The sequence below is a fragment of the Vipera berus genome, assembly GCF_964194415.1.
Source record: "Vipera berus genome assembly, chromosome: 3".
NCBI lineage: Eukaryota > Metazoa > Chordata > Lepidosauria > Squamata > Viperidae > Vipera > Vipera berus.
Genome location: NC_138204.1, coordinates 118,432,596 through 118,504,684, shown reverse-complemented (window position 1 = coordinate 118,504,684; position 72,089 = coordinate 118,432,596). Strand labels below are relative to the sequence as shown.

At 40.7% G+C, this 72,089-nt stretch overlaps 3 protein-coding genes across 5 annotated transcripts in view; 1 reads left to right on the top strand and 2 right to left on the bottom strand.

Moving 5' to 3' along the window:
- Positions 1–18,102, bottom strand: part of TMCO1 (transmembrane and coiled-coil domains 1) — an 18,950-nt gene extending 848 nt beyond the window's left edge. The window contains exons 1-7 of one of the 3 annotated variants that reach the window (XR_014026192.1): positions 14,162–16,447; positions 13,757–13,834; positions 9,641–9,700; positions 8,569–8,615; positions 5,232–5,443; positions 4,618–4,685; positions 1,302–1,375 (exon numbers count right to left, since the gene is read on the bottom strand). Coding sequence is in view for 2 of the 3 variants with exons in the window: in XM_081325916.1 (XP_081182042.1) it covers positions 1,231–1,375; positions 4,618–4,685; positions 8,569–8,615; positions 9,641–9,700; positions 13,757–13,834; positions 14,162–14,423 (660 nt within the window). In the remaining variant the exon portion in view is untranslated. Of the gene's footprint in view, positions 1–1,230; positions 1,376–4,617; positions 4,686–5,231; positions 5,444–8,568; positions 8,616–9,640; positions 9,701–13,756; positions 13,835–14,161; positions 16,448–17,946 lie in introns of those variants that run through there. The other 2 variants (XM_081325917.1, XM_081325916.1) reach the window with 2 other exon arrangements.
- Positions 18,103–21,975: 3,873 nt separating this feature from the next.
- Positions 21,976–47,853, top strand: UCK2 (uridine-cytidine kinase 2; the record flags this gene model as incomplete). The annotated part of the gene is given in 10 exon segments (XM_081325378.1): positions 21,976–22,056; positions 22,058–22,078; positions 28,610–28,645; positions 28,649–28,769; positions 29,403–29,499; positions 39,047–39,189; positions 44,925–45,022; positions 45,309–45,357; positions 47,714–47,817; positions 47,821–47,853. Coding segments are annotated over 10 exon segments (783 nt in total).
- Positions 47,854–61,706: 13,853 nt separating this feature from the next.
- FAM78B (family with sequence similarity 78 member B) lies at positions 61,707–69,786 on the bottom strand (the record flags this gene model as incomplete). Its single annotated transcript, XM_081322811.1, has 2 exons — positions 61,707–62,229; positions 69,524–69,786. The coding sequence occupies 2 exons, from the start codon at positions 69,784–69,786 to the stop codon at positions 61,707–61,709; spliced, it is 786 nt and encodes a 261-aa protein (XP_081178937.1).
- Positions 69,787–72,089: the final 2,303 nt, after the last annotated feature.

The window sequence follows — 72,089 nt, the reverse complement described above, 5'->3', positions numbered from 1 at the left end:
AAATAAAAATGCAATTATTAAGTACAATTAAGTATAATTTCAGTACTTATATTCTCCTGTAAGAAATAAAGGAGATAAAAAGATTTAAATTCCAGCATACAAGTAAGCTGTTTGATTTAATAATTTCAATTCCTGGCTATTGCATCTATTCAATTTTCTTTATAGTGTTAGAGAAATGATTTGCTACTGCATTCTCCTGTTTTCCCAATTTTTCAATTTAGGAAGCACCTCAATTTAGCAATTCCTAGCTAAGTGTTACCACCTTCTAAGTCACCATTCAATTATCAAATATCTATTATATAGTATAGCGTGGTATATAGTATATCATATAATATTTATTTTTATATCTGTACTTTATATTTTGTATTTTGAAATTTTTGTTTGCTCTGATTCACTTAATACTGTTAACTACCTTGACTATTCAATTTTTCTCTGAAACACATACAAATCGAATTAGAACTTGGATTTTGCCAACTTTTGTTATCCAAGTTAGTCTGGGTAAAATGTCTTTTCAAGCAACACCCTGTTTAAGTATAAAATATAGTATCCTCAATATTTCAGAAAATAGGCTTTGCTTTTAATAAACAATTTAACAAAACCTATTTCTGAACATATTTCTAATTATCCCTAGCTTTTCAGAATTAGTGTTGGAATCCTAATGTATTATAATGGAGTTTCCTTAAGATACCAAACAAGAAAGGCAGTTACTAAAAATATAACATACAGTAGCAAAGGCACCACAAACATTCTAGGATTACATTTGATTCCTGATGGTGATGATGATGATCATAACTATCCTCCTCCTCCCAAATCAATACACTGGATGATGATGGTTTGGAATGATAATTTGAAGGTAATGGATTATAATCTACCACTCACAGACACATTGTACAAAGAGTCTAGAATCCAGAGACAATGACTGGTCCAAAGTCACCCAGCCAGCTTCTGACTTGAATCTAGGTTTCCCTATTCCTATTCCAGCACATACATACATACATCGCACATTCCGAATCCAGCACATACATACATACATAAAATGCACAAACTCACAGGCATAGACACCAAAAAATGAGAAAAATATAGACAAGTGTTCCATTTTGTTGAAATTTTAAAATGTTTACACAACATATTCATCGGTAGCAAATTACACCAGTCATTGCTTCGAATTCTCCAGTTATATACAAGTTATGGTTATTCATCTGCAAAAGTAAAACCCAAAGCAGTCCTTACCTGCCGAATAGACATAGTGCAGAGAATATAGAGAAAGATGAAGGAACAATCTGTGCAATCTTCACCCAGAAGATTACGATGAGACAAACCCTGAATGTAGGAAAGTGGTATGAATGGGAGTTTTGCAACCACTCTTCCATCAAATCTGCAAAAAGTGAAAAGGATTTGGTTATAGGGCAGTTTAAATTATTTGCAGAGTAATTTCAACACAGATAAACAATATTTTGTTTCTAGGCAATATTTTGCTGCACATTAATCAAAGAACGGAGGGATGCAGTGGCTCAGTGGGTTAGGACGCTGAGCTTGTCGATCAGAAGGTGGGCAGTTTGGCGGGTCGAATCCCGAGTGCCGTGTAACAGAGTGAGCGCCTGTTACTCGTCCCAGCTTCTGCCAACCTAGCAGTTTGAAAGCACGTAAAAATGCAAGTAGAAAAATAGGGACCACTACGGTGGGAAGGTAACAGCGTTCCGTGCGCCTTTGGCGTCTTGTCATGCCGTCCACATGACCACGGAGACGTCCTCAGACAAGCGCTGGCTCTTCGGCTTTGAAACAGAGATGAGCACCGGCCCCTAGAGTCGGAAACGACTAACACGCATGTGCAGGGGAGCCTTTACCTTTAATCAAAGAACATCACATTTAGGGCAAAACATAAAATTACAAGGACAGAATAAAGAGTAACATTTCCACCTCCATAACCTTAATTTATAAATGGATATTTTAATAAATTAAACAGGAAAATAATCCTTGAAATGAGATTTGGTAGCTGTTCTTTTACTTTGCCACATGATCACCACCACTTACTACAAACTTCTGCCAACCAGGGGCAAGATTCTTAAAGCTGTTGTGAAATAATTCTACAAATCCATCTTTTCAACAAGATCCTGACAATCCTTCCTACTCTTTTGAGTCAAGTTTCCCATAAGATATCATTTCATGGTCACATGGTGCCATTTCTGAACTGTATGGTAGATGGAGTAAATTAGTGAGATCCAACTTTGCAATACATTGAGTGCCTTGTGTGATATGAGGCCTAGCAAAACTTCCTTCTTGTGCTTTTGACCTCTGCTTAATCATTTTTAAAAATGCATTTTTTAACAATTCTAGGCAAAATAAATAGAAAGAAAAGATATAGAAATGTGAAGGAACAGAATCAGGTGGATGAACAAGAGATTTACAAATTTGTTAAAATTATAATTTTAGACAATAAACAGAAAAATGGGATTAGACAGCATCACTACCAGATGGATTCATAACTGGCTGACAAGTGCACTCAATGTATAAGTCCTTAATGGAGGAAAGTATGCAGTAGGGTATCCGAAGGCTACAACACACATGGCCAGTTATTCACAAGGCACTGGAATACGCGAGAGAATCTCATAAGATACGCCGACAAAAGGAGACCATCCCAGAGAGAATTCAAAGTTGGAGACGAATTGTTCCTCTCCACCAGGTACCTGCAATCCAGACAACCCTTGAAGAAATTGGGACCAAAATATGTTGGTTCTTTCCCCACCATCAGAGTCATCAATCTGGTGATAGTTGAATTAAAGTTGGCCAAAAACTTCAAGCACATCCATCACGTTTTCCACTGCAGCCTTCTAAAACCTGCAGTTGTTTCTCCCTTGTGCCCTGCAATGAAGCCGCCACTGGCCCCAATCCTAAACTTATGAGGTGAAGGAATACTTGACTTGTGAATCCACCAGGGCTGGCTCCAGTACCTGATCCTCTGGAAAGATTTTCCGCCCTTTGAGTCAGAGTGGGTCAATGCCCAACGTGTGATCCCCACACCTACTTCGCAAATTCTACAACCAATAACCTGATAAAACTCATTGAATCTCTAATACTCTTTTTTCTCTTTCCTTCCCTTAGGACTAGCCCTTTTTCAAGGGTGTGTGTGTGAATGTCAGAACTGCCATCTTTCTCTCTAGACCTGTTTCACTAGATGCCAGCCTTCCATAAACTACGGGGGGGGGGGGGGAGACCAGGAAACCAAAACTAAGCTTAGTACCATCCCGAGATGTTGGTTTATCATTCCAGGGTCACGTGCTTGGGAAATGGAATGTAACACTCAAGATCTAGCCCGCCTTTGCAGGGGCAGTTACCAAAGCAACTTCTTTGAATGTGACTGGACAAATGGGAAATAGCAGGGGGGTGAAAAAAGAAAGGGAAAGTTAACTGGGAAGCTTTCATGTACAAAACCTCAGTTCTGGATTTGATCTACTGTAACCACTTGGCTTTTAGTAAAATACATTTTATTATGAAATATATTTGCCACTCATCTCATATCCAACAACTCTGGGCAGCTTACAACAACAATTGCAAAAAATTATTCAGTTTTTAATGTTTTATTCTATTGATTGTACACTGCCCAGAGACTTTCTGTGAGGGAGATGGGTGATTAAAGTTTGATAAATAAATAATAATAAATAAAATGGGTATCCATGCAACTTCATCAAAAAGTACCCGACCACTCAACCCAATATAGCACAACCAACATGCTGTAAAAAGGATAAGACTGCTGTACATTAAAAACCTCTCAAAAACCATCAACAGACTAGTAAACCAATAGGCCGAGCAGTCACAGAAGAAAAAAAACCAGGAGTCATCTACAGACTAAGTATAAAGACCACAACAGCCACTACGTAGGACAAACAGGCAGAAGACACCAACTAGCAGTCAGAAGACATAATGAAAACTCTTAATTTCACAACACATGGGTAGACTTAATATAGTTTTAACTGGGAAACTATGGCCGTCATAGACCAAGCGAAGTGCAAAAAGGCTAGAGAATTTCTGGAAGCCTGGAACTCTGACAAATTGGCCATCAACAGACACATAAACATTAACAACATGTATATAGTGTGCAAAAGAGATAACCAAGAAGCCAAAAGGGGAACAAAGAGATCAAAATACCTCACCACCAGCATTCAACACCCAGATGAGCACAGATTAAAAGCAAGATTACCATCAAGCTAACAGTCAAGAAGTAAACAATATCCCAATCAAGAAACTGCTCAATTGTTAACAGTAAAAAGCCCAACCAAAAAACACCCAAGGCCACCCCCACCAATACTGACAGGGCAAGCCACTAGAACAGGGGTCTTCAAACTCGGCCCTTTTATGACTCATGGACTTCAACTCCCAGAATTCCTCAGCCAGCATGCCTGGCTGAGAAATTCTGGGAGTTGAAGTCCATGAGTCATAAAAGGGCCGAGTTTGAAGACCTCTGCACTAGAATATAAACTGAGAGTAAATCCCATTTCTTATTAGCACTGATGATGTTACCTAATGAAATGTCTGCAAGAAAACAACCACGCTCAGAAAGCACCAAGAACCCCCTCACTGTTAAAGTAATTTAAAGTCAAAACAGCATTAGTGATCACTTACATGGAATTAAACATTCCCATCAGAGCAGTGAAACAAAAACCAATGGCAAACATGGACTTCATGCGAACCTGCAATTAAAAAAATAAAAGGTGAAAACGTTACTGTTTGATAAATAAGAATCCAAAGCGGGAAAGAGAGGCCGAGGGAAGAAAGGGATTTACAAAGCAGTCTGGCAGGCCCATCCTCTTAGCCTTCTGGAAGACCATTAAAAAACCTGGCTTGTCACTAGGCAATGGGATAGAAGTGAGGGAGTCTGCAGAGAACTGTTGGGGCACCCTGGGAAGTTGATTGAGGAGTTGGTTTTTAAAGAGGCGGGGCGTTTTATGGTTTTTACAGTTTTATTGTTGTGAGTCACCCAGAGTTTTTAAGATGAGCAGCCATACAAATTGTAAGGAGCCTGCCTCCTACCAAGAAAGCAGAACCCTTGAAACCTGCATCATTTCGAAAGCAACTTTTATTGGCAGGTACAGACAGCAGAAAGCTAGGCAGGATCTGAGGGCTTCCTGCCCGAATCAGTAGGTAAAACCCGCAAAATAATAACCCCACCCCCAACTGCCCATCCGGTCGGTTCAAACAGGCCAATCCATAGGTGACATCGAACTGTGGAAACGAACCGATAAGGCGTCTCTCTCAAGGTTCTTAGGTCCTCGCTGTTTTCTCCCTCCGCACTGAGGTAAGGCAGATAGCCCCGAGGCATTCCTTTCACACCACATAGAGCAGACATGTCAAACTTGCGACGCCATGTGACGTCGTGCAACGTATCAGGAGAGTTTTGCCATTGCTGGCAATGGCGTGGGCGCGGCTTCCAGATGGCAGTTTGACACCCCTGCCGTACAGGATACATCAAAGCAGATAGAGGAAGCATTTTATGTGCACTACAAAGCCCCCTGGCCTCTCCCCTCCCACCATAGGAGAATGGCAGAACCCAAACAGTTAAAACACAGAAAATATGAGGGATTAATAGTTGGGGGTTCTGACACAAATATTTTAAAATAAAAATAAATGCTATGGTTAATGTTAAAATTATCTGGTACCAAAGAATATATCATAGCAATCAAGTATTTACATTTCATGATCATTCAGGTAGTCAAATCATTTATGGCTTTAAAAGTCAATTCCACTGCTTAAATCAGATTGTGAAACAATCTGCCATCATATAATCATATCATCCAAACTCGCATAACAGTCTTGTTACCCTATTTTGTCTAATTAAAAAGTTTAAAAAGTAATAATTTTCAGTAATTTTCAGTTTAAAAAGTAATAATCTGAAGAAGGATTATACTGTCTAGATAGCATTGAGGGTTGGTTGTTTATCAATTAATACTATTATAATGACCTATCTGGGATACTTTAAAATTACTGAATTAAGCACAGGGTTGTTTCCAGTCCTGGCCTGGGAACTGGCAATATCAAAGGCATTTGTGAACCTCAAATGTTTACTGGCTCCCGTTTTTGTTTTTGTTTTTGTTTTAAAAAATAGATTAAAAGGCAGAAAACCAAGAATAGCTAAATCTCATTAGGAACATGTTTCCAAATAAAATCTGATTATTCTACCTGGAGAGATTTGGATATTTGAATTAAGCTGAACTACTATAGCAGAAAGCCCAATGTCACAGATTTGGAGTGGCTACTGTATTTAGCACATCAACCCCAATGTCTTGTTCAGTGTAGGATCCAAAGTAAAGCACTCCAGAGATAGTTGCCTCTACTTGAGGGTATCTAGTGTAGTCCACCAGCACTCTTAACTGCCCAACTCTTCTGTTAAGAAGGTCGGTTTTCTAACATTCATTCCAAATCTGACTTTTTGTAACTTAAATCTCTTTTGCCACTTTTGTGTCCTTTGGAATGAGACAGAACAAATCCTGACCTCCTTTTAACAGTTTGATCAATGGACCAATTACCCAAGGAGGTACAGGTTATCTTCACCAGATAAGAACAGACAGCACAGGTGACTTGGAATTCTTTAATTCAGAACCTTGGCTTCCTATGCTCAACAGTTTGTGGTATTCCATGATCTCATTGGCCCTTTTTAACTCTGATTCTAAAATGATGCCTAATTTTTTCAGTGGACTGCTTTATTCCCTTGATCATTCATGGATTGTCTCTCTTCCATTCCCAAAACTATATCCAGTCTTCATATCTTCACTGTAGGTTGTGTATACTTCTAATATCTGCTCCTCAGACTTAGTAAGTCAATTATTATTCATTACTGAATCCTGTTGGGTATTCTAAGACCATACAAATAAGATTGAAACACAAAGAAATAGCTTAATCTGGCTACTTCTCACTTGTATGAGAAGCTTAATCTGGCTACTTCTCACTTGTAGCTTAATCTGGCTACTTCTCACTTGTAGCGTCCTCTCGTATGGTATTGTGGTTTGGTATGCTGGTCTGACAGCCGCGGATAGGAAAGTATTACAGAGGGTAGTGAGCACAGCACAAGATATTGTGGGCTGTTCCCTGACACCACTGGATGACATCGCCAGGGCTCGTTGCCTTGGAAGAGTGAGGAAGATTCTCAGGGATGACTCACACCCTGGATGGTATCTCTTTACTCTCCTACCATCCGGTAGGAGATATAGGAATATAGCCAGCCGTACCAACAGGCTGAAAAATAGCTTTTATCCGTGGGCTGTTAGGCTTTTAAATGGGACATAATCTTATGCAGAATTGACTTGGGAGGCCGGTGTGTGGTGTAGTTGGTTCACATAGTGTGGTGGGATGGAGGGTTTGTTGTCACTGTGTGTTGGGGGGAGAGAGCACGGGGGGAGGCTCAGCTAATCTCAATGTACACATGTTGTACTTTGACAATAAAGGTTTATTTATTTATTTATTTTAATAAATGCAGCTGTTATTTTTATTCAAAAACTGCTCAATTTGAAAATCAACTTGTCTTTAGAATTTGAAGATTAGATTGAATTTGAGTAAAGAAATATTGAAGAATGTATTAAGAATATTGGTTTTTTAGAATGTTGATCTCAATTTTGTAAAGTTATAGTTATAGGTTGTTAAAAAGGTGCACTGGAAAAACCTGAAAGTATGCATGCTCAATATTCCATCAAGATATGAGACGTTTCTACATTAGTTATGAAGACACAAAAGTCTTGTCATTGTTTTTGACAAATTTCTGGTACTCCCTATGGTCCAAGAATGATCACAAAGAACATCTTGACCAGATGGACAAGCACCAGATTTTGCTGAATGATTATATGATCTATAATATAACCCAGCAATCAAGCTAATTAAACTAAGGTAACCCAGCAATCAAGCTGAAGTAATCTGGGATTACTTACACAAGAGAGAAGTCTGAACCCACATCTTGTACAGGTAGTCCTTGACTTACAAGCACAACTGAGCCCAAAATTTATGTTCTTAAGTGAAACATTTTTTAAGTGAGCTTTGCCCCATTTTACTACTTTTCTTCCTACAGTTGTTAAGTGAATCACTGCAATTGTTAAGTTAGTAACATGACTGTTAAGTGAATCTGGCTACCCCATTGATTTTGCTTGTCAGAAGGTCACAAATGGGGATCACATGACCCCGGGATATTGCAACCATCATAAATATGAGTCAGCTGACAAGCATCTAAATTTTGATCATGTGACCATGGGGATGTTGCAATAGTCCTAAGTGTGAAGAATGGTCACAAGTCCATTTTTCCAGTGCCATTGTAACTTTGAATGGTCACTAAATGAACTGCTGTAAGTCGAGGACTACCTGTAGGTTCATCTCAAAGAAGCTCTCAAGAGGATTTCCCATGCCTATTTGGCACCTGGCTAATACAAAAATGGGGTCTGATATATATGAGATGTGAAATGCTTATGTTGCTAAATTAAAGCTCTCAAAATCTACCAATGGTGGTCTGGTGTGGTGCTCACTAAGTCTGGTGCGGTCTTAGATAAATAACTCATAATTCTATAGAAGAGGACCAGCCTCTTTTGTAACACTCACCATTGACAGATCTCTATTGTTGTTCTTCAGCTTCTCTTCTTGCCTCTCTGAAAAACATTAAAAAGGTTAGACCAGTTTACAAAATCAGAAACCTACCTCCAATAAGCCAAGTATCATCTTCTAAAACATTTTATGGTAAAACAAAGAGGTATATTGGTAAGTCTGAAGATTCAGATCAACCACCCATGTCCTAAAAGCATACATAATACAATGGAGCCCCCTTTTCTTCAAAACTTCATAGGCACTGATAAACACTGTGTTGTGAGGAAAGGCACTGATAAACACTGTGTTGTGAGGAAAGGCACTGATAAACACTGTGTTGTGAGGAAACCTCCAACTGGAAATGGAAGGTCACAACTATTTATGTACAAACTGAACTTCATGACTGCATTTCCAGAATTAAGAACCGTTTCACTGCTTGCTCAGTTTTAAAACAGGGAAAAACATAAAAAATATGGATAGGCAGCTCATGGTCTGTATGCGTCTCCTGGTAGCCTCTGCTACTGTCCTATTTAGATACACTTACTGCCCACTCCTGATATCCTGCCAATTGGTAGTTTGGCAAGCTGTAATCAGCCAAATAATCACAACCAGCGTGCCTTCCACTGAGGATCTGTATACTGCACAAACTAGAAAGAAGGCTGAGAAAATATCCACAGACCCCTCACATCCTGGACATAAACTGTTTCAACTTCTCCCCTCAGGATGCTGCTCTAGAGCATCGCATGCCAAAACAATTAGACATAGTCGTGTGTCCCCACCCCAGTGCCATCACTCTGCTTAACACTTAGTTCCCACAGCACTGTCTCATTTCTCATCTTTTTTCCTCTTCTCATTTTTCATACTATCTTCTATTGGCTTCTTATGATTTATCAATTGTTGTTTGTAACTTATGGCTAATGATTGCAACTATGTTACTGACCTATGACTTCATATGTACATATATGTTCATAGGTACAGTGAGCTTATGCACCCGAGACAAATTCCTTGTGTGTCCGATCACACTTGGTCAATAAAGAATTCTCCTCTCCTCTCCTCGGTAGCACACACAAGCTTCACCACTTGACATTACCTATTTTCTTTTTCTGCTGTCGGCCAGCTGATTCTGTTATTGTTTCCTTCTTTTTTTCCACTATAGGGATTAGACAACACAGTCAGTTATTTTCATAAACAATTCCTCCTTAGAAAGCCACCTTTCTTCTCATTGCTTTGCACCCACACCAAAAATCTAAAGAAATTATGAGTAGTTTATGGGAGTGTATAAGTGGAAATCTGTGAATAAATGTGCGCCTCATCTACCTGTGCAATTCATAGAGGGTAACAGGAAGACCAATTTCCCCCACCCAGAAAAGCTTTCCAGTCTTCTAATTATAGCAGAAAATGAAAGACTGAAAAAATAACATAACATAACATAACATAAAAAATAACATAACATAAAAATAACTAGCTGGTCTGGCCTGATGGGGGACATTAGGGTTTTTTAATGGGTTTTTTATTGTTATTGTATTTTTAATTGGGCACTTGTTTAATTCCTTTTTAATTTTTGTATTTGCTATTTATATATGCCCTGTTCACCGCCCTGAGTCCTTCGGGAGAAGGGCGGTATACAAATTTAATAAAAGTAAAGTAAAAAAGTAAAGTAACATGCTAAGGGAATGCTTGCTTTGCCAAAATCAGTTTATCTTGCAACAAATTATATTTTGCAAGCACAACTGGTCTTGTTGAGGGAAGGAGATGAAACTTGCTCAGAATATTCTCTTCTATTGGACGTTTGCTCATTTTTAGGGAAATAAATGTGCAGGTTCAGAATCAGGCTTCCTGTGTATTTTATGGGTTTTATAAAAACATCCCTTTTTTAAAAAAAATAATTGCATTGTAAGGTCCTGCCTCAGCTGTCTACTCAGGAAAGCATGACTCTTGAAACAAGCGTTATTTCAAAAGGATCTTTTACTGAACGAAAATGTTTGCAGAGAAGCCAGGCAGAATCTGCATTTTCTGCACAAATTTCCCATTGTTCAAACCCCACCCCAAAACCCCAGTCCATCAGGAGATGGCATGATGGTGTTATGGGAACTCCAAGATGAGAAGACAAGTTATCTTCTTGGCGCCTGACCTTGGTAACAAGCTGAAACTGGCCGGAAAGGAGTCCATCCAGAGGGCCCTGATGGCCCATTTCCCCTCCCTATTCCCCATATCGACCGAAAGCAACAAATTCTTCAAACCTCAAATAGCCATCCCCCTCTCCTCTGAATGGCAGCATTCCGACAGGGACCTGATATACATATATGCATTTACAGTTGCCATTTCTGTGTGGATTAAGCCTGTTCAATTTCATATCACAGAAAATTGTGAGAAAGAAGAATCTTTACTGATTTGGGAGAAAATTAACTAATCTTCCAATTGTTTTTAATATGACTGCAGGCTTCATAAATATATATATATATAAAACTATCAAATTACAGATGGACAGGTCTTGGGAGTTACCATTCATTTTGAGTTAAGGGATGGGTTGGGAGAAGACAAAATTATTCCCGAGAGCTCAAAATACATCCAAACTGTCATTCTAATGTTCACCTTGCTTATAGAAGTTTCTTTTCTACTTCATTTTAGATCAAAGAGTGCCAGTTAACTTGCAAATTTTTGCATAAACTCATTTGTAAGATGTACAAATCCAGAATATACATAAAATTGCAGAGTTTATATGCCAGCTAGCTAGCTTTGGTAGCTATTATTTTATTTACCATTCCTTTGCAACATATATCTCACTTGGGGAGCACTGCCTGCTGGGGTTATTGTATATAGATCACAAACCAACCACAAAGATCATTTTTGTATAATTGAATCATCCCCCAAAAGTGGATTTAGAATTCTTAGTCTTTTATTATCATCTTTTATTATCATGAGTCCTTCGGGAGAAGGGCGGTATACAAATAAAATTAATAATAATAATAATAATCTATGTCAGGGGTGTCAAACTGCCAGCCTACGGGCTGGTTTCATCATACCAAAGCCGTGCCCACCCCATTGCAGGCAATGCAAAAATAGTTGCGATATGTCGTGACACGTCACGTGACGTGGCAAGTTTGACACCCGTGATCTATGTAATCAATCCTGTGATGTATTATTTTTAACTGGAAACATCCATTCTACTTTGCACTATACTTTCTCAATTAATTATAACTCTTCTTCATATTACTTAATATTACCAGTGGCAGTTGAGGATGAAAAGGATTCCAGCGTTGCCAAACTTAAATTGTAAATTATACCAACAATATCTTCAGTATTTATTGGAGTGAATTTATAATGCCATAAATTGGTTTTACCTCGTTCTGTAGGATAAAATATTTCATGCTGCTATTGATTTATTCTGTTATTAAATTTTAAAATTATATCTATTATTCTCTTGAGCTAAAAAAAATACAGTAGTCGCTAGACCACAGGTCGGCAACCTGCGGCTCCGGAGCCGCATGCGGCTCTTTGAGCCGTCTCTTGCGGCTCCCAGCCGCCCGGTGCGCGCGCACCTCTTCCAACGGGCAGTGGTTCGCGCGCACCTCTCCAAATGGAGAGTGGCACCGCCCGTTTGGAGAGGTGCACGCGCACCTCCCCGAATGGGCGGAGGTGCGCGCGCACCTCCCCAAACCTTTGGAGAGGTGCGCGCGTACCTCCGCGCGAATGGGCAGCGGTGCCGCTCTTTGAGGAAGCTGCCGTGGCCCGTCTGTGAAGCTGCCGAAAGCGGCAGCTTAGCAGACGGGCCGCGGCAGCTTCCTCAAAGAGCGGCGCCCCTGCCCATTCCGAGAGGTGCGCGCGCACCTCTCCAAAGGTTTGGGGAGGTGCGCGCGCACCTCCGCGCGAATGGGCAGCGGTGCCGCTCTTTCAGGAAGCTGCCGTGGCCCGTCTGTGAAGCTGCCGAAAGCGGCAGCTTAGCAGACGGGCCGCGGCAGCTTCCTCAAAGAGCGGCGCCCCTGCCCATTCCGAGAGGTGCGCGCGCACCTCTCCGAATGACCGGAGGTGCGCGCGTACCTCCGCACGAACGGGCAGCGGTGCCGCTCTTTGAGGAAGCTGCCGCTTTCGGCAGCTTCCTCAAAGAGCGGCGCCGCTGCCCCTTCGCACGGAGGTACGCGCGCACCTCCCCAAAGGTTTGGGGAGGTGCGCGCGCAACTCCGGTCGTTCGGAGAGGTGCGCGCGCACCTCTCGGAATGGGCAGGGGCGCCTCTCTTTTTGAGGAAGCTGCCACGGCCCGTCTGCGAAGCTGCCGAAAGCGGCAGCTTAGCAGACGGGCCGCGGCAGCTTCCTCAAAGAGCGGCACCGCTGCCCATTCGCGCGGAGGTACGCGCGCACCTCCGGTCGTTCGGAGAGGTGCGCGCGCACCTCTCGGAATGGGCAGGGGCGCCGCTCTTTGAGGAAGCTGCCACGGCCCGTCTGCAAAGCTGCCGAAAGCGGCAGCTTTGCAGACGGGCCGTCGCCGTCGGGCAACCGGGAACCGGTTCCATCTCATTTTTAAAAAAATGGCAGCCGCGTGCGTCCGCGCATGCGCAAAAAACCTTTTTGCGCATGCGCGTGCATGGACACACGCACGCGGCTCCCTCTTTTTTTAATTTGTGATGGAACCGGTTCCCAGTGGCTCTTTTTCTTTTTTAGGTTGCCGACCCCTGCGCTAGACTGATTTACTATATAAAAATATAGCTACTGTATGCACTGAAGTGAGCTACAGCTCATAAAAGCTTAAGCCTTTGAATAAAAATTGCTAGTCAGAAAAGGTGCTGCTAAGCTCCTTCAGAGTCACATTCCTCCTACAATGTCTCCATTCACAGAGGCATTCTGCTTTAATACATAACTCACAAATCAAGATCCTTTTCAAGAAACACTTATTAGTCCCACATGAAACTATTACAGTATAATTACTATAATACTATAGTATTGTACAGTGCTTTTTTTGTAAAATAAAAAGGTGGTGGAACTCACACACGTCATACAACCTGCCTTGCCTACCCTACAAGGTTCCATCCAAAAAAGGTGCCGGAACTCCGTTCTGAGCGTTCTATGAGAAAAAAAGCCCTGGTATTGTAGTATTACAATAAAGATCATAAAAATTGATTTGATTTGAACTAATATAGGAAGCATATCTCAAATTCTTAGTATTTGAGTTATGATAAGACCAAATTTAGCATTTATTTGTAAACATACTCACATTTTTTACTCTGTTTCTCCACTTCCGCTTTCAGTCTTTTATACTTATCTGTTCTATACACCAGAACCCATGTTATGCCTGAAATAAACATAAGACAGAAAAAGATGTACAACAACTGGGCAGGAACACAAAAATCTTCAGACCAGTGGGTTCTATCACTGGGGCAGAATATCTAAGGCTTTTTTTTGCATTTTGATTAATTGGGGTTTGCCCATTTCACCACTTAAAAAATTCAAAGTCTGCTCTCATGATTTTAAACTCAACTGCGTGCCTCTTTTACTATTGCACTGCAGCTAGCATTCTGCAATGCAAAGCCTGATGTGGCCCTTGAACCAACGTTAGTTATTCATATTTGGCATAACAAGTAATAAGAACCTTAATTATATAGTGAGAAGAAAATCTTACTGATTAATGTTTTATGGTTAATGTCAAGGTTCCGACTGACAAACCCAACCAAGCGAACACCTTCCAGACATTCTGATCTCCTACGGCTGCTGTGGGTCCCATTCTGTTGGGGCTGAGGTAAAGTCTTTGAAACAGCTGCTGCGGGCTGGTTGGATCCACCTCTGGGAAGCAGTTCTAGTCTCCTTGCTGGCTCTCTCCCTTGCAGTTCCAGGCTGACGAACCTCTCCCTCAGCTGCTGAACTGATGGGTTGCAGCAGGCCATCAGAAACCTCCACTGCACCGAGTCTTCCCACTCAGTGGCTCACTTCTCTTTCCACCTCGGGACTTGGGTGGGCTCCACCCCAGGGGAGAGTAGTGGGAGCTTGGCTTCAGCCACCTTTGGCATCATAACCTTCCATATCTCCTCTCCCGTCTAGCATTGGCTCCCTGTCACCGCAACCCCATCTCGCATTGCCAGTGGCTCCTTTTGGCAGGTCACCATCACATGAGCTCCATTTGGCCCGTGGCTTGGCTGTTCTTCGCCGGACCCATCCTGGCCATCTTCCCCCAAGTCTTCACAGCTCTTCCAGAAGCTACCAGACAGGCTTGCAGGGACTCAGGACCCCTTGAAGAAATTCTTCTTAAAGGAGAGCTGGTTTAATGTCAAACCCAACCAAGCAAACACTTGTGAGACATTCCGATCTCTTAATATAAAACTTTATTGCGTACATTACTTTGGCACTAATGAAAGCAAAACCAGCTCTGGCAAGACTCCTCCCAAACCCATATAGTAAAAGCATTGAATCCTCCCTCTGGATGAAGTCACGTTGCCCAATCAAGTGGAAAAATATTGTTATGAGAAAGCATCTCTAGGTTTGGCCAGACACCTGGGGTAATGTCCTTGAGTCTCACAATCTGGCTTTGTAATCTTTGAAGTCTGCATTCCAAACCTCCCCCCTCCCCCCAAGTTTGTTAGCAAGCTGAGAAGCAATATTTGACGCATGCTTCGAAACTTGACAGTTCCATGAAATTAATTTTCCTACCGGTATTATTATAACACAATAATTTTAAATTGACAATACAAGAAAATGAGGAAGAAGCAAATGCAGCTTCTCTGGTGATGCTCAAGTAGGTAGTTTTTATCTATATTAGAATATTTGCAGTCCATCTCACTACTTCAAAGCAGATCCTGAATATTCAAGATAGCATTTGGAATGGTTTATGAAAGCATCTGTTGATTCTCTGCCCTGACTTTAAAAATAAAGATATTATTTTGGTGCTATTTTGAACCTGTGTAAGATAAACAACTTTTCTAGTGCATTCTTTTTAAGATTATAAAAAAATAAAGGAAGCACTGATAGATCAGACCATTATTTCACACAGTAGCCAGCAAAGCTTTCCAAGATGGTCCACTAGCTATTAAAGTGAGGCCATCAATAAAAGGATGCCATCACTCTGGTTGAGATTATCTAGTTACCACTGCTGTAAAACCATGAGAAACAACCAAGCACTTTTCTGTGCCTAACTACAGTTTTAGGTAGAAGCCTATTACCCCTACCATTAAGCAGAATTGCTGAATGGAGAAGAAAAGGTTTGATTCACTTCATAAGTATGAAGTTAATTATTTGTTGTAATCTTGATTTAGCTTTCCCCTACAAATTAATACTTAACCATAAATTAATAATAATGTCTCTTCCAGAATATTCAATTCCATTCTATCTCTCATTCATCTTGACAGAGATGTGCTTGGAGATGTGCTGGGGAATTCAGGGAAAAATACTGGGTTATTGTTGCTATCCAACAATGGGTACATAATACAGCTGATTCTCATTATTCATGGATTTGCCTATCAGCTACAATGTATTTGTAACTACAAAATCAATACTCATGGTTCTTTATAGTCTCTGTCTGTCTCTGTCTCCCCCCTCCCCCCATGGCAGCTGCTGGATCTCATCTTCCTGCCTAATTGGCAGGACTCCTGCAAAGCCTCTCAGCTGGCCCAATTTGCACCCCAACTCTGCTACAAACAAAACATGTTTAAATATGGTGTGATGCCATGCAGAAATAAGTATTTTAGACTCATCTTGGACGACTCTTCTGAGGCTTATTTTCTGCAAAATCCACAATGCTGACTTATTTCTTACAATATCAGCTATTGGTGTAATTGGCATGCCAAGCTTAATAGTGTGTTGGTGTAAAGATTTGGGCTGGATGTGATTCAATGATTTTGACTACTGAGCACAAAATTAAGACGTGCGTTTTAAAGTTTATCATGGAATTTACAAAAATACATTTAATTCTGTACTTTTAATTTAATTTTAATTTAATAATTTGATTTCTATACCGCCCTTCTCCCGAAGGACTCAGGGCGGTGAACAGGGCAATACACAATAAAAGTCGAATACAAAAATTAAAAAGCCATTAAACATCATGCCCATAAAATCAATACATATTAAAGTTAAAACTAGTTTTAAAAACCCAACCCCATCCCGTCAGACCAGGCCAGCTTGTTCGAAAAAGAATGTTTTGAGATCGCGCCGGAAGGAGCCAAGGTCGGGGGCCATCCGGAGCTCAACCAGTAAGCGGTTCCAAAGGTCTGGCGCGCCCACAGAGAACGCTCTCCCCCTGGGGGTCACCAATCGGCATTCTTTGATCGGCGGCACCCTGAGGAGGCCCTCTCTGTGGGAGCGCACTGGACAGAGGGAAGTTGACGCCGGCCGTATGCGCATAAATGTGGATACTTCCATTGTGACAGTTTTGACTGAACAGAATTATATTTCTAGCTTTTTTTTTTAGCTCCAAGCAATGGATCAAGGAATTCAAATATGACTATTTTTATCATCCCTGGCAAAATAAGCCAGCCAAGGTCTGAGGTGGATGGAAGAGGGATTTCTTAGGATCTTTCTTAGGATCTTGCGGAAGAACAGGGTAGAACAACAGCTAATGACCCTCTTTTACCGGTCTACCATAAAGAGCGTCCTCTCGTATGGTATTGTGGTTTGGTATGCTGGTCTGACAGCCGCGGATAGGAAAGTATTACAGAGGGTAGTGAGCACAGCACAAGACATTGTGGACTGTTCCCTGACACCACTGGATGACATCGCTAGGGCTCGTTGCCTTGGAAGAGTGAGGAAGATTCTCAGGGATGACTCACACCCTGGACGGTATCTCTTTACTCTCCTACCATCCGGTAGGAGATACAGGAATATAGCCAGCCGTACCAACAGGCTGAAAAATAGCTTTTATCCGTGGGCTGTTAGGCTTTTAAATGGGACATAATCTTATGCAGAATTGACTTGGGAGGCCGGTGTGTGGTGTAGTTGGTTCACATAGTGTGGTGGGATGGAGGGTTTGTTGTCACTGTGTGTTGGGGGGAGAGAGCACAGGGGGAGGCTCAGCTAATCTCAATGTACACATGTTGTACTTTGACAACAAAGGTTTATTTATTTATTTATTTATTTCAGGTGGCCACCTCTTTCTGAATCACCTGAGAAGTCATCCAGCACCTTCCCGATTCCCTCCCCTCTTCCGCTGCCCTTTCGGCTGCAATGCAAGCATCCACTTCCACTCTCTCGACGTAAAAGAACTCGGAGCCCCTACACTTATCCCGCCAGCTTCTGGTCAGAAGTCCAAAATCCACTCTGGCATGATCATGGAATGTCAGCAACAATACCGCTTGAATTTGTACGAAGTTGCAACAAATGCAATTAAAGCTGGCCAAAGGAAGAAGACCCCGAACTGTAGCCACCATCCTGTTCTCCGCCCTTCTCCCTCGGCGAATTCTACCCTCCCTTTCCCCCACTCACCCTCCGCTAACAAAGCGGTGCAGACCGAAATGAAGACAATAAGGATAGTATCAGCGAACATAGTACTCATCTCGCAGATTTAGCAGCAACCGTTCCTTTCCAGAAACTAGGCCCAAACGGGAACGAGAGAATGTCGATATTTACGTTCTAGAGTGCGTAACTTCCGAGTTGAGCGGAACTCCCTGCAGGACCGTGCGCATGTCTACCTATTTGAGTTGCATCGGCACGGCGGGCGCAGTAGATTCGGGGTTCGGCTGCTCCCAGGAGCAACAAGAGGAGGAGCTGTTTACAAAAGTGGGGGGAGGGGAGGTGTGTGCAAGCGTGGAGCCTGGGCATCAGCGTACCAAGAGTGGAAAGGTTGAGGAGCCTATTCTATTAAGGGGATGGGTGTTGGAGGTTGCAAGCCGCACGTTATACTGCACTAGTGAAGCCACACTTGAAATACCGGGTCCAGTTCTGGTTACCATGACACAAAGAAGGTGCCCCTAGAAAATGCAGAAAGGGTCTAGAACATGGGTCTTCAAACCTGGCCCTTTGATGACTTGTGGACTTCAACTCCCAGAATTCCTCAGCCAGCATGCCTAGCTGAGGACTTCTAGGAGTTGAAGTCCAGAAGTCATCAAAGGGCCAGGTTTGAAGATCCCTGGTCTAGAAGCTAAACTTTATCACGAATGATTAAGGTAGATATGTCAGGGGTAGGCAACCTTGGCTCTTTTATGACTCGTGGACTTCAACTCCCAGAATTCCTGAGTCAGCCATGCTGAGGGGAAAGGGAGAGGTTTCCATGCTGAGACATGCTGGCTCAGGAATTCTGGGAGTTGAAGTCCATGAGTCATAAAAGAGAGTCAGCCATGCTGAGGGGAAAGGGAGAGGTTTCCCTGCTGAGACATGCTGGCTCAGGAATTCTGGGAGTTGAAGTCCACGAGTCATAAAAGAGCCAAGGTTGCCTACCCCTGGCTCTAACCTATCAAAGAGAAGGATTAGGAAGTGACATGATAGCTCTCTTCCTGTACTTGAGGAGTTATCATAGAGGAGAGGGGACTAATTTATTCTCCAAAGCACCAAAGGGCAGGATAAGTAATGAGTGGAAGCTTGTTAAAGATCCAGCCTAGAACCAAGGAGGAATTTCCTGACAGAACATTTAATTTTGCCTTTCGAAGTTGGTGCTCCACCAGTGGAGGTTTTCAAGAATATGCTGGACAATCATTTGAGTGGAATGGTATAAGGTCTCCTGCCTTGAGCAGCGGCTTGGATTAAAAGTCCTCTGATTGTATATTTTGTGTTCTGTGACTTCCAGGCAGCATGATGCAATTGTCTAAGCAGATCCATCCTCACATTTTACAACAGTGGAGCTTGGCAATAAGGTAGTGATGTGAGGTCCCTTCCAACCCTATAATTTTACAATTCTATTGTGTTCTATAAACCCCCTCTAGTTTTGCAAAAGGGTCCCTTGGACAGGAGGTGGAAAGGGGAGACAGAAGGCAAAAGAGAAGCTGAATTTAGAGAATGAGATACATGAAACAAATATTTTGCAATTTCAGAAAGTTAAAGAAAAAAACTGATTGTCTTTCTTTGATGTAATCCTAACAACTGGTTGAAGAGATATAAACAATTGGGTTTTTTTTGCAGGAAGTGACCATGTAATCTAGGGTTTTAAGATGCTGCTGAAAAGTAACTTGGAGCATAGTCATATACTGAATATCAGGACAGCCAATTTCAAAAGCCGTAGAGAAATATACATAGAACTACTTGACTTTCAGGACAAAGGGAACTCAGGAGAGTTGGGAACTTCTGAAAATGAAGATACTAGAAGTATGTTTATCCCCCATTCCAATGAGACAGGACAGTTTGCAAAGCCAATATATATGCAGTTTTAACTGTTAAAAGAGTTAAACAACCAGAATAAAAGATCTGTAATCACTAAAGAGTTGTATTATAAAGCAACTGTCTGCAGGAAAACAATATTTTACGGTCAAAATAAATTTAGATTTTAAAAAGAAAAGTCAATAGAAAAAGAGGTGGGTTCATTACTAGCAGAAGATAAAAGATAGTAATAAATGAAGGTCATAGGAGTAATGACCCAAGGAGATAGTTTGGGGAACACCCGACTTGTGATTCCAGGAGACCAATTATACCCTATTTTCTTTAAAAAAATGTTAAAGATTAACAGACTGGATGTTGTCAAATGTGCAAGAAGGCTGATGGAGAGTCCCAAAGCATGCCGTGTTCCTTTCACTACATTAAGACATGTGAAAGACTGGTAAACTTGCCTTATGGTACCTTATGGTATCTTGCCATATATTTCAACACTTCTGCCCCCTCGTCCTATCAAGATCTTTGATAAACTGAAATCAGAATACAGAATAAGAGTTGGAAGGGACCTTGGGAGATTTTCTAATCTAACCTCAAGTAGGAGACCCTATATACCATTTTGGATACGTGGCTGTCCAAACTCTTCTTAAAAATCTCCAGTGATGGAGCACCCACAACTTCTGGAGGCAAGCCATTCTACTAATTAATTGTTCTCACTGTCAGAAAATTTCTCATTTCTAAGTTGGATTTCTCTTTGATGAGTTTCCATCTGTTATTTCTTGTTCTGATCTCAGATACTTTGGAGAATAGGTGGAGCCCCTCTTCTCTGTGACAGCCCCGCAAATGCTAGAAGACTGCTATCATCACCCCTAGTCTTTCTCTTCATTAGACTGGGCATACCTAGTTCCTGCAACCTTTCATATTTCAGTCTCCAGTTCCCTAATTATCTTTGTTGTTCTTCTGTACACTTTTTCTAGAGGCTCAACATTTTTTGTTGTACTGTGATGATTAAAAGATGCAGTATTCCAAGTGTGGTTCTATCAAAATAGTACAACATGGCACTATCTCTTCAGGTGACCTTGATACTATCCTGTTGATGCAGCCTAGGACTGCATTGGCTTTTCTAGCAACTGCAGCCCACTGCTAGCTCATACTTAAGTGGTTCTCCACTAGGACTCCTAAATCCCTCTCACAATTACTACTGTTGAGCCATGTACAACCTATAGCTGTCTTTTGATTTTTCTTGCTTAAATGTAAGACCTTACTTTTCTCACCTCTGAATTGCATTTTGTTGGATAGGGCTCAGTGTTCAAGTCTGTCAAGCAAATCCATGAGGAATAAATGGGATAACAGGAAATATTATAGGCATTACTCTTATTCTTAAATGTTCTATAATATTCTATCCTGTAAAACCATTCCTAGGCCTCTTAGAAAAAGAACATGGGCAGTGTAATTTTTTTATTATTGGTTAGTGACAAATAGCAATTCCAAGTTCTGTAGTTTTCTCCCACTTGATGTAAATTTCAAAACACCTAATGTCAAGGGGTCTTCAAACTTGGCCCTTTTATGACTTGTGGACTTCAGCTCCCAGAATTCCTGGGAGTTGAAGTCCACAAGTCATAAAAAAGGGCCAAGCCGGAAGACCCCTGCCTTATGTACTTGAAAAAACAGTACATATACACCCAAAAAGAACATGCACAGGTGTATGGTAGCAACGTGATATGTTTATAGTGCAGTTCTACATTTTTCTATAATCCCAAAGCCTGCGAAATCGACCCGAAGAAACATAAGTTAGAATTGTGACATAACAAAAACCCGTATCTGCATGGATCAAAATCGGCAGCAATAGTTTCTCCACTGCTCAATGCTGCATAAGTCAGGGGTCTTCAAACTTGGCCCTTTTATGACTTGTGGACTTCAACTCCCAGAATTCCTCAGCCAGGCACGCTGGCTGAGGAATTCTGGGAGTTGAAGTCCAAAACTCATAAAAGGGCTAAGTTTGAGGACCACTGGCATAAGTGATACCTGCATTCTCTATTGGAATGACGAGGCTCATCTGCGCAAACCGTCTGGGGTAAGAGGTGGAGAGAAGGGCAGTGCCTGGCAGAATACCATGTGGAGCCGGCGCGCCAAGCCGCGACTTTGACTGGAAGCAGGAGACTTGTGAGGCTAAGCCAACAAATCTTCCCGGACTAGATACCCTGAAGCAGAGAGCCTATGGCGGGGGACAGCGAGCAGCAACCCCAGCGCTATCGCGAGTTCGTCGGTGGAAAAAAGCCTTTCCTCATTGGAGTTAGCGGGGGGAACAGCCAGTGGCAAGGTGAGCAGTTCCATTGCAAGGTGGATAATAAAAATGCAGCAATATTCCGGAAGTGGGCAGCGCGCCTCTTAAGACCCGCTAAAGTTCCTCTCCCAGATGTTGACATTACTGACATTAAGCACTAGGCTTGGGATTAAATATAGCTGCTCCCGTGAATAGTATTTTTTTTTACACTCTGTGTGTGTGTGTGTGCGTGCGTGCGTGCAGTGCTTCTACCACGTGCGCAAAATAATTTAGTTCTCAAATTAATCCCGTGCACGTGTTTTGGGAGGCACTTCCTTCCTGTCCTGTCGGTGCACCGGGGGAGGAGGGAGGAACAAGACGCGAGTAGACCAGTACATCGCGATTTTGCGCTTCGCAATCGCTCGAGAGATTCCCGAGAATATTCGGTGCAGGAAGGGGCGCAAAGAAGATCCAACTGCCCTTGAGATCCTGCAAGGCGACTCCATCCCAAAACGTGCCTTCGAGTTTTCACCGACACTTGGTTCTCTTACAATTTCCCTTTTTTTAAAAAAAAATATGTTTTATTATTTTATTTTTTTTACATAATCACCTTAATATTTGGTAAACGTCGTGTTGTCTGGGTTTATATTTAAAAAACAATAACAATTAGTTTCTATAATTCTATAGTCCACAGAATAGCTTTGCTTGTTCTCTTCTTCCAAAAACGTTCTCTTTTGCCAATCCTGAATTAATACAATTGTTATAATTTAAGTAAATAACAATTAAATATAGACATTTTTTTAATATTTCTGCAAATAATAACCACATTGATATAAAGCTTGTCTAACTGATCATCTTGATTTCCCTATCATAGATCCTGTTTAAAATTCTTATTTAAGTTTGTTTTTCCCACAATATTAGAAACATTCTTGCTGGTTAAAGTTTTCATACTAGTATTTAAGTCTTTTTCCTCATACAGGCCATCCCAACACTTTTCTCATATCTTAAAAAAATAAAAAAGAAAGGAAAAGAAATAAGATAGTATACTTACTACTTAAAATACATATATATCCCTCATAGACTAAAGTACATTTATATCCAGAATTTTTCTCTTCTTTTTAACCATGTTCAAGCAATTTTAATCTTTAAGAGTTCCATTTAATAAATCCAATTATCTAATCCTTTAGATCTAATCAAAACATTTTATCCATTCACAGTTTTCTCAAGATCAATTTCACTTGAGTATCTAAAACATTTCCTTCATATGGACCATCCCAACATTTTTATATTTCTCCTGTCCAAAAACCAAAACACAAAGGAAAAAAGAAGAAATACTATATTACTTGAGGGGCTCATCCCTCTTAAACTAAAATTCATTTATATCCAAAATCTTTCTTTAACCATATTCAAACAGATGTTTAAATATTCCCTCTGATAGATCCCATTATCTAATTTCTTGATTCTCACTTTAGCCTTTTTTCCCCCAGACATCTTTCCTGATCAATATGTTTCTCTCTTCCCATAGTCTTATATATGTTGTTGTAGGTGCAAAGGGCAAATCAGGTGAGATGTTTTTATAGGAAGTTTTCGCCCCTTCTTATTCATTGAAATTCTTTTCCTTTCTTTCTCTCTTAATTTCTCTTATCATTTTTGTCTCTTAAATTCTGTAACCCATTTTGTCAAATCCTTTTTCTTGTCCTTAGACTTATTTTGTGATCTCAGAGTATAAATTGTCTTTTCCATGTTCATTATTTCCTGTAAGTTTTTTTCCACCTGGGTTGAGTCATACTTCCTTTCATTGTTAGGTTCCATCTTTAAATCTCTCTCCTCTGGTTCATCTGTTTTACCTGCTCACTGTTTATTTTTATTTTCTGAGAGGATTTTTGTTGTAAAGTTAAATTGAAGATGTATTCATTTATATTTTCAAAGTTATTTTTAATTTCCTCATGGTTTGGGATCATACTTTCCTCCTGGAAAGTATTTGTTTTTTCTTAGTTTATTCTTTCTGCAGATCTGTTTTTCCATGATAGCAAAAAATCAGGGTTTTCCTTTGTCTGCAGACAGCTTTAAAGTCACAGTTGAATAAGTATTTGTAATCCAGAAAGGTCAATTGTTTCTTCTAAAGTTTATAATTCTCGCTTTGTAGGTAGCCCAAGATGTTTTTTCTTTTTTTGTCACAGCTGTTCTCTGTTTTTAAGACATTGAAGGTCACCACCAACCAGTTATCTTTTCCTGGGCTTTGCCAATTCCTATATTAAAGTAATTACAATATTTTCATCCACCACTAGATGTCAGCACTAGTTTGGTTTTCAGTTTTCAAAATAAACAGTTATTTTCTTCTATTTTCACGATTTAAAAAGAAATCTTAAACATTCCACCAATCTCAAACTTATCCAGATTTAGGTCTTATATTCATTTCATTTCAGTATATTTCTGTCCCCACTTAAAGGTTTAATTTGCCGCTTCTGTCTGCAGGAGGGTGGGACAAAGATCTCCCTCCTTCTCACTTTTTTAAAATTTTATTTTATTCAAATACAAATAATACAAACATAATACATATAAATCTAAATAAAAAACAGTATAAAAATACAAATACTACAGTGCACCCATACCCCTGGAGACCATTTTTATTACCTATATTTCTTCTCATATAACAACTAACAATATACAATATATTTTAATTGTGCCCTTATCCCCTCCAAAACAGCATATATTCTTCAGCAGGTTTATTCCCTTTGCTTTCCACCAAGACTGTTTTTATAAAATCATCCCATATTTCATTATAATTATTTACTTTAATCATCCCTTTTTAAATTTAATTTCTGTTGTTAATTTATCATTTATTGCCATATTCCACTCATTTCTTTGAATAACCCAATTCCGTCTCCAATATTTAACCATCACTAATATAGCTGCCATTATCAGATTTACAATCAAATTCATTTTTTGCTTCATTTATATCTTGTTTTTCCACCAGTAACAGTAATGCAGCCCTAAATTTACCTTCAAAAGTTCTCTAATTTCCCTAAACACCATATCCCATATCTTTTGTGCACTATCACAATCCTACCACGTATGTTTATATGTTCCAATCTCTTTCTCGCAGCTCCAGCAAATATTTGTATATTTAACATCGATTTGATTTAATTTACGTGGTGTTAGGTACCACCTCCATATCACTTTATATCCATTTTCTTATATACTCTTCTGTTCCAAATATTTTTCCAATCTTTATCATCTATTTCTCCTAAATCTGTTTCCCAGATTAATTTTAAACCTTTTGCCTGATCTTCTAGTTCAGTTAATATTCTGTATATTTTCCCAGTTCTTCCTTTACCTATATATTCTTCATTTTCCTCACTTTCTTTTGTAATCATTTCAAATTTTGTTTTGTCTATCTTTCACCTCGAATTTTTCTTCCATTTTTCTCCATTTCTCTAACTGTATTAAATTCAACCAATTAAATTTAGTATCTGATAAAACATTCTTTAATTGTATTATATTTTTTATCTTGTTCTTTCAGTCTTCCCATTTATATATATGATTTTTTAAAAAAATGTTTTAAATAAAGAGCCTTGGTGGAGCAATGGGCTAATGGCTCCTTAGGTAACACCAGCTGCCTGCAGTTAGTGCAGGTTCGCATCCCACCAGGCTCAAGGTTGACTCAGCCTTCCATCCTTCCGAGGTAGGTAAAATGAGGACCCAGATTGTTGGGGACAATAAGCTGACTTTGTAATAATGCCGCTTGGGGGGGGCAAAAGCCCTAATAAGCAGGCATATACATAGAATGAAGGCTATTGCTAAGCACATTGATTTGTGCTTTAAATTGTAAGCCGCCCTGAGTCTTCGGAGAAGGGCAGGATATAAATGGGATTAAAAAAAAATTACTAATCCAATTTTAGAATCCAATCTTAGAGAAATTCTCCATTTCTACCACTGGTGTTAAAGGAGAAATTCCTGGCATTAACTGATATCTCTATTTATTCCATAATTCTATCAAATTTTTTAAAAAGGGATTTTGAATTCTCTTAACAATTTTTTAAATATCCTTTTTAAACCAATATGTTTCTATAGGATTGCCTATTTCCCTTAATTCCTTCAATTTTATATCGCTCCATAATAAATCTCTATTTACTGCTATAATATCTGAGACCACGCCTTCTCACTTTTGAGGCTTTTTGCTTCTTGGGTTTCCCCCCCCCCCTAGGAAATCAATTATCAAGTAGAAGAGAGAAAATCACTGTTCTTACCCAGTTCCAAGCACGTTGTTTACAATCAGCTTAAAATAGTACTTTGGGGATTTGGCTGCTTGTAGCTTGGGCTAGACTCTGAAATTAAGCTAGCCTTTTTCCTGTTGGTTTCTGGAGGGCTTTTCCCAGACCAGTCGGATCAACCACCATCTCTCTGCACTTGGTGGGACTTCCCTCCTTCTTTATTGCCTCTATGTGGTGACTTCAGGCCCATTTAGGCCCTAATGGGCCCTAACAGACAGAAATTGGCCGTAGGATGCAAATCCCCGTGATCCCTCGGCTGCTGCACTACCGCACAAAACTAGAAGCCTCTCTTACAATTTCTGTAATTGTTAACTAATACTGATATCTCAAATGCTTTGAATCAAGTCAAGACTTGATTTTTCTTTTCTTTTTCCACGGAGGATTTTGTATTCATTTTGAAAAATGTAAATGGACTTCGGATTTGGATGATACAAACCAGGGAACAGACTCTTTAAGAATTTGTGGGGTTTCTCCCATTCTTTCTCATGGACTAGTTTTCTCCCACAACTTCAAGTAATGAGCTTCTAAGTCTACGGCTGAAAAGATTCTAGTTTTCAGAAGTTATTAGTCATTATTAGTTACTGGGAAAGAAGGCAGAATATACTCCAGTCACAACTAGGACTACCAAATATTGATTGCAAAAATAAGGAGAACTAGATTTTTCCAGATTTTTGAAGCTCATTGCTGGTAGCCTTAGTCATCAGGAAAAGGCATTATGAAAAGGGGTGTTTCAGAATTTATTCTGAATGCAGTCTCTTGGATATTTATATGAGAATTTCACACACTGAGATAATTTCCAAACAAATGATGGTTCTGATGTGAAAACATTACTATTTATCTTGAAGGACACAATATCACAATTAGAGAAAAATAAAAAGTTTATAATCAGTAAATATAATAAAAGATATGAGTTCTGAATTCTCATTCAAAGTTTTGCACAAAGAATTGGAAATTTGTTAATAAGTTCATCATTGTCTTTGTTAAGCTTTGTACAGAACTATCTCCTTCTCATGCGTCTGTAACATTTGGAGTTATGGGTTTTTCATCTACAAGTGGTATTGTATTATCTTTTGCTTAGACCAGGGGTTGGCAACCTGAAAAAGGAAAAGAGCCACTGGGAACCGGTTCCATCACACACACAAAAAAGTGAGAGCCGCATGCGTGCGTCCATGCACGCGCGTGCACAAAAAATGTTTTGCGCATGCGCAAAAAGTTTTTTTCTTACGCATGCGCGGACGCCCGCGGTTGCCACTTTTTTGTGTGTGTGATGGAACCGGTTCCCAGTGGCAGCGGCGCCGCTTGTTTGGAAAGCTGCCGCAGCCCGTTTGCACAGCTGCCGCCTTCGGCAGCCTGCAAACGTGCCGCGGCAGCTTTCCCAAAGAGCGGCGCCGCTGCCCGTTCGCGCGGAGGTGCGCGCGCACCTCTCCAAAGGTTTGGAGAGGTGCGCATGCACCTCCGCTCGTTCGGAGAGGTGCGCGCGCACCTCTCAGAACGGGCAGCAGCGCCGCTTGTTCGGAAAGCTGCCGCGGCCCATTTGCAGAGCTGCCGCTTTCGGCAGCCTGCAAACGTGCCGCGGCAGCTTTCCCAAAAAGCAGCGCTGCTGCCCGTTCGCGCGGAGGTGCGCATGCACCTCTCGGAACAGGCAGCGGCACCGCTTGTTTGGAAAGCTGCCGCGGCCCGTGTGCAGAGCTGCCACTTTCGGCACCCTGCAAACGTGCCGCGGCAGCTTTCCCAAAGAGCGGCGCCGCTGCCCGTTCACGCGGAGGTGCGCGCGCACCTCTCAGAACGCAGTGGCGCCGCTTGTTAGGAAAGCTGCCGCGGCCCGTTTGCAGGCTGCCGCCTTCCTCTGAAGGCGGCAGCTGTGCAAACAGGCCGCGGTAGCTTTCCCAACGAGCGGTGCCACTGCCTGTTCGGGCGGAGGTGCGCGCGCACCTCTCCAAAAGGGCGGTGCCACTCTCCATTTGGAGAGGTGCACGCGCACCACTGCCCGTTTGAAGAGGTGCGCGTGCACCAGGCGGCTGGGAGCCGCAGGAGACGGCTCAAAGAGCCGCATGCGGCTCCAGAGCCGCGGGTTGCCGACCCGTGGCTTAGACATCTTGCTGAATTGAGAACTACAGGCTCGCTGAATTTGTGTGCTCCTCTGGTTCACCATTTTTATTTTGTGACTTTACAATTTTCCACTGGAGCTTCTTGAAGCCAACAGACAAACTGATTCTGGAGAGTTAGAGAGTTACCAACTGCGGTACAGATTTTCTTTCTTCATGTAACCATGCCAAAGTCTTTGCTCATCTTCTCTTCCTTATATTTTTTACAGTCCTCTGTTTGTGCCAAAATTATTCAACTGCTGGGATAGAATGAAGTAAACCTCCATCAGAAACAAGTTGTGATTCTAAGCCAGGACAGTTTTTATCGTGTACTCACCACAGAGCAGAAAGCAAAAGCCCTCAAAGGCCATTTCAACTTTAACCATCCAGGTGACTTGTCACTGATTGATAAGGGAATGGATAAACATAGACACATCTTGTCTTTTAATTTTCTCAAGACAGACTTGGAAAACTGAAATGTTACAATTCTATAATCTGCTTTCTAAAAATACAACTCTGTTGAGAAGTGGCCCAACCATGAAAAGCAGCTACCTGGGCTAGAAGACTATGGATGGCTTTAAAGACTATCATATATTAAAATTAAATAGAAAGAAAAATACACAAAATTATGAATAATCAGATAAAAACTCACAGGACAAAACAGGCACATTTCCAGCCTTCAATTGTTCCAAAGCAGTAAATGGAGACATGGGAGGTTTGGGGCTGTGTGTACTGTTATAAAGTTGTAAGCATTTCCATTTAATACCATTTTCAATGACTCATTCCCCTGAGGAAAGGCATTAGTATTTCCTTTCCCTCTGCAAGAAAGTGGGATAAGTAGTAGGCACCGTTTTCATGGCAGCTAAAGATCTGCGAAGACTACATAAATTTAAGGAGGCTCAGTATAAAATAGATAATTTACCTGGATGCTAGCTCTCCATCAGAAGGTTAGTCACGCATTGAAAGCCCAACAGCTTATATGTTAATTACATCTTTACATATTATCTGTGATTCTCTTTACAGATGCCTTTGACAATGAATTGATTGTCCAAACACTTAAAAAGATCATGGATGGGAAGGCAGTTCAAATACCTGTTTATGACTTCATTTCTCATTCTCGGTAAGTTTGCTTTTTGCACATCCCATTTCACAGCTCAGTACTTGCGATATAAAACATTGTTCTTAAGATGCTCTGCCCACTAGCAACAGAGAATGCCACTGAGCACTTAGTGGAGATTTTGCATCTTGTTTAAGCCCGCCCTTCCTTCTGGCTTTTGGCTCAGCTGGTGATAATCCAGCTGTTCCTCTGTGCTATTTAGCATGAATCAAAGATCATTTGGGAATTGGTTTCAGTAGCCTCATGAGCTTAAGTGTTTATCTCACCATAGGAAAGCTTTCAAGATTTCTGAATCGCCTGTGTGGCTTGATAATGTTGAATAAAATGAACTGGAACAGGCTGTGCTAGTATTTTATGTAGTGAAAAATATGCAGAAGAAATTTTGAACTTAGCAATGTTTGGCTTTAGATACCGGTAGGTTGCCTTTTTCTAAAAAAAAATAGGATTACATCTTGATTGTGGGGATTCATTCTATTTTTAAGGTTGATATGCTAGTTGTATCCTTTCTTAGCTAAAAGATATTTGTTCACAGTCACGTATATAATGCCATGTTGACATTAGGTTACAATATATTTGAAACTGTCTTCAGGTTCACTTATGAAAATTATCACTGGCATATTTTCTTCCACTAATTAGTAGTATTGTGGCCACAAAGAAGTTGATCACTGCTGTCTTCTGTGTTAAGAGTCACAGCTCCTCCTAAGTAAACTTTTTTGAAGATTATAGTCCTGGATAATACTTTATATTGGCCGTCTTGGCTATCTCTTGAAAAGTAAGATATATACTATACATACAATGCTATTTCTAATTGTTGCCATTTTTTTCTTCATCACTTCTTTGCCAGAAACCATGGGACTATAATTTGGTCTTAAAGGGAAAAAGGTACTTTGAAACACATGATTGTACTCATGTTGGCAATTTCTTAAAGCAGATGCATTTTCCATGGGATTCTCTATACCTGCCATGCAATCCTGCAAAAAGATGCATTCAGTTTAAGAATTGCCAGCATGAGCATAGTCGCATGCTCCCTTCAAATCCAAAGTGTTGTCTATGGAGAGTCTCAGTCATCCAGATCACGGTTGCCAAAAGGGGCTTTTTCCAAAAGGCATTTGGATTTTCTTGGTTTTTTTTTTCCTTTGAAAATGTTTCACTTCTCATCCAAGAAGCTTCTTCAGAACTGCAGTCAGTAGAGAAGCCAGCAGTTAAATTGCAAGTCGCAATCATGTGATGTCTCATTTAACCAAAATGGGTGACTTGCTTGATGCTGTGGAACTGACAGATCTGATCTGGTCATAAGAGGTCTCACAATCCTGACCATTTTGGCTCTGTTCCTGCAGGCCACCAAAGGAGTTCCTTCTATGCATGGTGGGGAGTTGAACTCTGGATTCTTTCAGCCAACCCCTAGACCAGAGGTAGGCAACCTTGACTCTTTTATGACCTGTGGACTTCAACTCCCAGAATTCCTGAGCCAGCACAGCTGGCTCAGGAATTCTGGGAGCTGAAGTCCACGAGTCATAAAAGAGCCAAGGTTGCCTACCCCTGCCCTAGACACAAGCGGAGCTGAGTAGAGGGTAGAGAAGTCAGCACAGTAAGGTATACAGCATGTACAGGTTGTCCTCAACTTACAATAGTTCATTTAGTGACCGTTCAAAGTTACAACAGCACTGAAAAATGTAACTTGTTATCACCATTTTTCACACAACCCTTAAGGCATCCCCATGACCATGTGATCAAACTTCAGATGCTTGGCAAATGGTATGGCATATGTATGACCATTTCTGGGTCCCAGGGTCATGTGATCACCTTTTTCAACCTTTTGACAAGCAAAATCAATGGGGAAGCCAGATTCTCCTAACAACCGTGTTACTAGCTTAACCACTGCAGTGACTCACTTAACTGTGGAAGGAAAAGTCATAAAATGGGGCAAAACTCACTTAACAAATGACTACCTGTAGTGCCTCAGGCAGGTGGGGGAGACTTTGGGAGGTCCAGTACAAGCCACATGTCAGTATCTCTCCATTCAAAGGCTGAAAATCCTGCTTGGATTCCAGCAGGGAGAATTTTCAGCTCCTGAGTGGATCCTCTCAAGGCTCCCACATGCCGTGAGGCACCCCACGTTCCTTACCTCAGGGTCGGACTCTGTTCACCTAACAACTTGTGAAGTTGCTTAACTATCTCAAATGAGAGTGTTAGGATTGCAGACATTGAGCAAAGTAGGCAGTCTAGGCTTTACTCAACAATAGAGATTCCAATCCCAATTGTGGTTGAATGTCAAGGATCACCTATACCTATATTATTAAGAAAAGTACTTCTAAACCTTTTTGGTGATTCCAAATTTTGATTTAAGTGTGAAATATTAAAGTTTCTTACCATTTATTACTGACTTCCTTCTGTTTTGTAAGTAGAGACCTGTCATTTGCCTCTCTAGAACATTATCAAGTGCCATATAAATTGGCTATGACTAAATTTTTTAATAGGAAATGTATAATATTATTTTACAATCAAGTCAGATCACAATTTTACTATGGACATAGACCAGCATATTGTTTGACATTAATAAGTTGGACAGCCAATAAATGTAAATAAAAAAAAACTAAGTACTTTGATACTATAATCTTAGAGCTATTTATTTTACTTATAAGCCACTAAATCAGTACAAATGCATGGCAGTTTACCAAATAATCAAATAACTGTTAAAACGTCAGCAAGCATAAATGTTAAAATAACCAAATTAACAATATTAGCTTGATTATAGAAATATTAAAACATCAAATTTTAAAATAAAAAATAATAAAATACATAATTTTTTAATAAAACCAAAGGAAATAATATTAAAGATGGCAATAACAAAATATTCCATTAAATGGTCGTTAGAAAAGTTTAATTTTCAGTAGTTGTTGGAACAAGGATGGAATGAGCAAGCCTTCATTCCAAGGAAGAGGGTATTGGGTAAGGCTAGAGCAGCAACTCAGGAAAGACACTTCTTAGCCTGCATTCCCCTTACTCCATGAAAGTGGGGTATGATCAGAAGCTTCTCTCAGGAAGAATGCAGTGGATAGACAAATTCAGGAAGAAGGAAGGTCTTGTAAGGTACCTTGGTGCCAAGGCATATACGGGTTATAAATAAAAAGCAGCACTCTGAATTATATCTGGAAATCTTTTGTGAACAAATGTTACAAAACACAGTTGTAATGTTCTTTTGGTGGATAATACCTACTGGTAAAGAGGATGCTGCATAGTGCACCACTTGCAGTTAACCTCCATCTACTGTGATACTGCACCCTGACCAATGGATGTCTTCTGGGGTCTTTATGTTAAAGGACAGCACACCACACATATTAAAAACTACAGTATAAGGATGATCTTTCTTGCCCAGTCAGCACCCCTGACCAATAGAGAGAAAAATGACTAAGATAGTGTCTCCAACTCTCAACCCCTACAGGCAATCGAGTAGATTGATTGATTGATTGATTGATTTGAACTTACTGTATATGACCACTCATTTCACAAGAAGTGACTCTGAGGAACACACAACAATCAGTATTATGCTTAATGTTATTAAAAAGTGCTGAGAGGTTTAGTAGGACCATAAGATGTATACTACCTCAGTCTAGGTTCTGACAAAGGTCATCCACCACTGCAATCAATGCCATTTCTGTTCCAGACCCAGGCCTGGATGCTGACTGGAAGACGTCCTGATAATCCATTTCTTCTAGCGCATTCTATATTTGAAATCCCATTACCTTGCTCAACAATTTTCCAGGAATGGTTGGAGATTGGACAATAATGTTTAAATATGAACAGTTCTAGGAAGGGCCTCTTTAGGAGGGGTGCACTATCCAGATCCTTGAGGAGCCTAGGGTGATTCATCCAAATTGTACTGTTTGCCCTCAGAAGATTCAGATTGCAGTCATCTCATCTAGAACAGAAAATGTTTGACCACTGCAAAGGGCTAGATGTCATCCAGTTCACATCCAGATCATCCTGCAACCAGAGCAAAAGCAAGGCCCAGTGTGTAGCTGCCTTCACGTTGGCCTCACATTTCTGGGTATGCCTATGATTGCCAGGGAGCTCAGGAAATGCCAGGTCCTCATGGACATGGAGATTGAAGTACCCAACACCAGCCCCAAGACTAGGTCCAGCAACCTGGACAGGGATCCTATGGAGCATCAGCGTTGCCAGTTCAGTGGTAGGGTCTCTAATTTGTCTCTACAACCCAACTTAACGCACATGCATGCTGTACTACCGTAAGAGCAAAGCCCTTGTTTACAGCAAGTCCTGTTTATACAGTAGTGTCAGATTTCTTTCAGGGTGTCTTGTTATCCTTGCCAGGTTAGGTCTTTGTAACAGACAAGATTTGGCTTTAAATGGAGGTGGCATTTTCCCTTCTATACTGAAAAGAACGGGGAAGGGAAGGGATGGTGTTCTGGTACAGGCAATTGTATTGCGAATATAATTCCTTGTTAAGACACCTATTGGTCTGTTTAAGCGAATTTAGTCACATTTAACGGCCCTTTCCAGACAGTGAACTCATAAAGCACCTGGTTCATCTGAAATACCTTTATTTTGCATGTAGAAGGTGGTTACAGCAGAGAAGGTGTGGTCAGGTGAATCTGGTCGGTGCTTTAAGGTCGAAAGATTACTGTCTGCATGGCTTGTGTTCAGATGTTACAATGGAGGATGGAACACAAGGGAGCAAGGAGAAGGAGGAAGTCCAACCCAGAAGGGGTGGATCCTAGTACAGCATCATGAGCAGGATAGGAAATACATCACAAAGGGGGAAGGTACTGGCAGACCCAATTAGCATATTATAATTTCCCAAGAACAGCCACGTGGTGGCAGCACAGATGGGTAATGAGACCTTTCCATGTTTGTGCCCCTTTTGTCCACATTTGATACAACTAAGCTTGCAGGGGGAAAAGTTCATGAAGTGGTAGCATTTACTAAAATAAGGTAGCAAAGGTAAGATTTAAAAACCCAAAATCTGATACTCACAACTCGAAGACAAGTCTGGTTAACAAAGGCAAAGATTTATTGAAAAGAAAATTGAAAATAATAAAGAAAATAATAAAGAAAGCGTTTGCAAACACGGCCTCTTAGACCCTTCCCAAGTTGGATTGGGTTCAAAGAGCGCGCTGAGCAAGTTTCAAACCAGGCATTTATACTTTCTTTTCTCAATACATGCCCCCCTAAGAAACTTAAGTTAGTCTTTGAAGTCATTTACATTTCTAAAAGATCTTCTTTGAACTTTTACATCCAAAAGACTTATTGTAACAACTTCCTTACATCCCTTACTACATTATCTTGTTTTACTCACCACCTTGAGATGTTCCTATCCTTTTTAACATTTCAAAAGAACTTTGTTGATTACCATGTGTGAATTCTCTGTCTAAGCAGGAAATAGATAGCCCCACATCTTAGTGTTACATTTTATACAATTCATTGGTGTTACATTTTATACAATTTATTGGTGTTACATTTTATACAATTTATAAAAGAATAACCTTTATTTATTTTCCTTTACAAATAACACACGCTTTCTTTGCCTGTGTAGTTATTTAGCATATTTCATCACCCTGACTATTTCATTTGGCTCTCAGAAGCATTAGCTGTGAGTGGTTAAAGTTGCAGCAATTGCCGTTGCCTAGGACACAAAATTATTCCCCAAATGTCTATTTAAGTTAGTTTTTAATTTATTAAGACATACAGCAGTCAAACAAGCCCCAGATAAGAGTTAGGGAGAATGGGCAGGCTCATCCCAAATGCAGATTAAACCTCAGAGAAAATAGCTGTGACAGCAAACAGGTAAGCCTTTGAGCACATCCAAAATAAAACAGCGCAGTCTATTTGATTTCCTAATGGAATCTGTACCCAACTGATCCATTCCTGAGTCCTGGAAGATTTACACTACACAGTCTTTGAGCGGGGTGCTCTTTCCCCCCAAACTCACACTGAACTTCCTTGGAAAAATTAAAAAGAACAAAAAGCCTTGAAGAAATTGCTCCTTGAAGTTTTAACTTCAAGAATGTGAAGGGTGGGGGTGGGGGTTGCTTGTTCAGGAATTTAGCTAAATAACCTTCCTGAGTTTCTTTATTAGCAGAGGACGATGTTTTATATGGAATTTGTTTCACTATTTATGCCTGTAACCACAGTATATAAACAATGCTTTTCCCCCCATAAATATAGGAAAGTATGTATAGACAATGTTTCAAGTAATGCATTTTTCCCTATGCCCCCACCCAAATGATGGAATCATTTTGACCAAGTTTTATGAGCTTTGTATTCAGACTTGGCCCTTTTCTGTGTTATTTTTTTCATTTTCTTTGAATGGATTTAGTTACATTTCACAGCTTTTCTTTAGTTCCCCTTGTGGTGAAGGGCATATTAAGAAAAAGGTTTGAGGGAGGGCATCAAATGTATAAACAAAGGCACCATTTGGTCCCAGAGTTGGTCAAATATAACGGAGAAACATAGAGTTCGACATGACTATAAAAGTTTACAGGTTCTTCTTGATTTACCATCTTAGTCGAGCTTGGAATTTTAAACGTGAGTCACTGCAGTTGTTAAGAAGATGCCCATGTCACACAGCAACCACAATGCCAGTTCTTCTCATTGCGATCATTAAGCAATTGTGCAGTTCATTAAGCGGATGGAGTGAGAGTTGCCTGGCAAAGGTGGGCAGGCAGGCAGTGAAGAAGGGCTAGAGAAAAAATGCTTGGATATTCATGATCCCAACCTTTTTTCTAGCCCAGTGCTGCAGTTCCCCTCCCCTCTGTACAGAATGGCTGCATATGGCCAGATTGATTTCACCCAGCGTGGGGTGAAATCAGTCTGAGGAGCTCTCGAAAACATTGGCTAAAGAAGTCTGTGTGCCATGTGGAATTTTGGCACAGGGTGCTTGCAGTTGGTGAGGTTTGCAGCCAGTCTGGCTACAAGCATCCCATACCGCTAGTGCCTTGTGGCAAAATCCTCTTGGCTTTTGCCATGGACTTTTTCAGTCAGCATCTTTGAGAAAGACAGGGCTGCACGGTGGAGAGACTTTGCCCTGTGCAGAATGAAACCACTTTGGCTGGCATCCCTTCTGCTCTCAAAGGCTGGCTGAAAAAGGTCTGTCCCCCAAAGGGGTCCCAATTGGCCTTTTTCAGCCATCCCCCAGGAAGCACATCCAACGTAGAACTAAGGAGAAATTTCCTGATTGAGAACGATCAGTAGAATGGCTTGCCTCCAAATGTTGCAGGTGCTCCATCACTGGAGGTTTTTAAGAAGAGATTGGACAGCCGTTTGTCCAGAGTGGTAGAGGGTCTCCTGCTTGAAGTTGATCTAGAAAACCTCCGAGGTCTCTTCCAACTCTTGTTATTATGTTATCTGGAGGGTTGCTCTCAGCCAGCAGGGGTCTAAGACTTTTAGGTTACCACCATTGGCCTCTTAGCCTCCAGCCACTCGCCTCAGTCCATTCACAGCCAGCTTTCCTCCTCTGCTGACCCTCCCCTGGACATTCTCCCTGAGCAATGGGCCACTGCCCCTCTGCCCCTCGCCCTTCGGCCTGGCTCATTTGTCCAGACACCGTTTGTCCTGGGTGTTTCAGCCCATGGGACAAGAAGCCATCAGCCAATTGGGTGGCACGAGGCAACAATGGCGCTGGGAAGGGAGAGTGAGGGGGCTGTGAGGGGATGCGATTGGTAACAGATTATGGGAGAGAGCAAGATCTGCGGAGGGTTGGGCAGCAGGCCAACGTTGCTGCTTGTGTGCCTGGGAAGACGGCAGGCAAATGCTGCTTGCTCACTGCTGCTGGGGCTACTGAGGGAGCAGCAGGGCACTGATGGTAAGCGCAGCTGCTGGGGGTTGCCTGGGGGGGGTTGAACGATGCTGATGCGCAGTCGGAGGGGCAGCCAAACTGCCTGCTCAGCATGAGGCCAGAGTCCAGGTGAGGAGGCGATGGGGAGGGGGGTGAAAATGGGAAGCTGCCGTGGACAGTGAGCAGGCAGCAGTGGGCAGGGGCTTCCCATTTTGACCTCTCCCACTACCGTAGCCTCTGCGCCTGGACTTCAGTCTAAAACTGAACAGGCAGTTTGGCTGTCACCCCAACGTGCCCTGGCACCGTTCCACCCTCCCCAGGCACACCCAGCAGCCACGCGCAAGCAGGGTTTGCCTGCCATCCGCCCCCCCCCAGATCTTGCTCTCTCCCGTAACCTATCACCAATTGCATCCCCCTCACAGCCCCCTCACTCTCCCTTCCCAGCGCCATCATTGCCACCTGCCACCCGATTGTCCTGCGGCTTCTTGACCTGTGGAGTGAAACTCCTGGGACAAACTGTGTCTGGGCGAATGGGCCAGGCTGAAGGGCCAGGGGTCCATTGCCCAGGGAGAATGGCCAAGGGAGGGACAGCAGAGGAGGAAATCTGGCTGTGAATGGGCTGAGGCAGGTGGCTGGAGGTGAAGTGGGCGCAGCCAATGGTGGGAGACTCAAGGTCACATTCCAGCCAGCAGGTATTTAAATGGGAGTTAGCATACTATATTCCCAAATAGGCAGGAGCTAAGGACCCAATTCAGTAAGAGGAGCAGCAAAGCTTTGGTTGCTGTTTCCCCAGCAGGTGAGAAAATAAAAGGCAGGATTCCATCTTGGGCTTTACAACTGGGTGTCATGGGTCTAAATCACAAAGTAGGATGCTGTTTCCTCCTTCGCTCACTCACCCAGTGCTGCTTGGAAGCAAAATTACTCTTTCTGTTACAATACAGAGCATAGATTAATATGATTGGAAGAGACCTTCTAGACCAGGAGTCTTCAAACTTGGCCCCTTTATGACTTGTGGACTTCAGCTCCCAGAATTCCTCAGCCAGGCATGCTGGCTGAGGAATTCTGGGAGTTGAAGTCCACAAGTCATAAAAAGGCCAAGTTTGAAGACCCCTGTTCTAGCTGAACTCTCTTCTTATACTATTCCAGATGTAGTCGTTGTCCAATCTCTTCTTGAAAACCTCTAGTGAAAACCTCTACAGTTTCTGGAGGCAAGCCATTCCACTGTTTGGCCTGTTCGTCGAGTCTAGTCGTTAAGGTACTAGGCTAGAAAGCTGGAGACCATGAGTTCCAGTTCTGTCTTAGCCAGGAAAGCCAGGTGAGTCACACTCTCTTAGCCCAACTCGCCTCACAGGGTTGTTGTTGTGGGAAAAATAGGAGAAGGAAGGTAGGTTGGATATGTTTGCTGCCTTGAGTTATTTGTAAAAATAATAAAGGTGGGATAACAATAATAAATAAATCAATTTCCACTGTTGGGAAATTTCTCCTTAGTTCTAGGTTAATGATCTTCCACCAGTTACTTCTTATCCTGCCCTCAGGTGCTCTGGAAAATAGGTGAATCCCCTCTTCTCTGTGGCAGCCCCTCAAGTACTGAAAGACTGCTGTCATGTCACTCCTAGTGCTTCTCTTTTTTAGATTATCCCCTCATCTAGATCATTTATGAAAGTGTTGAAGAGTGCTGCTTGTTTTGTACAAGTAGAAGAGAATTGGTTGTTTTGTTTCTGAATTATATTTGAATCGTTTTGTGTATGTCTGTAGCAAAGAAGAAACAGTACGTGTGTATCCTGCTGATGTGGTACTATTTGAGGGCCTCCTAGTCTTCTATAATGAGGAAGTTCGGGATCTTTTCCAGATGAAACTATTTGTGGACATAGATCCAGACACTCGGCTCTCCCATAGGGGTAAGTTGTAGGATGACCCTCTCTTTATAGCAGGGGTGTCAAACTCAATTTCATTGAGGGCCGCGTCAGCATTGCGGTTGCCCTCAAGGGGCCAGGTGGGTATGGCCAGGGTGGGCGTGGCCTACTGGTTGGGCGTGGCTAATGTGGCCAGCTCTACATCGTTCGCATCAAGGGTGCCTATGGGGGCCTGGGCAGGAGCGGGACAGATCTGAGGGTCTCTGGCAGAAGGAGGGTCTCTGGGCCAGGGCCAAGGCAGTGGGGGCTGTTCCCTCACTGTTTCCAGGATGGCTTCACAGGCCGCATGAAACCACTTTGAGGGCCGGATCCGGCCCCCGGGCCTTGTGTTTGACATGTCTGCTTTATAGCATTAGCCCAAGATCGAATGAGTATACATCTACTGGGCAATACTTCTCATTGGTTATGTGAGAACCGCAGGTGTATCCAGAGAAATCAACACAAATGACTATTCTTGAGAAAACTTTTAATTCACAGGAACATTTGGCCAATGTGTTTTGTTTCAGATTCAGAATTCTGCGTTCCTGAATTTCTGTTGATCCGTTTCAAGTCTCGCACAGTTTTGCTGAAATAAAATCAAAAACAAAATACGTAGATGTTTCAGGTTGTTTTCCTAGGATAAGTAGTAATATTCAGAATAATACTTTAGGGTGGCAAAAAAACTGGCTGAAGCTTAAGCAGCAGAGAAAGGCATAGAATGCACCATTGACTGCATCAGGTGGTAAACAAGGTCATGCAGAGAGTGTTCATATATACTTAAGTTTAGCATAACAATCGGCACGGAGCCTTTTGCATGTTTAAGTCAAGCATAGTTCAGTAGAGAAAAAGATGTTTTGCTGAGTTAAGGTATGCATGTGACTCTTGTCTGTAGATTGTGGAGTTTTCAGAGCATCTTTGCAGACTACAATCTTATAGCATAGGTATCTTGAATAAACAATATCAAGAACCAAGAGCATGCACAGACTGCTCACACCCAGGTTTAGCAGGTCAACCAGTATAGAGCTGCTCTGCATTTTAAAATGCCTTCTGAAGTTTGCATAAACAAAAAGACTCAAGGGAACATTGAATGCAATGCAAAGGTGACCTTGGTGTCTTTTAGTTTAACCCCCTGCCAAAGGCAGGAGACCTTATACCATCCTGGACAAATAGTTGTCCAATCTTTCCTGGAGGTTTGGGGAATGGTATAAATGCTACTTTAGAAAGGGGGTTGGACTAGAAGACCTCCAGGCTCCCTTCTAGCCCTATGATTCTGTGAATGCATTTGATTAAGAAAGTCAAAAATTCCAAGAACCAACCAATCCGAATTATTTTTTGCTTTTGGGATGTGTTGAGATTCAGAAACTCCAAAACAGCCAATCAGAACAACAACAAAAGCTGGCTTTTGAACTTTTGGGGAAAAGATTGTATTAGCTAAAATCATGTTGATTGAGTCATAATGAATTTTGGTGCATAGATGAACTCTATTTTTTAATTAGAAAATTTTATTAATTGCCTTGGTGGAGCAGTGGGCTAATGCCTCCTTAAGTAACACCAGCTGCCTGCAATTAGTGCAGGTTCGCATCCCACCAGGCTCAAGGTTGACTCAGCCTTCCATCCTTCCGAGGTAAGTAAAATGAGGACCCAGATTGTTGGGGGCAATTAAGCTGACTTTGTAATAATGCCGCTTGGGGTGTGTGTGTGAAAGCCCTAATAAGCAGGCATATACATAGAATGAAGGCTACTGCTAAGCTTGTGAGTCTTCGGAGAAGGGCGGGATATAAATGGAATTAAAAAAAAATAAAAAAAATTAAATGTACATTTAAAAACAAAAGTGGACATGATTCAATTTCCCTGGCTACAACACTGCTATTAGTATTACCTTATGTTACAGAATGAAAAACAGAAACTTAAAATACATTCTATGAAAAGGACAGAGTCATATAACATCTGTAAATTTTTTGGTAAACCATCTTTCAGTCGTCAACGTTGTATTTACATATCTTTCAGTTGGGTCCTGATATAGGTGCTAATAAGAAGTCCTTACGTTATCAACTAATCAATTGATAGTCATCTCAGCGATCCTCCTTATCCCTAACCAGTTGTACAAATTTTGACAAATTTCATAATACTGTTTCAGTTTTATTTTTAATCTCTAGAGTTAACCTGTCCATTTCAGCGCAGGATAAAATTGTATTTATTATTTCTTCTTCAGTGGGGGTTTCCTTTCTTTTCCATTTTTGGGCATATGCCAATCTTGCTGCGGTTAAAATATGCAATAGTAAGTAGAAAGATGCTTTGCTGAGTTTATCATTAATAATCCCTAATAAGAAGGTTTCTGGTTTTAAATCAATTTTTTGTAATAATATTTCTTCCAACCAATTTTTTATCCGATGCCAAAAATTTTGCACTTTTGAACATTCCCACCACATGTGATAGTAAATCCCTGGAAGCCTTCTGCATTTCCAGCACGTCGGTGAGATTTTTTTACCTAGTTTTGCTAGCCTTGTAGGGGGAAGGTGCCATCTATAAAACATCTTGTACAAATTTTCTTTATAGGAGGTGGCTAGCGTTAACCTCCTGTTTCTATCCCATAATGATTCCCAATTATCTAGGTCAATACTGTAACCAAAATTTTTGCTCCAGATTAACATTGTTTCTTTTACCTGTTCTTCTAACAAATCTTGTTCTAATAAATATTGATATATCTTTTTTTATCATTTGATCTTCTGTTCCTAGAAGATTTTATCTAATTCTGTATGCTCTAATTTTATCCCTGGTTCTTTTTTGTCTTTTCTGTATCGTGACTGTATTTGTAAGTATGCCCACCATTCCAACTCTATACCGTCTTCTAATAGTCTTTTCCTTGTTTTCAGGTCTCCATTCTTGTCTAAGATATCTTTATATGTGATTACTCTTCCTAAATTTATGAATTTGGGGTGCGTGAATATCTCTAATATGGATAGCCAATTGGGGATTTCTATATAATTAGATTTTTTTAAATTTTTATCCATACATCTAATAGTGCCCATCTAATATGATGATTCTGGAAGTACTGATGAGCCTTATATTTCCCGTTCCACATTATGGCATGCCACCCTATTTGCATGTCATGGCCTTCTAATGCTAGTAGTCTTCTGTTCCTTAAGTGTATCCAATCCTTTATCCATACCGATATTGCTGCTTGATAATATTTTTCCCAATTCGGGAGGCTGAGCCCTCTGCGTAGATGAACTCTTGATGCTGATTGATCTTTTTGATTGTGGAGTTTTGAAGAGTGTTTGAGCATTTGAAGATCCTAACTGCATAGCTTTTTTGAATCTCAACGGAAATCTGCACACATGGACATAAACAAATAGACCCAACCAAATCAACAGATAGCATTTCTTGCATTTTCATCACTTTTGTGTAAATTTAGGCATAAAGGGCAAGCTTTTTTTGATCAACTTTATTAAGTTTCAATGAGGGATAAAATAGAAAATATCAGAAAAGGAAAAATGGGGGGGAATAGTAGTGCATATGCATGCTTTCAAACACAATGTTTAATATTATTTCCAACATTTCATTTGCTTTTCTTCTTGGCAGTATACAGTACCCCATTCAAAAAAAGTTCAGCTTATAGTTAATGGGTGGTTTATTTTCTAAGAAAAGAATTATGCTCAGAATGGCCAATTTTGTGCTTCTGAGTTTTGTTACTAAGAATAATGGCTCAAATGCAGAAAAAATATCTGCGTAAGCAAGACAGCTGATGTCAACGAAATGTGTCCTTTGTTTGCTGTGGCTACTGCCCTGATGGCTGTAATATAGTTGTTCAGCCAGCAATATGCTCAGACAGCAGTGTGATTAATCTGCTTTGAGCTATATCAAGCAGCTATGCCATCATTACAGAAATACAGAATAACAGAATTGGAAGGGACCTTGAGATCTTCTAGTCCAACCCCCTGCTCAAGCAGGAGGCCCTATACCATTCCAGACAAGTGCCTGGCCTGTCTCTTCTTAAAAGCCTCTAGTGATGCAGCATCCCAACCTTTGAAGGCAAGCCATTCCACTGGTTAATTGTTCTGTCAGGAAATTTCTCCTTAGTTCTAGGTTGCTTCTTTCCTTGATGAGTTTCCATTGTTTCTTCTGGTGCTTTGGAAAATAGGTTGACCCCCCTCAAATATTGGAACACTGCTATCATGTCACCCATAATTCTTCTTTTCACTGGACTAGACAAAGCCAATTCCTGTTACTGTTATTCATGTTTTACTGTCCAGCCCTCTAATCATCTTTGGTGATCTTTTCTGCACTCTTTCCAGAGTCTACATCTTTTTTTATATATGGATGCAGTATTCTAAGTGTGGTCTTACTAAGGCCTTAGAAAGTGGGATTAATACTTCACGTTATCGTGATTCTATCTCTTTGATAAGCTTTTTTGGCTGCCGATGCTTACTGTTCGCTCACATTTAAGGGATTGTCCACTAGGACTCCAAGATCTCTCTCAAAGTTACTGCTGTTGAACCAGGTTTCATCTAATATGTACCTGTACATTTGCTTTTTCTTGCCTAGGTATAAAATCTTACTTTTCTCTATATTGATTTTGTTAGATAGGGTCCAGTGTTCAGGTCTCTCGAGATCCATCTGGATCGTGAGCCTATCTTCAAATCTGCCAAGATCCTTTTGGATCCTGAGCTTGTCTTCTGGGGTGTTGGCTATTCCTGCCAGTTTAGTGTCACTTGCAAAATTGATGAGTTCCCCTTCTATTCCCTCATCTAAATCATTTATGGAGATGTTGAAGAATAGTGGGCCTAAAATGGAACCTTGGGGTACCCCGCTGCTTCTTCCTTCCATGTCGGTGTACTTCCATTGAGGACTACACATTGAGTATGATTTGTTAGCCGCCACCTCCAGCACCATGTGCTGGGAATTGATATTCAGAAAGTAACAGCTCTTTCTCCTCTAGACCTGTGTCTTCAATCTCAAATTGCTACTGGAGGAAAGTAAACTGACTGCTTGATGGATCATCAACACCAACACTTCTTCAGCTTGTGCAGGCTGAAGAGAGCTCTTTCCCAGCATTGGGTCCTTTCTTAGCATCTCCCATCACGTTACCAGCTGGTGGTACCATTGTTTCATCAGAAAGAACAAAGTACTAAAATCAAGGTTCCTTACATCAGTTGTTCCTCCCCTCCCTTGACTTGCCAAACCTTGGCATGCCTTTCCTTTCACCAGGAAAGTTTTCTTGACCTGTGTGACCTCTTTCTATCTGACCTCATTCTCCTTGATATAGGGAATCTTAGTAGGGGTGGTATAGTTGGGAAAATTCTGAAATGCAAGTCGTTTAAAAAAAAAGAAAGGAGTTTAATATGATTTTGCATGGGTATAGCAAACAGCGATGTAAATGTATTAATTGGTAGAATTAAAAATAAACAAGATCTTACTGAAAGAGCTTTGAGGGGGTGAGTGAAAGTGGTAACTGAAACACGAAAAGGGATTAGTTTAGAAAGTAAGAGAACAGAAGAATTTGCGGAATTCTTTTTATCTGGCCTGCAGTTGTTCTGTGAATTTCTGTGGCTGAGCATGAACCTGAATCTTCTCTCTTCAATCCTAGTCTAAGACTAAAACCATTACATCATAGTAGCTCACTTGTCATATGAGGGCTTAAACGTAGTGTGTTTAGGCTGCACTTGTGAATGTACTGTAGCTGTGCACTATTTTTTTTTCTGTTGTCATTCACCTATTTCATGTTTCTTTACTGTCTGCAGTTCTCCGAGATATCAGTAAACGAGGCAGGGATTTAGAGCAGATCTTATCACAGTACATTACATTTGTCAAGCCAGCCTTTGAAGAATTCTGCTTACCTGTGAGTAAAAGGTTTTTCCCTTCCCTGGCATGGGAATTGGAGGTTTAGAGAAGAAGAACCCTGGTGGAACACTTGGTAGATAGATGTAGCAGTATTTCTGGAAGTCCTTTTATGGACTTCATCTGCTCTTGAAATGGCTGGCATGGACACCAGTAGAAAGGAAAGTGCAAAAATGGGGATTTCTAACTCCAGTTGCAGTTTAAGGGGAGAAACCCATCAACCCATCTTCTCGCAGAGAAATTTCCTCTCTATAGTTCCTCTAACATGATTTTCTCTTTTCTGGCAGACCAAGAAATATGCTGATGTAATTATCCCTAGAGGTATGGACAATGTTGGTGAGTATGGGATAAGGTGAAGAGAGAGTTAGATAATGGAAAATTGGAGGAATTCTGTAAGAAAAGCATTTGTCTCTGTCATTCTAAGTTAACAAACCTCTAGATATTAAAAAAAGAAAAGAACTGAGTAGACATGGCACTTTAATCTATTATATACATATGTACAGATTTTTTTTTAAAAAAGGTAATACAGGTAGTCCTTGACTTCAATGACTGTTCAAAGTTATGATGATATTGAACAAATGACGGTTACAATTGGTTCTTGGAGTTCTGGCTGTCCTAGCACTTCTGGGGTCATTCAGTCTGGATGCTTGGCAACTCACTTACAACTGGTTGCAGCACCTTACAGTTGCATGATCACCACTTCCAGCCAGCTTTCCCAGATAGTCAGTGGGGAAACCAGCAGAGAAGATTGCAAGTTGCTGGAGTAAATTTCCTCCACTCTGCAGTTTCCCCCAGTGTGTCTATGCTCACGCCCTGATCAACCACTCGTGCACCCCACGCATCATCCTGTCAGCACTTCCAGTAAACCAGATAGAAATACAACTAGATGGGCTAATTTTATTTTATTGTAAGGCTACATTAACATAATCTCGCAAGTCTGAAGGTACAAATCTCCCATTGCCACTTTTATCTGCCTGATCAATTAGGACGGGTCTTTCTTAAGTTTCTTCCTCTGATTGTTAAGCCATTGGGGGCTCTCCCCCCTTATCTGCTTGTTTCCTAGGCTGCATCTTTTCCCCTCATCCCTCAAGGTTATTCTCAGCTCCAGACCCTCACCACAACTCCCATGCATCCTTGTGCACCTTCTCCAATCCTTGCCACATCTCTCTTGCACAACCTCACTGCAGAATGGGACAACTCACTGTAGGACAGACATGTCAAACTCGTGACGTCACGCGACGTATCGGAGCTTTTTCCCCATTGCCGGCAATGGGGTGGGCGCGGTTTCGTTGCGACGCGTCTGGCCCACGGGCCGGCAGTTTGACTCCCCTGCTGTAGGACAATCCAACAAATACAAAATTTAAATTTCAATGGAACCATGACCAATAATAATAAAATCAAGTCAATCCAGAAATACAAGAGTTACAATAATTTTGTTGAAAACGTGGTCACCAATAATAAAAGTAACTGAATGAAATAATTAATACAGCATTGAATTGTCCTGTGGCAAGTAGTCCTGCAATAAGTTGGCCGTGGTAAGTTGTCCTGCAGCAAGCTGGCTGTGGGGAGTTGGCTACAGTGCGTTGGGCATAGTGAGTTGTCCTCTCTGACCCTTGCCTCATCTCCCATATCCCTCTTTGCATGCTTGTTCCAACAATCCTCCTGTCAGAAAATCTGGGTGCCCCTAAAACTAGACTTTTTCCAAAAATAAAATTTCTAAGTTCATTGTTATTTTTCATATCTATAATTTAGGGTATATTTTAATAACTTAAACTTCTAAAAATACCTTGTGCCAATCAAGACTACTTTATCTCGCCACTGATAGGTTCCTCACGAGTTCAGGACCACTGTTTTATTCTGTAGATTTATAACAGACCTGGGCATTTTATGGCCCGCTGGCCCCCAGGCCACATCCAGCCTTGTCTCTGTCCAGCCTGCATGAAGTCAATCAGAAATTAGAAACCAAATGTAAATAAGTGTGTTGCACGGGTGGGGAAAGAAGCTGAGTTGGATCCAGCTCTGAGCAGTCGCTGTGTGCTCTTTCAGTCAGTTGGATGCTGTGGGAGGGTGAGGAGAGAAAGTGTTTTTCTATGCCTGTGCAGTGCTCACCTCTTGCCTGGAGCAGCCTGAGGTGGTGGCAATCATTGTATGAGGCTCAGCCACTCACCACCGCTCAGTCGAAGTGCAGCTTTGCAGGCGAGTGGGTGGAATGCAGTTGGAAGCTATGGGTTCGGCCCTCCACAGCAGTCCCAGTTCCTCATGTGGCCCCTTGGGAAAATTTATTGCCCACCCCTAACCTACAATGAAGCAGGATGATAGTCTTAAGTCTATTAGATTTGTGCTCAACCAGTTCTCTTCCCCCCCCCCCCGCCAGAGTCAGGGCTTCACTCAGTGCCCAGCAATGTTTCTCTGTAGAACCTTAATTAGCATCCATGACTAACAGTGGAGGTGTCAGAGACAAGATTTGGAAAAATGGCTTTGATCGCAGATACTCAAAATCTTAGTAATAAAGCTCAGCTAAGGTACATTATTATTATTATTATTATTAATTTTATTTGTATACCGCCCTTCTCCCGAAGGACTCATATAGCAGTCTCTGCAGCAGTCCAGATTACTGTACACAGAGTTTAAAGATTTTGCTTCTGACTATCAATTTCAGCCTTCAAATCACCTCTTTTTCCCCTCTACCTAGTGGCCATCAATTTGATTGTGCAGCACATCCAAGACATCCTGAATGGCGGCCTCAACAAACACCAGCTCAATGGGTACCTGTATGATTATATTTCTCCCTGCCAGTAACAGTCCTCAGAATCCAGCAGCCGCCCACATTGATCTCACAGCAAGAGAAAGGCCTGCACTGCTATGCCCCATAGTTGCATTCTCTGAGTCCTTGCCCCTTCCCCTAATTGCAGTGCTTCATGGCTCATTAAAGTTCAAATTATGGTTGCCTGCAATGGTTTTGCTCCAGCCTTTTCATGGAGGAACGGCAATATCTTTCTATATGGTACTACAAATAGTTTCTGATATGTAGTATCAGCCAGTTTAGCTGCCATGATGGTGAGACATATCTTTTTCCCCCCCAATATTTTATTAATTTTTATAGTCACAAAATATTTTATCAGCAACATATTGTCTGGGTTCCAATGTTTAGTGTGTCCAAAGTAATTTTATAGTCTTCTCTATTTTTCCCCCAAAAGGCTTAAACCGCCGCTTATTCTGGGAGAAGGGATAAAAAAAGAAAAATAAAACCACTTAAGTTCTGGGAATTCTTTGCTTTTGGGTCACTTCCCCCCCCCCAAGAACAGGTTTTACAATCGTAGGGGAAGGAAAACAGTGTCACCCAGATCAGACATGTCGCTCACGCTTGTTAGATGCTTTCCCCTCCGGCAGACAGCAGCTTTCTCCTCTTGGTCCTGGATCAAGGAAGCCCTCAGTGTAAATGAAAAAGATTAAATGTAAGGTAAAGGTAAAGGTAAAGGTTCCCCCGTACATGCGTGCTAGTCGTTTCCGACTCTAGGGGCTGGTGCTCATCTCCGTTTCAAAGCCAAAGAGCCAGCACTTGTCCGAGGACGTCTCTGTGGTCATGTGGCCGGCATGACTAGACGCCAAAGGCGCATGGAACGCTGTTACCTTCCCACCATAGTGGTCCCCTATTTTTCTACTTGCATTTTTACGTGCTTTTGAACTGCTAGGTTGGCAGAAGCTGGGACGAGTAACAGGCGCTCACTCTGTTATGCGGCACTCGGGATTCGACCCGCCAAACTGCCGACCTTCTGATCGACAGGCACAGCGTCCTAACCCACTGAGCCACCGCGTCCCTATTAAATGTAAAGAAATAATCAATTAGAATAAATGCAACCTCAATTTAAATCTGTTTATGTTACAATCCAGAGCACAATGAGTGTTCATTTCCTGATATAACAGAAATACAGAATTGGAAATGAAATTACATAAATTATGGCTTGGCAGGGCTGCTTTTCTATGTAAATACAGAGACAACAGAAGTGTAAATGATTCTTCCACTAGAAATGCCACTAAACATGATGGATTGTAGGTTCTAATCTGAAAGTCAGACTCTAGAGGTGCTATCTACTGACCCCATGCGTAAAGCTGCTTAGAAACCATTTACTTATTTTTCTCCTACAACGGAAGCAATTGGAAAGAAAATCCCAAATAACTTCTCTGCTGGAGACTAGAACTTGTGCTGCAGAGGCATAGATGTGATAGGCGTGTGCGAAAGAAAATCAAACTTTGGAAGAACTTTAAACACAATTCTACATATTGAACAAAATTATGGATTTTCATTCTGTACCCTAGTGCAATATATTTTTCTGAGGACACAGTGACTTGAAACTTCAGCTTATCTGACTAAAACAAAAGTTAAGATGACAAAATCTGCCCGCCAGGTGAGCAGGTCAGTGGATCCAAACCACAAGTTAAAAGTGTGATTCAACAAAATGTGCCAAAGGAGATGAATAGAGACAGAGAGCAGGGATTTGGTAGTGTTACTTTAACAAAAGTAATGTTATGGAAAAGAAGGAAGAGTTCAGGTAAGTTGTAATTGGATGGACAGTGTAGTCAGTTGTAAAGAGTGTCAAGCTCATTTCCTGAATAGCTGCTGATTGCTAGAAATTTTGTCCTCAAAGTTTCCTACTGCCTGTTGAGAGAACTGAGTGACTATTTCCTTCCTGAGTGACTATTTCTCAAAGGAGATCTCCTTTGGCACATCTCTGCTTGAATAAAGAGATTACAGGCAGTCTTCTGCTCATGGCCACAAACTGACCCCCCCAAATTTCCATTGCTAAGCAAGATAGTTACTGTGAGCTGTGCTCCCTTTTTTGCCACAGTTGTTAAACAAATCACTGCAGTTTTTAACTGAGTTGTGTAATTGTTAAGCAAATCTGGCTTCCCCCATTGACTTTGTTGGAAGTCAGCTAGAAGATTATTAATGGTGTTCACATGAGCCCCTGGACAGTACAACTCTCATAAATACATGCCAGTTGCCAATCCCCCAGATTTGAATCACATGACCGTGCAAATGCTGCAATGGTTGCAAGTGTGAAAACTGGTTACTTCTTACAGTGCTATTGTAACTTTAGATAGTCACTAAACAAATGGTTGTAAGTCAAGGACTATCTGTATAGAAAACACTTGAAAAAAAATTAAAGGATCAGAGCAGCAAGTGAACATACCTCAACTGATGAGAAAGATTTATTAATTCAATAAAGGAAATTGTAATGGCTGATACGTAGAAGAAGCAATTTAGCATAACAAGACAATCAAGATCAATGTACAAGAATGACAACAATAAGCAAATGAAGCAGAAGTTACTTTGCACTGCCAGAAGTGAGAAACAGGTTTTATAGCCACACAAAAGACATAGATTTTCAGTCTTTTGGTAGAAAAAAGAGATACTCTAATCTGGTGGGATGACATCCATGTTTATAATATTTTATTCCAAAGGATCAAAAGTAATATATGTAGAGAGGATTGTACTGTATATTAAAAGTATTCAGGTGTGCACAGAAAACCAAGTGAATGAATTTAAGAGAACTGTTAAAATAAATGGAAATACAAATAAAAGCAATATTGTTTTTGGTGTTCAATTATCGCCTGCCCAACCAAAGAGAAGTGCCTTCCAAAAGTAAGTTCAAAAAAGAATGACGTAGTTGCGGACTTTAGTTATCCTGACATAAAATCTGAGACAAAGGAATACTGTAGTTCTGCTAGGAACATCCTCACTGCCCTAGGAAAACACTTTCCAATTATAAACATGCAAAAAAGGCAGGTGTTCAGAGCTTTAAAAAGGCTAATAAGAGTTGGTGACACCCAGATTTTCAGGGGAATGATGTTCCACAAGGCAGGCACTGATACAGAAAAGACATAATTCACCCCTATGCTATGCAACATTAACCAGTACAGATTTAAGTGATGAATTAGAAAAAACAGGAGTAAGTGAAGGGAAACTTAAGGGGATTGGGGTAAGTAAAGGGAAACTAAACTATAAAGGAAATTAAAGCTAAGTGTAGTCAAGCTTGTATCTTGAATTTCAAGAAAGTACATATGAATAAACAGAGTAATTATGAACAGGTTCCCACAGCTGAGAAAACTAATGGGAAATTAAGCACAAGGTGGTTCTCCTAAAAATGAGAACCCCAAAACACAATTGCAAAAAAATAATTGGGAACAGGGGGGAATGGAGACCAGTAACATAGCAACAGCACCTAGACTTATATAATGCTCCATCATGCTTTACAGCCCTCTCTAAGCAGTTTTACAGAATCAACATGTTGCCCCCAACAATCTGGATCTTCATTTTACCAACCTTGGAATGATGGAAGGCTGAGTCAACCTTGACTCTGTAGTTACAAATAACAAACAAACACCTTCTAACAATATGAAGTATGAAAAAAAAGTTACCTGGGGTTTAGACACCAAGAAAATACAGTCTTTGACTTATGACCACAATTGGGACCAGACTTTCAGTTGCTACATGATGCACTTACTAAATCATCATGTGATTGGATCCAAATTTATGATTTTTAACACTGTCATTAGGCAAATTACCGAAGTTATTAAGCGAATCACATGGTCGTTGAAGGAATCTGACTTCCTCATTGACTTTGCTTGTCAGAAGCCAGAAAGTTGCAAATCATAATCACATGACCACAAGATGCTACAAGTGTTGCAAATGCAAGTCGATGGCCAAGCATCTAAATTGTGATCACATGACCATAGGGGAGGTTGGTGGTAACTTTGAGGATAAGTGGCAAGCCACTTTTTCTGAAGCCCTCATAACTTCAAACTGTTCTTAATAGTTCTAAATCAAGGACTAATTGTATAGGTAGATGGGCTGGAACTATAGAGGTGTCAGCAAAGCTAAAATGAACTGAGGTTTACAAAGGAATTAAATGTTCAGATTAAGAGACAAGACTCATATTGGTTTCTCAGTCATGAGGAAAAATGCTAATACATAAAAATCTCTACTTCTGCTTTGATTTTGGTTTCTTTTACAGAAGGGTAGGTGTTCAACAACAACAGAATAAAGCAAAATTAAATAGGTATTTGCTGACTACATTTCTATTTTCTTTGAGTGAACTCCAGGACTAGGATTAAATTCTAAGGTTCTGAAGGAAGTTCCTGATGGCCAGATCAAAATGTTTATGTATATTATTTTTAAGAAATTCTGGAGAAATTATGAAGAGCCTGACGACTGGAGGAAACCCAGTGTTAATTGTGTTGTGAAAAAAGAGAGGAGTTGGAGAACTTGAGTCACTCTGAAATCAGTATTTGAGAAGATTCTAGGAAGGTTTATAAGGAATCTGGTTTATAAAGCTATGAGACTGAGCAGAATACCGCAAAGTTCTTTCCTGGGCCCTAACTTCTCACATTTTTATTAAAGTCAAAATTATAGAACAAATGCTTATCGAATTCAGGATGACACAAGGGATACCCAATATTGTAAAAAACATTCAAAATAGTTTCAATAGAGAATTGGGTGAAAGTAACAGAATGAAATATATTTGGGGCAAATGTGAAGTTCTTCATTTAGAAAACAAAAGGCAATGCACATACATATGGACCAAGTTGACTTAGGGAGTAGTAGTATGGGGGTCGCGGAAGACAGATTTGCTATGGGCAGACCATTAGTTGCTGAGATTTGAACTTAAAATATCAATAAATCAGAATAGAGCTGGAAGGGGCCCTGGAGGTCTCCTAGTTCAAACCCCTGCTTAAGCAGGAGACCCTAAACCAGAGGTCTTCAAACTCGGCCCTTTTATGACTCATGGACTTCAACTCCCAGAATTCCTCAGCCAGGCACACTGGCTGAGGAATTCTGGGAGTTGAAGTCCATGAGTCATAAAAGGGCCGAGTTTGAAGACCCCTGCCCTAAACCATTTCAGACAAGTGATTGTCCAATCTCTTCTCAAAAACCTCCAGTGATGAAGCACCCACTTCTGAAGGCAACCTGTTAGGAAATGCAGAGATAAAGGATAGGGGGAACTTGACTTAATAATAGCACTTGTGGGAGAAATCTTGAGATAGTAGTTTACAGAACATGAATCAACAGAGTGATGTGGCTGCTAACAAGGCAAATGCAATGTTAAACCGCATCAATCAAAGTAAGATTTACAGAATTGATATAATAGCAATCTTCAAATACTCTGAAAGAATCCCACACAGATGAAGCTTAAGTCTTTCTATCATCCTAGAATGGAGAACACAAAGTGGTGAGTTGTTGTGATTCAGGGTCAGCCTGTGGGTTCGGCAGTTGGGTCGGATGACTCAGAGGAGGAGGAGGAGGGGGGTGTTGAAGAACTTGCTGATGATGGCTTTGAGGCTCCGCAGAGCCCCCAGCCAGGCCCCTCCCACCTGGTGGAGACCCAGCTGTGTGAGCCTGACAGCGTGGATGAAGATGACCCACAGCTGGCCCTGTTCAAGGACGCCCGATGCAGGAGGCAGTCAATTAGGAGTAAACAGAGGAAGGCAATGGGGCTCCTCGGAAGGAGGCACAGAGAAGCCACGCCCTGAACTCTATATAAGGGGAATGTGTGGGAGGGCTGGTTTGCTGAAGGCAACCGCTTGGATTGTTCCTGCTTCTTAGCTCATGTTTTATGGTTGGTGTCTTGTCTTGCTCTTGTTTTATGTGAATAAATTTGGCAGGCTTTATTCCAGCCTCTTGCCGTTTGTAAAGGGGTCGTCCTTGCTTTTGCTGCAGGCCGGTAGCAGGCTGGTACAGAACATGAGTTCAATTTAAGGAATATGGCAAATTCTGATTGAGTACTGGAAAAAAAATCCTAATAGAGCAATTGAAGAATGGGATCACTTATTCAGAAAACAAGTGGAAACAATTTCAATAAGGATGTGTTCAGGCAGAGGCCAGACAGTATCTGGGGATCTAATTCGGATATTTGTACTATGTTAGAGATTGACTACAATGAACCTTCCAGTTCTATGATTCTCTACTTATCCTGTCAGGCAGGCAGATAAGGTTAGAAATGTGGGCAAAAGGAGTATATTTGTCATTATATATTACATGTATGATTTATCAGAAAATGGAAGAAAGGATAAAGGGACTGGCTCTTCTGGGATTAATTTTGATAAACAGGGGAAGAACTACATGCTGATGTAAAATAACAGTAATGTTGGAGGAAGGTAACTGATTTTGAAAGCTGTTTCAGTCAGAAAACTGAAATTGGTGTAAACTTTCTGAAATTTAGGAAAGTTGCTACCAAAGCTTCAGGAAAAAAATTAAACAAAATCTGATAATTAAAGACATTTTGAGGAAAGGGGGAAAGGAGTTCAAACAGGATGAATGATTCTGAAAACTGAAAGGATAAAGGGATAAAAGGGAAAGGGAGACTGTTTGGTCTCCTGGTTAAGAAACCAGGCTAGAAAGTGGGAGTCCTGAGTTCAGGTCCTGTCATGAAAGCCAGCTGGGTGATTTTGGAGCAGTCATTCTATCTCACCTCAACCCACCTCACAGGGTTGTTGTGGGGAAAACAGATGAAAGTTTTGTGGGATATATTCACCATCTTGAATTAAAGGTGGGATATAAATGTATGTATGTATGTATGTATGTATGTTACAAATAAGGAGAAAATGGAATATCTAAAGCAGGGGTGTCAAATTCAATTTCATTGAGGGCCACATCAGCATTGTGGTTGCCCTGGGGGGGGGCGGGTGGGTATGGCCAGGGTGGGCGCGGCCTACTGGGTGGATGCAGCTGGACTGCGTATGGCCTACTGGGTGGGCATGGCCAGCTCTACATCATTGGCATCAAGGGTGCCTATGGGGTCTGGGCAGGACTGGGACAGATCTGGGGGTCTCTGGCAGAAGGAAGGTCTCTGGGCCAGGGCCAAGGCAGTGGGGACCATTCCCTCACTGTTTCCAGGATGGCTTTGGGGGCCACATGAAACCACTTCACGGGCCGGATCTGGCCCCCGGGCCTTGTGTTTGACATGTCTGATCTAAAGGATTTAGCCTGGCTGCATAGGAAGTTCTTTAATAAGACTTAAAGAGGAATGTATAAGAAATTTAATCTTATAATTGGTGAAAAGTGCAATAGAGAATCAAACATGCAATCCAAAACAAGCCATATTTGCAAGGGTTACTAAAAACAATTTAAATTTTCTCCTGCTAAATTAGAGACAAGAAAATAAATGGGGTATAAGTTATCCGTACCACGAAATATTGACAGACGTATTTCTTCTCACTCACCTGATGTGTTCAACAGAGGCTGGACTGCTACCACCTGAGGATTATTTAATTTACACCAATCAGGGAGTTGGAGTTGATGTCCTACATGATCCTTTTTGGTTGTGAGTCTTTTTCCTACTCTAGAGAAGGCAGAACTTATAGCATGTTAGCATGTAATAAACCTGCAATCATTTGAACTGACCTGCTTCCTTATTTCTTGTGCCTGACAACTACTTGTTCCTATTTTGCCTCTGTTCTCTTCCACAAGTTGTTCAACCTGAGACAAGGAAAACAAATGGTGTAAGGAAAATAATGCAGCCCAGTATAAGCAAGATGTTTAAAGCTATGTATGATGAACTATGAATGAGTAGATGTCTCTGGCGTAATATAAATTAAACCCCCAAATGCTTAAGGAATTTGTGGAAGCTATTTCAAAATCTTTTAATATAATTTCTTATAATCTTGAATAATATGTATATTATTGATGTTCAGAGTTCTTATATTCTGCTAGTATAACGGCTCATGTAAATGTAGAAGTAGGGGTAATAAAATTCTATAGGGAAACATAACTCCCAGAGCATTTGATCCTACTGATAAACCCTTGGAAGAAGACAAATGGAGGTATGTCACACATAGAAGGAAACACAATACTCAAAGAAAGAAGTAGCACACAACTAACAACCCCCCTTTGCCCAATCCAACCCAACCAGAAGCAACCCCATTAAAACTGAGCAATTGATTTTTCCCCTTAGATGGAAATACACAGACCCGCAACCTCCCTCTTAAAGAAAACATGCAGACACCTAGCAAAGGAACAACACCAAATATACCTAAAAGAGTCACATCAACAAACACACCTGAGATAAACAGAAAAGCATCCTAGACTGCACCCCCCAAAAAAGGGAGATGAGTGTTGGTAATAGGAGATTATATTCTGAAAGGAACAGAATCAGCCATCTGCAGACCAAACATAACCAAAATAATTTGGCCTAAAGATTACTACCCCTTCCTCCTCCTCCACATTGGGACGAATGACACAACAAAGAACCTGACTACAATAGTGAGAGATTATAAGCAACTAGCCAATAAGGTTAAGAAGCTAGGTGCACAAGTAGTGTTCTCATCAGTACTCCCAATGAAAGGCCAACCCCCATTGAGGGGAAAAAGAATTCTAGAAATAAACCACTGGCTAAAGGGTTGCTGTCACCAAGAAAATTTTGGTTTCCTGGACCATGGACTGCATTTCCTATGCAAAGGACTCTTGGCAAGGGATGGGCTGCACCTCATGAAAACAGGGAAAAATGTACTCAGAAAAAGACTGGCCCAACTCATCAGGAGGGCTTTAAACTAAAATTGAGGGGAAAGGGTCACCAATCTCTAGAACCCAAAACCAATCACAAATCCCAAGAAAACAAATCAAACAATGAGGTAGTCAGTGAGAAAAAAGACACACAACAATCAAGAGATGTAGGAAACATACACAAGAACAGGCATTAAAAGTCTTAAATGCTTATATACAAATGCTCAAAGCTTGGGGAACAAACAGGGTGAACTAGAAGCAGTAGTACACAAGGGAGGATATGACATAGTTGACATTACAGAACCCTGGTGGGATGAAACCCATGAATGGAATGGACTGATGGATGGATACAAATTGTTCAAAAGAAACAGAACTACAAAAAGAGGAGGGGGAGTTGGACTATAGGTAACAGAATACTACATATCTACAGAAATGCACATAATCAAAGATAAAATCTCTCTAGAATGTATATGAGAAAAAAGTGACATTGGCATAAGTGTATATTATAGGCCACCCAACCAATCAGAAGAAATAGATGAACCAGTTAACAAAAGTATGTAGGAAGCATACCACAGCAGTAATGGGAGACTTCAACTCTCCAGATATCAACTGGGAGGCAAACTCTGCAGTGAGCAGGAGATCAAACAGATTCCTAACTAACCTAGCCAACAACTTTGTCACCCAAAAGTTGGAGGTGAGAACTAGACATAAAGCTATACTGAACTTAATCCTTACTAATAAGAGAAGAAGTGATAGAGGGAATTGAAATTGCCAGAACCTTGGGTGAAAGTGACCACGTCATACTGGAATTTAATATAATGCAATCACTAGCAATAGAAAACAACCCAACCAGTGTCTTAAACTTCAAAAGAGCTGACTTTAACATTTTCAGAGAGAACCTAGAAAAGATCCTATGGATGAAAATCCTAAAGTGGAAAACAACCCAAGAAGCATGGGAAACCCTGAAAAACGTGACCATAAAAGTCTAGACCAGCACAATACCACTGAAAAAGAAAAACAAAAAATTCAAGAAGAAACCAGCATGGCTGCACGAAGATCTCTCTGACAAACTGTCAAAAATACAAAAAATGGCTGATTATCAATAGATAGCCAGAACATGCAAGGAAGGAAGTCAGGAAAGCAAAAGCTCAGAAGGAACAAAGACTTACAACAGAAATCAAGGATAATAAAAAAAGTTTCTTCCAACACATTAACAACAAGAAAAAAGTCAAGGAAACTGTAGGTCCATTAAAGAGAGAAGATGGCAAGGAAATAACAGGGAACAGGGAGAAAGCAGAACTGCTTAACTCATACTTTGCATCAGTCTTCACACAAAAAGAAACCATAGCCCAACATACAAAAAACAAACAAACTAGAAACAAAAATTAAAATAAGCAAGAAAATGAGAGAACACCTATCCGACCTTGATAAGTATAAATCACCAGAACCTGACAGATTACATCCCAGAGTTCTGAAGGAGCATGCAGATGTTATCTCAGAACCATTGCACCACATCTTTCATAAATCCTAGAGCACGGGGGAAGTACCTGAGGGTTGGAAAAGGGGTGATATAGTTCCCATCTTCAAGAAAGGGGGGAAAACGGACCCAGGAAACTACAGACCAATCAGTTTAACATCAATACCGGGGAAGATCCTAGAAAAGATAATCAAAAAACAGATCTGTGAACAACTAGAACCAAGCAAATTTATAACTAGTAGCCAGCACGGATTCGTTAAAAACAGATCATGCCAGACCAATCTTATTTCATTCTTCGATAAAGTGACTAAACTAGTAGACCAGCGGAATGTTGTGGACGTAGTATATTTAGATTTCAGTAAGGCATTTGATAAAGTAGACCACAACTTACTGCTTGGTAAGCTAGAAAAAGGTGGAATAGACATCACCAACAGATGGATCTGTAGCTGGCTGGCAAACCGTACTCAATTAGTAGTCCTCAATAGCACCACATCCACATGGAGAGAGGACAGTAGTGGGGTACCACAAGGTTCCATTTTAGGCCCAGTACTCTTCAATATCTTCATCAATGACTTAGTTGAGGGAATTGAAGTCAAATTTGCAGATGACACCAAACTGACAGGAGTAGCCAACACCCCAGAAGCCAAACTCAGGATCCAAAAAGATCTTAACAAACTTGAACCGTGGGCCCTATCCAACAAAATGAGTTTCATTGTGGAGAAAAGCAAAGTTTTACATTTAGGCAGGAAAATCAAAGGTACAAGTATAGATTGGGTGAGACCTGACTCAAAAACAGTAACTGTGAGAGGGACCTTGGACTCCTAGTGGACGATCACTTGACTATGAGCCAGCAGTGTGCAGCAGCATCCAAAAAAGCTAATACAATCCTGGGTTGTATAAACAGAAACATAGAATCAAGATCACCCAAAGTATTAATACCACTTTATAAAACCTTAGTAAGACCACACCTGGAATACTGCAGCCAATTTTGGTCACCAAATCACAAAAAAGATGTTGAGAGTTTGGAAAAAAAATCAGAGAAGAGCAACTGAGATGATCAAAGGCCTGGAGACTAAAACATATGAAGAACGGCTGTGGGACTTGGGTTTGGCTAGTCTAAAGAAAAGAAGAAATAGGGGAGACAGTATTCCAGTATTTGAGGGGCTGCCACAAAGAAGAGGAGATCATGTTATTCATCAAAGCACCAGAGGACAAGAAACAATGTTTGAAAACTGATCAAAGAGAGAAGCAACCTGGAATTAAGGAGAAACTTCCTGACAATGAGGACAATTAACTAGTGGAACAGCTTGCCTCCAGAAATCGTGGGAGCTCCATCACTGGAGATTTTTAAGAAGAGACTAGACAGTCACTTGTCTGAGATGGTATAGCTTCTCCTGCTTGAGCAGGGGGCTGGACTAGAAGACCTCCAAGGTCCCTTCCAGCTCTATTCTATTCTAAATGGTAACAATGGCATCATTCTATGATATGCATTTTATATTGAGGCAGATCAATATCAAAATGAGGTCAAAACCAATGCTAATGTAAAGAAGAAGGAATTGCATTTAAGCTTTTAAGAAAGGCAGCCAAACTGTAGTCCTAATGCACTTGGAAGGTGTTCTCCCCAAAATATAGAATTTAGGATAGAATTATTGCAAAAGCAAAGAGTCCATTGTCAAGAAAACTTGCTGAGGTTTTAGAATAATAATCCAAATCTCTCATATCCAGTCTAGATAGATAGATAGATAGATAGATAGATAGATAGATAGATAGATAGATAGATAGATAGATAGATAGATAGACAGACAGACAGACAGACAGATAGATATAGGTGAGAGAGAGAGATGATAGATAAGACAGATAGAGAGAGGTATAAATGCCCAATATTTAGAGCATTGTACACTCAGATATGGAAAATAAAACAACCCATAAGACTCTTTTTGGGAAATCTAATCCCTATATACCTGAAGAATACTTTACAATACTATTTGCTCATTCTTATATATTCTGCAAACATTCCTGAAATGATATTCATTTTATGAAACTTTATCCAGTATTTCTTAGTTATACATCCTATATATATGAAAATTAAATAGAAGGTAAAAACACAAGATATTTTTTGGGGGGGAGGACTTTAAATTTTGGAGCTTTCTATAGGACCATCTTTGCTGTTAAAGCTCTTAATATAGGATGAAAAAGCAAAGCTGGAACTATAGTTAATTATTCTCTTTCTCCAAGATTCCCAGAACAATTATATAGAAAGTAGCTAAATTATATAGAAATAAGCTAAAAGTACATCCTTGAACATCTTATAAGCTAAAATTCATAACTACATTATTTTCTTGTTTAGATATGATCATCACATTAAATAGAGTTGGGACAAATCAATGACCCTAATGAATTTTCAAAAAATGCAAGAGAATGTAAATACCCACTAACTTTTCATTTTCATTATTTAATCTAAAACTATGTATTTCTTCTCAAATATGAGGAGATAAAATACATAAAATACATTTAAGCTGGGAAGAATAGTTTTGGGAAGTTTCCAACTATTCAAATGAGAGCCCTTGAATAATGTCTACCCTTGCAAAATGTTATCTGTTGTTTTTTTTTGCTCATGTTACAAAGTAATGCTTTTGTTCCAAGGTGTTCTTTGAATGCCCTTTTCCCCCCACCCACAAGCAAAAATGTCACAGCCCAGCAGAGATTTGAGACACACTGGATTTCCAAAGTCTTCATTTTTATCCATATTTAGTAACAGTTGAGATCACCTTGTTTTACAATGCTGATAGTGAGCTAGATTGCACCTAACTGTCTGAACATCTTAACAGCTTCCATCTCAAATGTAAATATTTCTCCCCTCTCTCCAAAAAAATAATAATTGAAAAAACATGCTATGTGCGTCCATTAAGTTTGTATAAAAAACAGAGTTAGAGATGGTATATGAAAACAAAAGCATTTCTTAAATACTTAGGTTGTTGCCAGTTATTTACCTTGGATTTCACCTACAGCTTGGTAAAACTCTATGGCAAAGTTCCTACACTTACAATTACTTGAACACATTGAAACACATGCAAAAAGTCTTAATTTTGTTAATCCAAATAATTAGCCCCAGAAAGAAGTTGTTTAGATGAAGGTCCTGATTTTCAAAATTCAGCACTATGGATAGTTCCTTGTGGACAGAGCTGCTCTTTTTTATACTGATGAGATTAAACTGGCAGCATTTTCTTTTTGTAAACATTCTCTTCATTCCAATGAGTAGACCGATCATTTTTATTATCAATTAAAATGCATAGCTATAATGTGGTAATATGCCATCCCTACCTGTCCCAAACCAGCAGAAATCAAGCAACATAATAGAAGTCCATAAATATCTCATAAGAACAGTCTTTATAATCACATTTAATTGGTTGGGAAGCAGCATTAGCCACAGGCACTAGAAATTATATTCATGTTCATTATATTTCAAGGTTAAGAATAGAAACCTTCTTCTTCATGAGAATGCCCCTGAAGTGTGGAATAACATTTCTTCTTCCAAAGTCCAGAAATTCAACTATTCTACAGCGGCACATAATTGGCTATTGCCACATAACACTATATTGGAGAAGCCCCCTTTCCACTTGCAATAACAAAAGTCAGGTGAACCTAAAAGGTCTTCTTTGGCTCAGATATCCATTCTAGAGCGGCAAAAGTCCTCATTTAAATCATTTTCTATTTTGGTGGTATCACTACCAAAGGCAGACCTCTCTTTGGCCTCCACATGAGGACCTGGGCATCATTGGCATTGGGTTTCACTAGTGCATTTGGTGGGATGGGTTCCATTCTGCTCAAAATCTTGGGCTGCTCCTGTTGAGTTTTCCCCACCAGGCGGGCTCGCTTGCCCAAGAGCTGCATGGGATCAACTTCAATGTCTACTCTCATCCTCCATTTTATAGTCTGCAAGATTATTTTCTCCTTAGTGGTCATATTCATGGCCACTAACCATGTAGTAAAACTTTGATCCCGTTTGATCCTAGTCAATAGTGGCACATTGCTATCGCTCACAGGGACAGCCCATGTCACACTAGGATAAAAATTGTCATTCATACTGACTGAAAACCTGGAAACCTTATTGGTAGGACCAATCAGGGTAACTGTTTCTGTGGTGTTCCCATACCAGGGATAGCTCACTCCATCAGAGTCACTGATGGCTTTTACACGTCCTTCTCTCAAGTCTGGAAGTTCCCAGCTTGACCTAGAAAGAGCAGAAGAGAAACATACACTAAGAAAGATTTAGCAACAGTTACTAAAAAGTCACAGCTTGCTAGTCTCTTATTCAGATTTTTTTTAAGAAAAGGAAAAAAAAGTGAGCAGAGAAAAAATTAGTACAAAGCCACTGAAGCGTTTATAATATTAATTATAATATTAAAAGTAATATACAGCCATCAAAGCTAGTATTCCTAAATATCTTAATGATTTGTGAATTGATTCAATTGCTTTTCAAAGCCTCACTATTTATTCTTTTTCTTTTTCTGAATTTTCTAACATGCTACTTTATTGGAAGTTTCTGGATTTAATATTATGAGGGAGGAATTTATCTCTTTATCACTGTCTTGACACCACAAGTAACATTATACATCTCTGTTATCACACCTCTATTATATATAGCAATGTTAGCAATCTAAAAATTACACAAATATGAGCTGTCACTGTTGTGACTACTGCCTATCGATGGCCTTCGGTTAGGCTGAAACAGGAAATAAAGATTTGTCCCATGTTTGGGGCCTAGCAAGGTAATCTAAATAGTTAACAAGCATTTAACATACATACATATATAAAAGGTAAAGGTTCCCCCGCACATGCGTGCTAGTCGTTTCCGACTCTAGGGGCCGGTGCTCATCTCCGTTTCAAAGCCGAAGAGCCAGCGCTTGTCCGAGGACATCTCCGTGGTCATGTGGCCGGCATGACTAGACGCCAAAGGCGCACGGAACGCTGTTACCTTCCCACCGTAGTGGTCCCTATTTTTCTACTTGCATTTTTACGTGCTTTCGAACTGCTAGGTTGGCAGAAGACATACATATATACATATACATATATACATATATATATATATATATATATATATATATATATATATATATATATATATATATATATGTTAAATGTTTAAGCATTCAGTATACACTTGCTTTATATATATATATAACTTATATATATAACTTTATATATATATATATATATATATATATATATATATATATATATATATATATATATATATATATATATATATATATATATATAATTTATTGCTATTATAATACTGTTTTAAGGGAGGCTAAAAAATATGAAGAGCAATTGCAGGAGTTGGGTATGTCTAGTCTAGTGAAAAGAAGGACTGGGGTGACATAATAGCAGTGTTCCAATATTTGAGGAGCTGCTACAAAGAAGAGGGGTCAACCTATTTCCCAAAGCACCTGAAGACCGTACAAGCAATGGATGGAAACTAATCAAGGAGAGAACCAACCTACTAATAAGGAGAAATTTCCTGACAGTGAGAACAATTAATCAGTCCACCAGTCCAGAAGTTGTGGGTGTTCCATAACTGGAAGTTTTTAAGAAGAGATTGGAGAGCCATTTGTCTGAAATGGTATAGGGTTTCCTGCTTCAGCAGGGGGCTTGGACTAGAGGACCTCCAAGGTCCCCCCCAATTCTGTTCCTATCGTCTAACTATGAAACATAGTTACATAGTTACATAAACATATAATTTTTTTTCTTAAAGGAATGCCTCCAGCTTCATAATAGCTTTGATTACTTCTTTCTGTATCTTCGCCAGCTCTGCAGTACCGTATCATAGGCATTTTGATTACTTTTCTTTTCCTATTATACCTTTTCTAATCATCCCTACCATTCATTTGCACTTTCATAGCTACTGCACAGCTATTTATATTTTTTATCAAACTACTCTTAAGATCTTTTTTTGTCAATCTCTGCTTTCTCAAACCAGACCTTTTCCTGTGACTAATGGCTAGAGAATTAGAAGAGAGTTATGGAAGACTGTTTTTATATATAACAGCTGCACAGTATATGCACAAAAATGGAAAGATTCTGAAATATCTACAGTGGAGGAATGGTTAGTGAAGATGACAGTATTAGCAGAAATTGCAAACTTATTTGATTAGAGAAAGAACAGTAACTATATTAGTGGCTGGAAACCCCTCATAGACTTTTTGCTGAAAAAAACACAAAAAAACCCAAATGATTTATGGATTTGATGATCAAAAAGGGTAGACTATGGAAAAAAGGAAATTATGTTGTAATCTTACAGAGCAAGGGTAAAATATAGATGTACTTGTAACTGCTGGAAGCTACATCTTTATAACTTTTTGTTTTCTTTCTTTTCTGTCTATGGAGATTCTCAGTCATCCAGGTCATGGTTGTCCCAAAGATCCTTTTTCACAAGGCAACTGGACTTTCTTTTTTCTCTTTGAAGATGTTTCACTTCTCATCCAAGAAGCTTCTTCAGCTCTGACTGGATGATGGGGAATTGAAGGATTTATACTCCTTGTAAACAGCTGGTCATTTGCATTCTTTTAGTCATTGATGCCACCTGGAGGCTTATCTGTGTCATCAGGGTCACCTGAGTGATGCAAATGGGTGTGGAGCCTTCTTGGAACTGTTGAAAGGAGTGTGTTGTAGACTGAAGATAGATGATGTCATGTCCCTCCCCCTCTGTTGAGGGAGGGCTGTTCAATTTTGACATAGATGGCCTCTTTGACTCCTCTTTCAAACCAGCAGTCCTCTGTGTCCAAAATGTGGACTTTGCTGTCTTCGAAAGAGTGACCATTCCCCACCATCCAGTCAGATCTGAAGAAGCTTCTTGGATGAGAAGCAAAACGATTTCAAAGAGAAAAAAGAAAGTCCAGTTGCCTCGTGAAAAAGTTTTCTTTCTCTATTTTTTTCTTTGTATTTTTTTCACCTATTTATTACCTTTGTTTTCCTTGTTTTTCAAACTTTGCATTTTTATTCTATTAAAATTTATTTTTAATAAAAATTATACACAAAAAAGGAAGCACTGCCTTCTCAGAGCTCATCAGCATGTGCACAAAGTGTATATATCACTCTAGTATACTTCATGTTATGATTTATTTACACTAAATCACTATTTTATTTTTGTTTCAGGACTTTATAACTTTATTGATGTCAACATGCATAGAGCCACAAACTGTTCACTATGGGCATTTACTAGTTTATTTAAATATCTTCATTCAAGTAGCTACATTATCATTATATAATCCACTCACATACTTTCTCCCCAATATTTCTAATGAACAAATAACCAACTTATTGATTCCCTTTTCCTCAGATAGACAGCTTTCCTAGCCATTGCAGGAGAGCTGAAATAGTAAGAAGCAATCTAGTAGCATATCATCAGTGCATGAAGCAAGCAACAGCTTACAAAACCTTAAGCCTTCGAACTAAGAAGTTGGAAAAGAAGTTAATGAATGCTATTTAGCATTTGAATAAGTACTGATGTGATATTTATATTGCTTGTAGTCATTTTATAAGAGTTAAAGTGCGATAGATTTAATAGTTTATTGTTGTTTGCATATGGTAGATTATGATTGTTTCTACTTTTATACCTTGTATTTAGCTCTGGGAAGTCGGGGAGGGGGGAGGGGGAGGGAGGGAGGTGTTGGGGAGGGTTGGGAAGAGGGGAGGGGGTTGGGAGGGGTTTTGTTTTGTTTTGTTATAAATAAAATGTACTGTAAAACTTTTCAATAAAAAAAAGAAGTTAATGAATGCCTTCTGATTTTTGCCTCCTTCCTTGAAACTTTCAATCTCCCTGACAGATGGGAACTGATGTTGGGATACCACTGTTGCACCCTTCTATACCCTTCTATACCTTGTGCACAAGCCTGTGTCAAATATCTACTATGGGCTGTTCTACTACTCTTCTGATTGCCAGAACTTATTACATTAAGCACATCCACACAAATTTTGAGTAACCAAGGTATTTGCACCAAGCATAGTCTCTGCTGCTTCCCATCTTACTTCTTGAGTAAGTTTATTTGGAAAGTTATGAAAGTTCAGGCTGCACGGTCTTCTAGTCTAGTTGATTAAGTCTCACAGATAGTCTTCTATTGATTTTGTGTGTTTTCAGTTGTGACATCATCTGCTCATGCCTGTGAAGTTGGGCACTCTCATAAGCTGGTTTATTTTCATAGCCAGCTTCCCTCAATTTCTGTTCAAACAACAATAAGACTATGAATTAAGTAAACAATCGTACTAGATTATATCAAAGAGCTTTTTAGACATACGGACTAATGGGGTTTAAGTTTGAACAGAGAGTAAATCATAGGTGGAGATTACAAAGAATGGTGATATACTGCAGCACCTATAGAATTGTTTTTGAAGCAACAACTTGGAATGAGCAGAAGCAATGCTTGTGAGCCAAAACTTCTATTATCTCTGCCACTGCTTCAGTTCCTCCACAGCTTCTTATTGTTCTCTGTCCTGTCCTCTGCTTATGGTCCTAAACAGCCCCTAGCAAGAAACTACCCTTGGAAACTCTGGGACTTAAGTTGCTATTCTGCTCAAGTTCAGCCAGAACTTTAATTCATTGTATTAGGCTTCTTTGGAAAAGAGATGACCTCTAAGCTCAATAAACCATGCATATCCAACTGTGCCTTGCCAGCCTCCTCTATCACTTCCGTTTGTTGGTGGTTCAGAAATTATGAAGATGTGGGGGGAATGTAATGATTTGAGCCTTTTGCTCCAGACCAACATTATATCTTGTACTCTTAGCAGCTTCACTTGTCCTTGACAATGCCTGGTAAAAAGGTAACAAAAAAACCTTAGGAAACAAAGAGAACGTTGGCACTATTTCTTAATTTGTGGTCTAAATGTGCTGCTCTGCCAGATTGCCTACTGAGAAGGCATTTAGCATTTTCTGGAGGAAGAGCAGTATTTTGAGGAAGTGCTGGGACTTTAAAATTGGAAAATGCCTATTTGAGGGTTTAGGTGTCTTTCATGCCTGAAAATGGCAGCAATCCAGCAATCAAGAAAGGGCATTCAGTACCGGCCCCACCTCTGTGAAACAATACATCAAATCTAAGACAAGCGTGTCCTTTAAGAATCTTTCTACATGCCTCTCTGTATACCGAAATGTTGTTAGCTTCTGTTGTGCAACTGATTAGATTCTATCTCAGCTGTGGAGCAGGAGGAATGCTGTGGAAACACTTCAGAGATATTAACTTCTGAGTCACAGGGTAGGTGACTTCCCATTTGTAAGATCTTCTGCTTCAGCCTGCCTCCAGCTGGCTAACTTTCCTGCTGCTGAAAACAAGATGCCAGATACCTTGTCATTATTTCACTGGGCTTATATTGGATATATATCTGCCTTTTCTTTCTCCTCACCAGAAAAAAACAAAGATATGGGGTAAGGGCAGAGTGGTGGAGGGAGGAAGTTCTGGTAGGTTTAATATATGAAGTGAGGATTGTAAGAGAAAGAATATTCATTGGCAGTTCAAAAATATTTCTGATGGTTTGGGGGTGAAATTGTTATCTTTTTGAAAATGCCTTAAGTCAGTAATACTAAAGAATCAAATAGCACAAGAGGAATTTTATGTGGCAACTGGGGAATACAATACATAGACGCTTTGAAATAGCGCAAGTATGAGAGAAGGACATACAGAATGAAGCACAGCAATGTGTAAAAAATACATTAGAAAGTGCCCTGAAGTTTGTTTTTCGCATCCACCAGGAAAAAACATCCTTCTCTTTGATGATCAAAACCAAGAAGTAATCTTATCTATCCATCATATATGTATCTTTGTAAGAGCAGACACATTGATAATTGTGAAAAACTGGAGACAAATGAGTTCTTTAATTCTAACAAAGAAATACCAAAAATTATGCTGGTATTTGCTCTATAAATTTCACAATCTTTTACAGGATATCCATGAAACCCAGGCAGAGAAATCATTAAGAAAAAAAATACCATTAGGAAGCATGATGGTCAGTTCAGAAGGCAATTTAATGTAAAATTTAAAAGCCATAAAAAGCCTTGGTTACATTTTGGAACAAAGTTTTTGCTGATAGATGACTCCCAAAGTAACAACAAATACGCTTTTTTTCTGAGAAAAACTATGGTTAATTCTTCTACAAGGCCTATCAGACCAACCCAGTCTTCACTATCACAAGGACAAAGTTATATCTTTATATATTTTTCTCTCCTGTTGATGTGCTCTAGTATTTGCATAAATTGATAGAGTTTGGTGATTAATATAGTGGACTTTAGAATAATTTTAGCATATCACTGATATACATGTACCAATATCCATAAATGTATTTTAATATCAAGGCTAAATGGGTTTTCTGACAGAAATATATGTTACTGAATTGATAAAGCTCATCTCAGTAACTCTTTTTACAGAGATATCTTAAGAAGCTCTGAAATAAAGTGGCATTGAAATGTCAACTATTATTGTCAAGAACAGAAAAGGTTCTGAGTGCATGGGGGAATATTGTATAGTTACCTCAAAAATTCAAGCAACCTAAATACACAAAAATCAAATCCAGGGTAAGATTAAATGATGTGTTCATACTCTCAAGGGTAAGTTGGTAATTTTGGCAATGAAAGCACTCTGTCGAGGATTCATTTTTTGGGGAAGGAGAAATGAAGGCCAGTGCCATGATGATATAGTGGATGTTAAAATCTGCTTGACTACTTTAAATGGGTATCACTGTGGAGCCATGTTCCTGTTGCTATATAGATGTTGAAACATCAAAGAGAACAAAATATTAACATAACTAAACAACAATGGGCCAATCCACTTTTTCATGAATCTTCCCTACTGCATTTCTATTTATTTAGCTGAAGTACCAAGGGAGCTCTAGACGGAAGTAGCATTTCTATGGTTTGAACGATTTTATTCACGGATCAGTTGTGCCTTGTATTATTTGTCATACAAAACATAAGGAAAAATAGAGAGAGCAACTTTCTGTACTTTCATTCACTCCCTCAACAAGTGGCAGTGAAAGAAAGCTCACTGGAGATGGTGCATCGAAAGTGTGCCCTGCTATTTAATGCACAAGCCCCAGTGAGGGCTGAAGCTGTGAGTGGCAGGCAGTGCAATGCCTAGGAGAATGTCTCCTCCACCACACCTATTAGATAGGCAAAAGGCAGCCAAGGGCACTGGTGCCCAAGGGAAGTTTGTCGTCTGCCACATAAAGAAGAGTCTTCCCTCTGACTGAAGGGGGGGCGGCGGCGAGGGAGAGCAGCCATATTTGCCGGAGGGCACGGCAGAAGTCCACAGATGTCCTTTGCGAGGAGACCAACTGCCTAGAATAAAGGGCATCTGCTATCGCCAAGTCCTTGCTCTCTCCCGCGGGACCGCCTCTTTTTGGTGGCGAATCGGTTACTATGGATACAAAATGATACCCTCTGAACGACTCTGGTCGTTGGGGGCGGACTGGCAACCGTAGCGAAGGCGTCGCCCTTTGCTCGCTCCCGCGGCTGCTCTGTTCCCCCACGCTCCACTTACATGCCCAGGTTGCTGTAGGTGTTGTAGAACTCCATGTGGTTGCAGGCCTGGATCCAACCCACCACCCAGGTGTGACGGCGCGAGATAGGCGGCATGAGGACGCGAGCGGCGGCGCGGAAATAGGGCGTTCGGTAGCGCAGCACGATGGGCGATGTCTCCTCGATGGCGGTGGCGCCCGGCTCGATGGAGGCCGACACGTCGTAGACCACGATGTTCTCCCTGCGCACCCGCGCCTTGCACGCCACGCTCTGCAAGCAGCCCATAGCCGGGCGGGACCTGCCCCCCTAGCCTCCCCAGCCGGGGCCCCGCATCCGGCCGACCTCAGGAGCAGCCAGCATCCGAGCAGCCCTCCTGCTCAGGATCATTTCAGCATCCGGAGGCTAGCACACATCAAGTCCCGGTAGGCGAGGCTTCAATGCAAAGCGCGCCTGGCCGCCGGAGGGTTCTACCTGTTCCTAGGCCGGGGGTCGCCTGGCTCCCCCGAGTTGCGCTCTCCCACCTTCCTCTAAGCTCCTATCTGAGCAGTGCAGGCTGGGGCAGCGCCGGGGGAATTGCGGGCCCGCGCGCGTGTCTGGAAGGGAAGGGGCTGGCTCACCCACCAAGTCCTTAGCACCAGGGTGGGTCCGAGGACACGTGCCGGGGAGAGAATGACGTGAAGGGCAGGCGAAGAGAAGGGGTCTCCGCGGCAAACGTAACGTAGCCGACAGGATGGCTAAAACCTTATTTTGCGTCGCGGCGGTGGCGTGTTTGGCACGGATAGCGCATTAACGGATTAGCGGGAAGCATATATATATATATATTTTCTTTACGAAGGGTACAACACCGGTTTTTTTTTGCAGATATTGAATTTAAAGCCTGCAGATTTAAATTGGGACGGAGGGTTCATCCTAAAGTGCCTCCATCGTGCCTGAAAAATGGCCAGAAGGGTTGATGCTTTTTTTTTATTCCAGGGATTCTGCTTTTCCTAGGCAATTTGCCAGCGGGTTAATCAGTGCTTTCACTCTGCATATTCTTCAGGAACAATTAACGTCAAATTCAGGGTACCTTTCAAAATTTCTTGGCTCCTCCCTCGGAAGGCTACTGCTAAGCTTGTAAGCCGCCCTGAGTCTTCGGAGAAGGGCGGGATATAAATGGAATTAAAATAAAAACAAAAACATAAATATTAACAGGGCTACCTGTCCTTTTTCCAGTACTTTTCTTTTATGAACAGTTACAATTGCCATCAGATTCCCCAGCCATAGCCATTTGGTATCAAGAGTAAGAAAATAATTCTACATATGGAAAAGACAGAAATGGCCATGTTGGTTATAAGAAGGGGAAAAAAAATCATATTATGACAACATGAATACAGCCACCGAGGTTTTAACAAACTCTTCCTAAGGCAGGGGTGTCAAACTTGCAATGTCACGTGATGTGTCGTGACGTATCTCGACTTTTTTTCCCATTGCTGGCAATGGGGTAGATGCGGTTTTGTCATGATGCAGCTGGCCTGCAGGCCAGCAGTTTGACACCCCTGTCCTAATGCAACATGATTGAGGGGTTCTTGGTGCTCTCTGAGCTTGGTTGTTTTCATACGGACATTTCATTGCCAAACTAGGTAATATTATCAGTGCAGGAAAACAACCAACCTCAGAGAGCCCCAAGGATCCCTCAATCATATTGCCTTAGGTCAGAGTTTGTTAAAACCTAGGTGGCTGTATTCATGTTGTCATAATATGATTTTTTTTCCTTATAACCAGCATGACCTACAAATATTCTATCAATAACATAATTTTTAAAAAATTAAGTAAAGAAAGGAAGAAGGATGATAGGGTTCAGGATGGACCCTTTTTGATTAATGGTTTCAGTAACTATGAGTCTTTTTGACTAATGTTGCTAGTTCTTGGATAAAGAAAGCAAGCTATGTAATGACTAATAAGAGAATTGGTTCAAACCTATTATGGACACTGGCTTGAAGTCATTATACCTCATTATGATGTAAAAACAACACCTCCTGAATATGAAGATTAGCATTAACAAGATCATATCAAGAATGCTAAGGAATGTTACATGCTACATACTGAAGTTACTAAGCATGTGTGCTACATTAGAGATGTGTCAAATGATGTTAAGCAATGAAAGTACCAATTTCAAACTCAATATTTTTGAATTGTAAATAAAGTAATCCTCCACTTTTTTATGCTGCTCATCTCCTCTCTTGGGGGGAGGTTCCTCTCCGTACTTATGAACATAAATAAAAAAGATTTTAATCTAACTTTCTGGCTTGGGTTCTGTTTTGGCAAGGCATACGAGGTTAATATATCTGGTGATGTTTATAGCTAACAGGCAGGGATAAGCATTCTGGTATCTCAGACTTTACTAAGCACAGGGTTATAAGAATGTAAAGCACAGAGCCAAAAGTCTAGACTCTAGCTAGTCCAACATTTCTTTCCCACACTGGCTTCCTCTGAGAGCAATGGATAACATGAATAGAATGACACTTTTCTATTCCTGTTCCTCACCAACTGATAGCAATACCAATAGCACTTAGACTTCACAGTGCTTAGTTTATAGCCCTCTCTAAGCA